At 36.3% G+C, this 62,574-nt stretch overlaps 3 protein-coding genes across 3 annotated transcripts; all 3 read left to right on the top strand.

Moving 5' to 3' along the window:
• Window positions 1-12,350: 12,350 nt before the first annotated feature.
• Window positions 12,351-17,530, top strand: LOC126815189 (small nuclear ribonucleoprotein Sm D1). Its single transcript, XM_050540746.2, has 4 exons — window positions 12,351-12,478; window positions 14,076-14,152; window positions 15,202-15,393; window positions 16,413-17,530. Exons 1-4 carry the CDS (start codon window positions 12,465-12,467, stop codon window positions 16,505-16,507), a joined length of 378 nt encoding a protein of 125 aa, XP_050396703.2. The 5' UTR covers window positions 12,351-12,464; the 3' UTR covers window positions 16,508-17,530.
• A 16,404-nt stretch (window positions 17,531-33,934) lies between these two features.
• On the top strand, window positions 33,935-45,172 carry LOC126815415 (uncharacterized). The gene has a single exon (XM_050541044.1). The coding sequence runs from the start codon at window positions 34,397-34,399 to the stop codon at window positions 41,426-41,428; it is 7,032 nt and encodes a 2,343-aa protein (XP_050397001.1). The 5' UTR covers window positions 33,935-34,396; the 3' UTR covers window positions 41,429-45,172.
• A 5,171-nt stretch (window positions 45,173-50,343) lies between these two features.
• On the top strand, window positions 50,344-55,293 carry LOC126815416 (zinc finger protein Xfin). Its single transcript, XM_050541045.2, has one exon. The coding sequence runs from the start codon at window positions 51,088-51,090 to the stop codon at window positions 54,640-54,642; it is 3,555 nt and encodes a 1,184-aa protein (XP_050397002.1). The 5' UTR covers window positions 50,344-51,087; the 3' UTR covers window positions 54,643-55,293.
• Window positions 55,294-62,574: the final 7,281 nt, after the last annotated feature.

Here is a 62,574-nt window from a genome sequence, read left to right as displayed (position 1 = left end):
CAAAGAGATCCGTTTGTATCGCCTTTTGGAGTGGAAATTCTCGTTTTTTCCCCCCAAGTCAGTTTAAACCACGTAAAACGCCGTATGACTATAGCTAGAAACGGAAATATCCTCGGAATAATTAGGTAAAAAAAAATAAAATAAATATAAGTAAATGCAGTAAATAAGACATTAGATCAATGAATGAATTAGTCAATGAAATGGCGAATGAATAAATGTACGAAATATACCCCCCCCCCCACTCCCACAACTTTGATTACAAAAGATTTGATGAGCCTGCACACGTAAATCTATTTAATACGTTTCTAATGGTCAAGATTATAATCCAGACAAAAACATGCTAATTAACGGATTATCTATTTGAAAGCTACAAGGCTTTAATTCAGTTCATTTGAAGTATTCATCTGTGACAGGACCATTATAACCTTCTATCACAAGAAGTTACTTATACTATCAACACACTGTGTTATTAAAATTTATTGCATAAGTCAGAAATATTACTGGATAATTATGTATTCTTATAAATGATTGCATAAGCATCCGGTCATTACCAATAGACGGACCAACAAACCAAAGTTTAAAAGTTCACCTTAATTGCCTGGAATTAGTATTGAAACCGAACAAGTATCTGAATACATGTATGTTAATTTTTTAAAAGGGATTGTTTTGATCTTGTTTTGTGGGGATTGTGCATCTGTGAGGGTGGCTGTGTTTACTAATTTGTGCACGTGACCTCGGTTTTTACGTACCATCAGAACGACTACACACTTTCTATCTTTATAGTCGGGAACTACGGTGGGTGCACGAGTAATAAGACGCCAGTTCAACTTTTAATATTTTAAAGCGAGAATTTCATATTTTCTAAGAAAGTCAAAACATAATTATTTCTATGTCTTTTGCTCAATAGGTTGTCAACTCACTATTATACGATCATAGGTATCATTCTCACACTTAAAAAACATTCACCCCGGAAATAATAACACAATGACCTCCCTTGTTTTTCTATTCCCCCATGGAATAGCTATATTCAAACGTTTGAATTTGAAGTTGAAAATGATATTTTTGCAAATTTCTCAACTGGCAATAGTGAATTATAGGATTAATAGGATTATTCTTTAACAAGGTAGGACTGTTTATAGATACCATCTATTTTAAGGCTTTATTTTAATACATTTTAAAAATATAACTTAAAAATATGAAATTATCGCTAAATCTGCCTATTTCAGGTCTTTCTTTAGGCCTGAAATGTTATCTAAATTATTAATTAGACATTAATTAACCTATCCAGGCCATAATCAACTCTAGATGGCAGCGCTAGCCTGCGATCTTTAGTGGATTGTAAGCCGATTTACTACATAACTTTCCTTCCCGATTAAACGATTAAATGGATAATCGAGACTATGCTGTTTATCGTACTGACTTTAGTAATGATGACCGAGGCTTATAGGAATTTCAGTTCTCGGTTCATCGTGGATCAATTTGACTGAAATTTTCACCAAATTGCCTTTACAGTATCTAGTTTTTAACTATTATAGTGAAAACTGCCAACTCGTTACCGAATCTCCCATAATGTATCTTTAATAGAACAAATTAGTTTATTACCAGTGAGTATGTCGTTCAAGCGCAGGGTCCAGAATATCCAATAACTCTCTGAATATTGCCTTTGAAAATCGGTAGTTACGAAAAAACTGTTCATGCGTGAAGTCAGAAAAAACACCCATCAGCTATTGGTCCGATAAGATGTCGGAGCCCGTCGGCTTTCTGTATGCACACTCCCCAGTCGCGGTCTATCGGAGCCGACTGCTGTCAGACTTTCTGTGCGTCCGTTGTCGGCTTTAGGCCACACAGAAGCACCGACAAGACTGATATTAGGACCAATAGACTCCATCAGTTGCTTTTATTTCTGAGTTTCTTGGCGCCCGACCCATTTGGACAAAAAACCGAAGTCCCGTGTGCATATTGGTGTGCACGTAAAAAAGCCCATTGCTAAAATATCTTTTTTTTAAAACAACATTTATTGACAGATACTAAATTGGAGAACAGACAGAAGATTATTGACCCCATCTCCATACAAATACAAACATACATATATTATATTGCAAAATTATGGAAGACGTAGAGTACAGTATATGAATTATTGGTTAGTCAACTTATTAGATGGCTATAATGAAAGAGTGAAATGGAATTTAACGTCCACTCGACACAAACTAGGACATTGCGCGTAGGGGTCTTTAGCAGTGAGAGGAAATCGGAGGACCCGGAGAAAACCCATGAGGCTGGACAGGCCACCTTACTCCTTGTCACGTACAAGCGGGGAATCGAAACCACGCCACTTGACTCAATGACAGACTTAATAATCCAACGCGCACGCGTTAACCATTCGGCCACCCAACCCCGGTTAGGTTTAAATATTAAGGCCGCCTGCAATTTCGACAAGGTCACCTAGACCCAACCCTTACCCTAGCCCAAACCCACAATCCTCGACAAGCCCTAGATCTGATTTCAACCTCCCTAGATGGCTATACACCCTATTATACAAAATATGTATATTCCACAATCGAAAAATACATATTTCTTCCGAATAATAAGTTTTGAGGATTTTGATAAAATTGTGTCATTTTTTTTTTATTGTCGCAGATCGTGCATCAGAATGTAGGTGTGTGTGTGTGGGGGGGGGGGGTAACTAAAAAAGAAAATGTTCAGATTCTTCAAAAGCCTGACTACAATCGCAATGTATGGAGCTTTCAGAAGTGTGTATTATATGCGAGATCGTAGCTACGAGAACGTAGCTAAAAACGTTGACATGCGTTTGTTTTTAGCTACGAATGGATGTCTTTAGTTTCACCTGGTAAACTTAATTAACGTCTTCAAAATAAGTTAATTTTTCACTAGCAGGACTAATTAAACACAATATAATTAAATAACTTTCGTTTATCTGCAAATATTGTTAATAAAGTTAATCAGCCAGTGTTTGTTAACAGAATTGATAAGCCCATTCTTGCGATCTTCAAAGGTTTTCCTACTTTTCGCGTATTTTGATTGGTTGTTGTTACATGACATTTTTTCTTTAGTCCCGCCTTTAAATGCCAGCAATTATCGCTTCGGTTTAAAAGAGGTGTACCTGTTTTGGATTATATGCTCAAAGGAGCTAAATCGCTAATATTTGGGACCTACAAAGAATATGGGTTCTCGGTAATATCACAACACCAATGTTAATTAAAATTGACAAATTATTCGTGTTTTCATTGTCGAATGTTTTGGATGATATTGAGTTAGAGACATAGCTACTTTAAAGCGACATTAGGTTATAAGATTAGAGGTGACAGTTCTCGCTATAATAGTTAAAAAATACATAATCAAAAATTACTTCACTCTGAGCCCATTAGCGATACAATTATAGTTTTCCCTTCTATTTTGGCATTGTATGTTTACCTCATTAATTCATCTAGTCGCCGATGCATAATTTTGAGACCGACTGTAGTGGCTGAACTTATTTTGCGACCGACTATTTTTTTTTCTGGTGGTGGTGGGGTAGACCCCCCCCCCCTCCACACACACACATACACATACACATTTACGCGTCCGCGTTGAGACTTAGTAGAATCGTAACCTCCATATAAAGCACACACTGTGCACGAGATTGGAATATGAAACTGCATGATCAAAGGTGTGTTAAATATATCGCAATGACCACGCACAGATCAGCCATATAAATACAAATATCGGATTTCCAAGGACACTGAGCAGATAGTAACAGGTGAACGGATTGGAATGGGGTTAGTCGACACGACATGATAATAAAAGCGGGCAGTATCCAGAGAGCGGGGGGGGGGGGTCTCCCTCCTCTCAAATCCTATGTTTGCGCCTAAATGAGCAGAAATATTGTTCCAGAGCTACTGATTTTATAAGATATTCGGGTAATCCCTACAGTATACTGCACAGAAAATCAAGCGTTCTAGAACTACTTCTACAACTGATGTCTTGCGTCTTGCTCCAGCCATAGTAGTGAGTAGTTATAATAATTTCCTATGAGCAAGTTTTGATGACAAAAAGAGTTACTGGCCTATAACTCCCTTAATTTCCAATTACACTGACACCAACCCGTACTGCACATAATTTAACATATAATAAACCAATTTCCATTAAATATCCACGCGATACTTCTGTCGTTTTTAAAATGGCCGCCGAACAAGAATTAGAAAACGCACGGGATTTCACGTTCCCTCGAAAATATAGAAAAACTGTTCGGTAAGATAAGATTAAGATGTTAGTGTTCCACGCTTCATTATTTGTAACATAATTACTTATTTCCATGCAAACTGTGATGTGTTGAGATTTTGCATTTGAAGCTATTTTTATTTGCGCAAAGCCCAGAAGAGTGTATCAATTGTAGCGGCGGACAAGACGACCGATACAATATTACAGCTACAAGTGTCCAAGTTTTCAATATCAGAAGTATGCGAGTAAATTCGGTCACCGCTTTATTGGATTTCAATGTCGACTCCACGTTTTAGACGTTCGTATATGTCTCAAAAACAGAATTCTACTAACGCTAATACCTCAGGATTTCTGACAGGGCACGCCATTTTTAGGTTTCGGTTTTGTTATGATCCTTAGGCATTAAAGTACCCCATATGCAAAGTTTAATGCTTTGCTCAAAAGTGTAAACGATTCTAGTGGAAATCTCTCTATGAGTCGCCGTGAAGTGGTTCACCTTTCGTTGAAACGAAATAATCCTACGACGTAAAATCATTGCACCATTCTTACCATTGTTCTTTTCCAGAAATCTGTAACTCATTACAATTCCGTTCTCATACTAACTGACAAACCATGAGAGTCCCTTGAGTGAAACATTGTGAGGTTTTAAGCTTTAAATCTGTGACGTTGAAGGCTTGACTCAGCGCGTCAGGAGAGGTTGCACTAACCAGGCCACCCTTTTACATACACACGAATTCAGATGCGCCATACAACTCTTGTTCCCTCGTTTACAAAATTGCATATGTCCACAAAGGACAAAGAAAGAACAACGTCGCACCAAACCGAACGTCAGTTGTGATCTACTGGCAAGAACCTGTGCCATGTGGCGCACTGCTGGAGAAGACGCATGGAGCCTCACGGTGTATATGGAACAGTTATGTGATGGTTGCGCAACAGAAGTCCATCTTTCCCAGTTTTATTTAGCATATTTCTGTAATATGAAAACAAACTAAAATCACGTGACATTTAAAATTGCCGCCGAGTTTTCCCAGAGATAAACAAAGGATAAACCTATGTCTGGGAGCCGAGATATGTTAGATCTATTTGATAAGGCCAACTTCCATGTTGGTCAAATGTCACGAGATGTAAACAGGGCTAGCGCTAATCCTAACCCTGGATCAATGCTTACCTTAACCCTTACCTACAATCTCGCTAATAATCACGTGCCCTAACTTTATTTACATCTCAGCGATCTTGACGAAAATTGAGCTGGCCTTAACAAATAGATTTAGCCTTATAATAACTTTATTATTATCACAGGGCGTGATGCATTGTCAATATACTAGTTGTTTTGTGTAAGTGTGTGGGGTGCAGCCCCCTGCACTTACTACAAGTGAGGCGGCGGATTATTAAACCATCGCCTGCTTATGGACCATTCAGGCGATGGCACTGCCACGCGTTCCTAGTCAAAAGTGTTGTCATAGTTATATTCAATGGCATCGTTTAGTGTAACTCTACCTTTACCTGCTGTTTCCCAAATAGATATGCCATTTGCTAATACCATACCTCAAAAGACAAGAACCTCGAACATTTAAGACTTTTCGGTTTCATAAACGATAATGATTACTTTATTCTCACAATCATTAATGATATTATAATGTCAAAAACATACCACTTTACAAAGAAGAATTCAAAATGTGTTAATGTTCCAGTGCAATCGATAAAAGTCCTGCCATATTAGATAACGATATTATGCCTCTGTCTTTCCATTCATGGCGCCGTGCATTTTTATTATTCTGGTCATCATCGTTGCCAGGAAAGTCGGTGATCAGGACGTATACTATATACTGCCCACGGGCGCAAGACGGGATCTTGACTGTCTACAAACCAATCGCCTCGATTATGCCAAGTTAATCGGTTTCGTATATGCTAAATACGAACGTTGTGGCTGACGTATACTCACATTTTCTGTATGTTGGGTAACTTTATGATGTTTTGTTTACCTTCAAATATCACACCAAATTGCAGCGATTCAATTGGCTGATAAGTCGGTCAGTAGTTATTTGCAAGTTGTCATCGCCGAATCCGCGATAAATAAAATCCTAAATTAAGAAAATAATTTAGATATGTTTTGCAGGGTTTTCGCGCGTATGAGCTCGTTTCGGCAATTTGGATACTTTTAAAAATAGTTATAGCCACAAGACCGATGGGTGGAACAAAAAGTCATAAAAATCTGATCCAGCTTCTGGCCTATTACTAAGATAACTAGAACAAACTTGGATGTTCACTCCAACAAATACAATAAAATTTTAATGTATCATGCGTATGCATCCCATACCCGATTGATCCGCGTAATTTTACTTTTCTAGTCAAAGGTTGAACTCTTCTTTCATAATAAGTAACTTACTTGAGAGAGAGAGAGAGAGAGAGGGGGGGGGTTGGGTTTAACGTCCACTCGACACAAACCAGGTCATTTCGAGATTAACACACGATTCAATTTTATTTCAATAATTCGCTTGCGCGTAGGAGTCTTTAGCAGTGGGAGGAAACCCGAGGATCCGGAGAAAATCCACAAGGTTGGACAGGCGACCCTACTCCTTGTCACGTACGACCGGGGAATCGAAATCACGCCAGTTGACTCAATGACAGGCCTTATGATACAGTGCGCACGTGCTAACCATTAGGCTATCCACCCCCCCCCCCCCAGCCGTTTTGAAGGGTGGAAAAAATCGTTATTCCCTACCCTATGGGCTGTCGCTGATAAATAGTGGCCGGAATTTGAAATGGGTCGCTCCGCGACACTGGCTACTCGCCATGTGGGGCCAGGCGTTCAGCGCACCACGTTTGGCGCATGCGTCGTGGGGTACAGTGGCCATCCCTGGTTCATACTCTCATTAACTTCTGATTGACCCTAATGGTCTTCCGTAAAAGACAAATCTAAAATTGTGTAGATTCAAACATTGTACACCTTGGCAAGATAAGGAAATGTCATATATATATATATAACTCCAGATCAAAGATCCCTAATATTTATCTAATGATTCATTATCGAGATTATAAAGTTATTTATAACAGACGGGTTACATCATACGTCATTAACAGATTACACCACAGGCATCTAATGACCCAAATTCCGGTTTGCCACAAGCTATACGTATCGATAATTACAGACTCGTTATTATTAATATCTGAAATAACAACTCATGTATATTATGATTTATATTTCAGTAAGAAAGATATGACATGTCAGCTTGCGGTGCCTAGTATTTGTAACTAAGTTAAATAATTTATATGTGTCAATAAAATTAAATAGGTTAAACGGCCAAGCAAATAAAGTATATAAATAAATGTTGAGACCAAAGTTCGATGTTTGATAATCAGTCTCGTCACCTCGAACTCTTGATCTTACTGTCTGTCACGATAATCAGTTCAAGTACTTTCAGGGTTGGTACAAAACTAAACTGCTGCAAAAGTGTATGGAACTATGGCCCAGTTAGCTATAAGCAGTGACTATTGTCGTGCTAATGACAGTATATGCTTGCTCTCTCAGGAAACATTCGTCGAACTTACCATTTTTATATCCTGTCGGGGCATTATACCAATACACTATATCACATACTTATGAAAAAGCAATAACTAATTTATTTGGGTGACGTTTCGAAGAGCGCCCCCTCATGGTTTTCAAAATAATGTATAGACCAATCAACCTGTATAAAAAAAACAAAGGTGAGCCCCTAAAAAATTACAAGAAAGTTTTTTTTTAATGGTTTCTGGTAGTTTTGGCTGTCGATTGACATCCTAAAAGGTTACCAAAATTGGGCACCGGAAAGTCCCGAATTTAAAGGGTAAATGACAGTTTTTCTTAATAGATCAGTCAATTTATAAAAAAAGAGATTTCCGATAGAGTTAAGTGTACTGAATGACGGCCCAAAAGTTTACTAAACTGGTAGCTCCTTTAGAAACTGTCTCTGATCGGACGGTGTCCGCTGACTGTTCCTATCGGTTCCTATCACTGCAATATGAAAATACCGCTCATCTGCACCGCTGGTTTAAGGCTATTTTGGAATCCTTACCGACTATTTTTCACCCTGATTATTTTTTGTTTGCCAAAGGAACCATTTCTTGCCCCATTTATAATAATTCAAGTATACTTATACATCCGTATAGAACCTATAGGACAGGTCAAAATTAAAAATATGTGGCTGCTGCTTAATATGATGAATTAAGAGTTAGGGAACAGTCCCTAGTCGTTCGGGTGAACCGAAAAACCGAGGTGTCGTGTACAAGTTGGTGTGCGCGTCAAAATAACCTTGACAGGTGGAAAAAGAAGTCAGATAGGTGTCAATACAAAATTTTCCCCATGCACACTGTATGGCGCATGCCTGTCTTTATTAGCCATACTGAGTAGTGCCTACATTTCCTGGCAGACTATTGATCATGCCATCGTAAGCTTGTAAATTAAAATTGATATGTGTTGCTGGGTTACTGTCGAAATTCAAAGTAACGATTATACATTTTGTACATGTCACTAAACCTTGTAAACGCTCTAGAGGCCAGTGTGTTTTTTATACATTTATTTTACTACGATTAATTAGCTCGTCAGTAGGGAAGTTCACTTTTCACATTTTATCGTCCATGTCACCGACAACATGTGAACTCTATGTCCCAGTTAGGGTTGTCGTGACCCCAAGATAACTCTATAGTACAAATATAAATTATGCATTTGAGTTGTAACCGATTTACAAAAGTTCATAAATGATTATACTGAAAATACTGTCATTTCGAAAGACTGGCAATTGGGCGATCATTTGCCACACAATCCGTATTTTCCCTGCGTGAGGGTGGGTTGTGTGACTGAGTGGTCTGCCATTGAGTCCATGATTTTCTCCAGGTCCAGGTCCAGGTCCGTATAGAAGGAAACGATGTTGTCCGGGCAAATTTTCCCTCACTCACCACATGGTGTATGCCCATCTTCATTAGTCCAGTTAATGCAGATAAGGGGGGGGGGGCGTTAAAGCCAATTTCATTTGCTTTTCGTACTCGATTGTTAGTGTACAGACTTGTTGGTGGGCTCGTCTAGGATTTCAATCACCAACGTAAAATTTTGGTCTATCAAATGAAAGCGATTGCGTTATGTGGATTTTTTGACATTTTGCCTACTTATTAGTCACTTCTTTTCCTTTAATTGCTACGCGAATCCGCAACCTTATACTTAACTGGCATTCAGGAATAGATAATGGGTGTGTTGTTCGGATTCAGAGAAAGTCACGTCATTGATAAAAGTATAGACAATATACGTACAATTTTGGTCTATCAAATGGATGCGAGTGCGTTATAATGTGAAAGGTTTTGACATTGTGCCTATTTATTAGTCACTTCTTTCCATTTAAAACTTGCTACGCGAATCCGAAACCTTAATTGACATATCAAGAATAGATAATGGGTGTGTAAGTTCGGATACAGAGAAAGTCGCGTCATTGATAAAAGTATAGACTATTAAAGGGACCATTCCGATTTTAACAGAGTCTCGGAAATAAAAGTCCGTGAACGTATGAAATTTAAACGCCAAAATATAGAGAAGTGGTGTATTTACCTTGTCCCAAAATTTCAGTGCAAAATATTGAGTCTTTGGACTTGAACTTCAAAGCCGCTTATCCGGACACATAACCCTTTCGTTGGGTGAACTGATAATCTATTGCCGTTCCTTTAGAGGTCTATACAGTACATGACCCACATGCTGTACTTGTAACCGAAAGGAAAATTTCATCTACACGTTATTTTCAGAAAATAAAAGTCTGGTTTCATCCAGAGTATAATACAGCTTGGGGCACCGGTCTCCATTTCCAGATAATGACTGATGGGTTTAAGTTGTTTAAAAACGTATCACGTATATTGAGTTAGTTGCTCTGCATAAGGTAGGGGATTTAATGGCTTTTAATACAAAATTAAACAGTTTTATTCTCCAAAATATAATTGAGATTGGCTCTTTTAGTTAAAGTGCCAATCCCTGGGATTGTAACTTCCTTGATCGTTCAAGTTTATACTAGGAGACTGAATAAGCTATCAAAAGCAAAAAAAAATAATAATAAACACAACCCGAAAAAATACACTAAAAAGCAACATAGGATCCCGTGACGTCACCAATTCAAATGGCGTTCCCTCGCAACATCAAAGAGTCACAATTACAGACTAGATTTTCTGCCAGATCTGTTTATCGTCCGAATCTTTGTGGGTGGGGTGTCTGGCCTATGAAGGAATTTTGTCCGGACGGCGGCACTACAGACCATTTTTTTTTCGAATTTCAACTGTCAGGGATTCTTTTACGAGTACGCCAATGTGTATGCGAGATCTCTTTTTTTTCCAGTTAGCGAATCCGAGACCTCCCGGTTACCGAACCAGCGTCTTACTCACTGAGACACTGCGGCTTTCATGATGTAGCATATTGCTTCATGTCTGTGTGTTTATTTAGTATCCTGGTCCTTGTGTACCTGAATGTCTTCCTCAACTTTCATCCAATTGAACTGAAGTTTTTATGAGATACTTGACATGAATATATATATATATATATATATATATATATATATATATATATATATATATATATATATATATTACACATGTAAGTTTTTTGAATATGACATGCAGGATATTATTATGCTTATCTATATAATATACATATCTCTCCTTGTATATATTGAACGAAATGGAATTTACTTGCGTGTAACGTAGATAGTCACGAAAGAATGTAAAAATAGAATCGGGCATTAATTGATTATCCATCCTCGGTTAGTGAAAACAAGAACCCCGGGTATGAGACCATGCCAACCTTCCATTTCGGCAGTCATACCTCTCAACAGCCGCAAAAAAAACAAGACGAACGGCGACCTTAAATCTCACATTTCGAAACTACTCCTTGTCACGTACAAGCGGAAATCGAAACCACACCACTCGACTCAATGACAGACATTGTGATCCAACCCGCATGCGTTAACCATTCTACCACCCAACTGTGACTTGCTAACCTGCGTTGGCCGAGAAAATTCAAGGGTGGTTCCTCCTTGCCAGTGTGCAAGACGGAGAGGGGGGAGGCGGTGACAATGGACAATGTATAGTCGTTCCTATGAGACAAAAAAAACAAACCCAGGTCCTACGTACACATTGACGTGCGCGTAAAAGAACCCTTGGCAGCTGGAATTCGATATAAAAGTTCACATTTTGATGTGAACATTCAACAGGTCACAATTTTTATCCGGCTGTGACAAAACTTGAAATATGGGTTTATATACCACAGTTCTCGGTTCCTTTTCTTGATATTGACATGTATCGGGTCGTAAATTCGTGGATTATGGCCTCATATGGTATGAAAGATCACAATTTTAACTTGTACTTGTAGAGACTCTAGAGGTCACATTTTTTATCCGATTTAGATGAAACTTGAAATGTATGTTTATAACCTAATGATCTCGGGTCCTTTGAATATGCGCAACTTCCTGAAGCATTGCCCCTGATTGTACGAAAGATCGACATAATTCACCAGGTTCAAATATTTCACCATTACATCCTGATGGTGGTTGAGTTCGGATTTCGTGAAAATCGGGCCGAAACTTCCCGACAAAATGGCCGCTCCTCATACGCAAATTCTGTAAAAGTATATATCAAGGTTGATCGGCCCTCTTAAGACATGGGGTAGCCACGGTAGCTTGCTAACCTGGCGGTCCCGTGTTCGATCCCTGCGTTGGCCGAGAAAGTTCATCGGGATTTTCCTGCGTGGTTCACTTTGTACTTGGTGCAGGACGGAGGGCCTGGCAAGGGACGTATATAGTCGTTCGGGTGGGACGTTAATGATCCCTTGGTAATTGGCATTCGAAGAGTAGACTGTATTGCCGCTGTCCGGGTAAAATTTACCTCATAGCACATACGGTCCATATTATAAGGTCCATGGTTTTGCTATTTGTGCTAGGGTTTCCTTTCTACCAGATGTACGGGGACATCAGATATTTGAAAAGATAAATAATGAAGAATTTGTGTAGTCTAAGAATTAAATACATTTTATTTTCTCAACAAAGAATTAATGACCTTTCATTTATTTGCACCACTGGAAAGTAAAACGACTTTCATTTGTGGTCTGATCCGAAGGTAGTTACCTGAAAGTTATCTCCCCTCGTGTAATATTCAATGTAAAGTTGCAAATGGTGTAGCGTGTAGTTTACGATTTGCGCCATTGTTATTGCCGGTTGACAATAAATTTGTTTTGTATCCTTGCCATCATGAAATTAGTACGGTATGAATATCATTTCTTTTAAAGATTTAAATATTGAAACATATCATCGTTACTTTTATGCCATATTTCTTTTATTGATTTCCTATTATATGTCTCATTTGCGTTTTAATAGAGACTAGAGTCTTTAACTCGAAACCGATTTCATCTTTTTAATATCTTGTACCAACCAAATTTGTTTTTCAATGAATTAATATGAATCTTGGTTGAATAACAGTTTGGTTAGTCCTCATAGTTATTAAATTCACGGTCATTCAGATAACAAATAAAGACCCCCTTTTTGCAGGAAAAGTGGTTAGCAATTCAATGAATTCAATGAACCAGGTTAGGCTTAAATTTGTCGATTGTTTGCTTTTTCTTCTTGCTCCCATCACACAAATCCTAAAATATGCATTTCAAGCTGGGGGGGGGGGGGGAGATATATGGAGAAATAAAAAGAAGGATGTGGAGAGAGGGTTTCAACTTCACTTGACACAGGCTAGGTCATTTTGGGACTAACATACACCACCGTTTTAATTCAATAATTTGCTTCAATGCTTGTCAGTTGATAGTCCAGCTCTGAACGTAGGTCTCATTACACTCACCTCTACATCCAGGGAAGCTAGCATTGAATCAATGTCGAACGTAAACGACCGCCCCAGTCAATTTTACTGGGCAACTTTTTACTGCGAATAAATATTCTTGCCGCATTGGACCCATACCCAAAAAGTTTGAGGATCGTAAAAAGCACTTGTGGTTTGCGTGATATTGTTTATATTGGGTTTACAGCAGGATGGGTTTGGTCAGAAATCACTCGGACTCTTCAACATGCAAGGTTATGATTGAGTGGAAATGTGTGATTTAATCACCGTAGAATGTATTAATTACCGAAACAGATTGCTAAAAAAAAATTTAAATTATTGGGGACGTGCCGTGCCGCCACTGGTTGCTGTTTGTAAATACGTCTATTTAATCTTTGTGGTCTTAAAACAAAGGGTTAGCGAAAAAATTCTGAGATAACATTTTTTTTAGTAATAGTATAAGCCTTTTACATGTATAGAGGAAAATAAAGGACTAGGGAAAGTCACACTTTACATAGATCATTATCACTTGTGGCACAGGTTGCCCACACTTGATCTAGGACACCATTTAGTTATCACCTCTTTGAAGGTGTTATTATTATAGTTATAAGTTATTATAACTTAAAGATAAATTATGGGAAATTCGATACGAGTTAAGTTCTCACTATAATAGTTAAAAACTAGATAATCTAAAGGCAATTTGCTGAAATTTCATTCAAATTGATCCACTATGAACCGAGAACTCAGCGAATGAAATTTCCGCCTAGCCTTAATCATCATTACTAAAGTCAGTATGATAAACAGCATAGTCTTGATTATCCATTTAATCGTTAAATCGTGCAGGAAAGTTAAGCAGTATATTGTCTCATAATCGACTAAAGATCAGAGGCTAGCGATGCCATCTAGAGTTCATTATGGTCTGGATAGGTTAATTAATGTCTAATTAATAATTTAGCTAACATTTCAGGCCTAAAGAAAGACCTACAATAGACAGATTTAGCTCTTGCATAATGTATGTTTAATATTCTTATCTTTATTAGGTTTTTGATGAAATTGAGTCATGAAACGGTCACGATAGAATTAAAAAATGGAACGCAAGTCCATGGAACAGTTACAGGTATATGTTTAACATTTTGTTTTAATTTTTACACATCCAAGTAGTTGTATATTTCAGGCCTTTATAAAACGGTTTTACATGTATCTCAACAGGACAATATAGAGCACTATTGAACTAGTACATATGTGACAATTTGAACTTTGTAACCGACCTAAGAATCTAAAGATTTTTTTTCAGTGTTTTTCCCTCATTGGCTGTGGTGCAGGACGGAGGGCCTTGAACAGCATCATCTAGTCATTCAGTTGGCCCTATGTAAATGAAAAGAACATTTGACAGTTGGAAAAAAATTGCTGTACGATACGGGAAAAATTTCCCTCATGACTCGTAGCACACTGTATGGCATACGCCTGTATCCATTAGCCCGATTTTGCGATTTGTGCAGAAAAGTTGGAGGTTAAACCCTATTTCTTTAATTGCTGAGGGACCATATTTGATTGTGATTCCATTAGGTCATAAGATTATGCTTTTATTGTCATTAGCTTAGTTGGTGCAGAAAAATAAGACCTGACAAGGACAGTTGTCAAGTCATTCGCATGGGACAGAAAACCAAGGTTCCGTGTACACATTGGCGTGCACGTAAAAGATCCCTTGACAGTTGGAATTCAATATAAGAGTAGGCCGTAGTGCCGCTTTCTGTGCAAAATTTCCCTCATAGCACACTGTGTGGCATATGCCCATCTTCATTAGCCCAGTCAGAACAGAACAGTCGGACATTAAAACCCATTTCATTTACTTTGTTGAACCTTGTGAACGTTCGAACCACAAAAGTTATCCGATCTGTATGAAATTTCTATGTATTACCGCTATTTAAATTTATAGAACATAAAAGTTATTAAAAGCCTGTCAAATTTCAACAATTCCTGTAAATTACTTCCTAGAGTTGAGGCCCTTGTTTCAGTTTGTAGAACCCTCAAATGACAAAACTTATAATCTCATCTACATAAAATTGTCTTATAAATGCAACCAATTCACATACAAAAAAATAAGTATGCCACAACCCTTATCGACTGCTCAGACGATTTATCTTTTGTTTTGTAATTTATTTTTAGGTGTAGATGTTTGTATGAATACGCATTTAAAAGCTGTGAAAATGACTGTTAAAAATAAAGATCCAGTTCAAATAGACACTTTAAGTATTCGTGGAAATAATATCCGGTATTTTATACTACCAGACAGTTTACCATTAGATACATTATTAATAGATGATGCTCCTAAAGCTAGACAAAGAAAACGTGAAGGAGGTAACTGAATTTGAATTATCTTGCTTATGTGCAACAACTATTTAGTTGCTTTAGATTTCCAACTTTCAATTTTAAGATTTTGAACTACTGTCTCGTTCAAATCTACGTGTATTACTAGTATTTTAAACATACATTATGCAAGAGCTAAATCTGCCTAATGCAAGTCTTTATTTAGGCTTCAGATGTTATAGAAATTATTAATTAGACGGTTGTTTACACAAGCTCAAAATCAACTCTGTAGACCAGTGGTTCTCAGTGTGCCGCGAAAGTTTGCACGGCACAGTAAGAAAATGCGAAAAACCATGTTATCCTAATTGAGCATTCCCTAGAGTTCATGGCTGTGTTTTTTTATATTTAGTTTGAGTCATTCTATGTGTCTATGACTAGTCTGTATCTACGGTTGTATGCCGTCTGACATAACATTTTATTTTGCAAAATTCAAACTGTTTTCATATATATATTTAGCCAGGTGTTCAGCTATTTTTTTTATGTGTCCCAAAGTGTGCCGTTGGCAAAAAAAGGTTGAGAACCACTGCTGTAGACCCACTGATGGCTTGGATACAGTTTGGATTTAAACAGTCGTCCATTTAAAATTAAATCAATAAATGGTGGACCAAGCTAACGTTTACCATTAGTCGCTGATGTCACTACCGGAAATTGGTCATGAAAGGCCTGTCAAGCGAGGCTACCATAGCCATTGAGCACATTACTTGATAATCGAGAATATGTGGGTGGAGTTATCGTCTGTCAATCAAACGATCGCCAATTCTTATAGACGATGCAGACACAATTGATGCCTATTTCTAGTCCAAACTTCCAACAGTGTCAATTCAACATTTTCTTTTTTTTATCATCTATTTATAATTATTGTATTGATATTAATAAATAATGCATGTCGCTACTTATTACATGTACTTGGAGTTGCTGGTCACCTTTCTCAGAGTAGCAAACTCAATCATCTACAAGTTACACGCTGTTAAATAGTATGAAATTAAGATTATTTATAATTGAATTTTCAGGTGCTTTAGGAAGAGGACGTGGTGGTCCAAGAGGTGGACGTGGTGCAAGGGGAGGACGAGGTGGTAGAGGAGGAAGAGGGCGTGGTAGAAGATAAATCATATATCAAACTATGCATCTGTACATATGCACCCATCATTTAGATCACATCACATTAAAATCATTTTTACATTGTCATTCGTTGTACTACAGTAACTGAAGAATAGGTACTGTAAATATTTCAGAAATATGAAAGAACAGATTATATATAACTTTTTAAATGATTATGTATGAATGAACATTACTTCATCCTATACATCATATTTTCTTGAGAAAGAGTACTAGAAGATAAATGAATGTTTAGGTCAAATAATTAAAATTGATGCTTTTGGTGGAAAAAATGGTCTAAAAACTGTTATATCCATGTATATGTTGTACCTAAGTCAAATGATCTAAAAATGAATTTACTGGCACAGATTGTTTTGAAGTAGGCTAATCTATTCAGCCACCGTACATAACTACATATGCCATAAGCCATTTTCACTCTTGTCCAATAGAAGTAGGTACTTGCAAATGTGATTGCTGTAGCACATCTGGAACTCGAATAAATCTACCGCTAGTTTGCAACCTCCAGTGTGTACACCAAAGTTAGATAGACCAATCAATACATGGCATTTTGTCATTGACAGTAGTAAATTATCAAGAATATATTGTTTTGATTTTTGATATACCAATCGAAAAAAAAGAAATTGAGATAAATCGTATAGAAATTTGAAGGAAAGAAAAGATTCTTAAAAAAAAACTTGAATGTGAAACTTAGTCCCAATAGGCTTTTCGTTCCCAATAAGCTTTTCGCTCGGTTACGTATACGTACTATAAATTAACTCTTAAGGAAATGTATGTAGGGAACAAAGTAAAAACATTTGTGTCTTGTAAATATTAACATTTTTAGTAAATGTCAATTAACATGCATGAATCATGCCTTAATGACAAAGTTGATGAAACCTTGTAAATAAATCATTGAAACACATTATCTGGACTTTTAAACACTTGTGGTGGCTTCCATAGTTCTATTAAGATGTGGATTTTATTAAAAATATGACCAGGGTCTGTTATTGAAATTAAATGTTGATGCCAATTATTTTCAGAGAAGATGTTTTGAGTGTCGCAATGGTGGCTTAATTCATAAAAGGGTACAAAATTACATGTACACATTCCAAAACATTTTAGTTCTGGGATAAGGCTATTTTGATATATACATATATATACATATTTATATATTGTCCATGTACATAGTTCAGTTTCTTGTGAACTCTTCGGGCAACATTTATTATCCAGTTTATGAAAATCCTATTAAATTTTAACAATTTCCGTTAATTACTTCGAGAGTTATTGCCTTTGTTTCACTTTGTAGAACACTGTAAACATTCTAACTAAAAATGTTACGGTCTAAATCTGCAATTAAATTTATATGGATTATTTAAACAAAGAACCCTATTAAATTTAAGCAATGATACACCTACAGATTTTGTCTTTTGGGCTGCTTGGACAACATAATAGCTGCTGTGGGCATATATACCCTAAACTATTTCACATTTTCACTCAAAATTACTCACCGCTTAAATATTAACATACAGGGGTGGATTGGTTCCCGGCCCAGCCTCCTTTTACTGACCGTAGAGCCCGGATGAGGGGGCTCTCCCCCGTGGAAAATCTTGAAAAATGAACCCCAAATATGCGATTATAATCTCTGTCAAGTAATATATCTCATAAATCGATTGAGGCCAAAACCCCGACCTGCAAGTAAATTACCACCATCAACCTGGGAAATTATCATATCGTCATGTCATGTTACATGTCATATTATTAACGTATTATTGTATCATCAAGAGAATTTAACTGGTTAAAAAATGGCACTAGTTGACATCCCAATTCTGTAATTTCATCTCTGAAAATAATGAGTTAATAAAAATGTCAAGGGATGTTTAACACCAGCATCAGGAAATCGTCTCGCATTCGTATTCAGCAAGCAGACCAGCTATCATCAAATTTTGCTGAGGCCTTAAAATCGATTTTTTTTTTTGAGTTGCGAACCATCGGCAGACGTTTCTGGCGTATCCCCACAAACAGGGTGCAGGTGACTTAATAATTAGTAAATTTGCGGGTGAATCCAATGTAATTTCCGGATGAAATTCGGAATCTCCATTGCAGGATTCCGAATTCCGGCCCACACCCAGCACACTCGGCCCAGAAAGTCTATTATAACAGCCCCTTCCAGACTCCAGTGATGGTGTGGTGGCCCGTTAAAGCCACCGGCCACATACATGATCATCATCGGCCCAATACACCCCCCATATAATGTTAAGCAAGAAAAGGTTTTTAGACGAATTGGCCCAATCTGCCCCTGTTAACATATTATATGTTTTGAAAGAATGTCTATTAATGTTTTGCCCGACTGAGAAGTCACACCACACTCATCTCAGTTAAAATAAACAAATGGCCAAATTACTTGATTTCTGCCTGAATTGTACCCTTAAGTTCGTTTTCTGTAAATGGGTTTGTATGTCATTATAAACCTATTCGGATAAACTTCCAGATAGCTTAACCCATCATATTCAGGTCAGAGGGTTGCAGCTGTCACTAATCTGTTTTTATGAAGTCTGGGGTGACCTCAATGGATTTTACCTGATTGCTGCAAACTCTTATCTGAACAACTACTATATGTGTTCCAGCAGGACGGGGCTGCAAACCACACAAGCAGGCTGACTCAGTATTATCCTCAGGAGGAAAAAAAACATGATTTGAAAGTATTCTTGTTGATAATATTGTAGATAGTAAAACATTAATTTCTAGAACTGTACATCTCTAAAAACAAATGTGTTGGGTACAGATGGTCAGCTGTATTGCTTTTTGTCAGGATAAGGGGGTGTACTGTGTGTGGTGGGGCGCGCAATGCCAAGAATTGGCAGAAAATTTGAAAGTGAAGATTTGTAGGTTATTTTCTAGCTCTTAAGTTGATAGGTTGCCCTTGGAAAACTGTTTTGCTTATGGGGAACAAAAGCGTGGTGTTCGAAATTGGTCTTTACAAAATGGCGTTAAGCTCTATGTGGACTTATATGCAGTCGCCCTGTGTGAGTGTGTATGTTTTTGTGTGGCCCACAGGGTGCAATTCTTAATGGATTGTCTTGAAACTTTGTAAACTTTGGCATTGAAATGCATGTTTATAACCCAAAGATCTTGGTTTATTTCGATATTTGCGCATATCGAATTGTAACTTCATGAATTATGGCCCTTGATTGTAGGAAAAATCACTTTCTTTTTAGCTTGTTCTCTATCCATCTCTCAAAAAATGTGGGCGTATCCTGCCTGGCAGCCGCTGGTTGGTGTATGCCGGATCCACAGGGCTGAATCAAGCCCATTTTTATACGCCCACAATTTGTGGACACTCTACAGGTCAATTTTTATATAGGTCAATATTCCAAAGATGTCGGATTCCTTTCGATATTGGCATATGGAGTCTCCCCTTTTGCATGCCCATTTGTGTTGATTTTCTGGTCTAGAATGGACGAAGAGGGTTTGAATTAACATTTTCTGCCAGGTTTTGGTAAATATTCATGATTTTGAGGCGGAAGGATAAGAGGGTTATCAGGTTAGCTACGGCGATATGTACGGCAACTAGTTACATGTTTTTAGTATGCTTCTTCAAGTTTGTGTATTTGGTGGTCAACCTCATACAAATTTTAGTGCAAAGACATGACCATTTGTTCCTCTGTCTGTAGTGAAAAGCATTCAGCCCAACGAAAAGTTGGAGGTGGGCAAAGAGGCCAGAATTAACATTGAAGTCAATGGGGAAATTAATGGTGGTCTGCCTCCTATATATCGGAACATAACTTTACGGATTATAGCCCCTGAATGTACGAAAAATCACGTTTTTAGCTTGTGTGGACACTCTGGGGGGTCATGGTGGCTACATGTAAGTGGGAAAGATGCTGGCTCGCTAGCCTGGAGGTCGGGTGTTCGATCCCTGCATTGGCCGAGAAAATTCCCCGTTGTCAGTGATGCAGGACAGAGGGCCTGACAAGGACAGCTGTCTAGTCGTGCGGATGTGACGAAAAACCGAGATCCTGTGTACACATTTGCGTGCAAGTAAAAGATCCCTTGACAGTTGGAATTCGATATAAGAGTAGGCCGTGGCGCCGCTGTCCGGGCAAAATTTCCCTCATAGCACACTGTATGGCGCATGCCCGTCTTCAGTAGCCCAGTTCGGAGCAGAACAGTAGGACGTTAAATCTCATTTCATTACATTTCTGTGGACGCGCTAGAGGTCACAATTTTCATTCGATTTTGATGAAACTTGAAATGCATGTTTATAAGGCAAAGATCTTAGTTCCTTTCGATATTCACGCATATCGGATCGTAACTTCCTGAATTATGGCCCCTGATTGTACGAAAAATCACGGTTTTAGCTTGAAGTCCCACTAGAGGTCAAATTTTTTATCCGATTTAAAAAAAAACGTTTTAGTATAGGCCTATCACCATTACACCCTAATGATGGTTGAGTTTGAATTTCGTGAAAATCCGGCCAAAACTGTCGGACAAAATGGCCGCCCCTTGTACGCAAATAGTGTAAACATCTGGTATATCAAGGTTGTGGACCTCCTAGAGGTCACAATTTTGATCTGATTTTTATGGAACTTGAAATGCATATTTATAACCCAAAGATCTTGGTTGCTGTCGATATTCGCGCATATCGAATCGTAACTTCCTGAATTATGGCCCTTGATTGTACGAAAAATGGCGTTTGAGCTTGGGGTCCCTATACAGGTCACAATTTATATCTGGTTTAAAAAAACGTGTGAATATATCAGTTATACACTAATGATGGTTGAGTTCGAATTTCGTGAAAATCGGACTAAAACTGACGGACATAATGGCTGCCCCTTGTACGCAAATAGTGTTTAAAATACAGTATATGAAGGTTGTGGATACTCTAGAGGCCACAATTTTTTTTATCTAATTTGGATATATGTTTTTATCGTAAAGATATTGGTTCCTTTTGATAATCACACATATCCGAACGTAAATTCCTGGATTATGGCCCCTGATTGGTCAAAAAGCGCATTTTTATACGCCCACATGGAAATGTAGACGTATATTGCCGTCGTCCCTGTCCGTCCGACCGTGTGTCGGTCCGTCCGTCTTCCACAATTTCTTGTGAACGCTCTAACTCCAAAAGTTATTATCCGATTGTTATAAAATTGATATATATGTGGTTTACATTAGTGAGATGAAGAATCCTATTTATTTCAAAAATTTCTGTTCATTACGGCTAAAATTACGGCCCTTGTTTCACTCTGTTGAACCTAGTGAACGCTATTACGCCAAAAGTTATCATCCGATCTTTGTGAAATTTATATGCATTATTTAAATTAGTGAAACGAAGAAGCCTATTAAATTTCAGCAATTTCCGTTTATTACGTCTATAGTTATGGCCCTTGTTTCACTTTATTGAACCCTGTGAACGCTCTAACGCTAAAAGTTATCATCCGATCTTTCTGAAATTTATATGCATTAAATTAGTGAAACGAAGAATCCTATTGAATTTCAGCAATTTCCGTTTACTACGTCTAGAGTTATGGCCCTTGTTTCACTTTATTGAACCCTGTGAACGCTCTAACGCTAAAAGTTATCATCCGATCTTTCTGAAATTTATATGCATTAAATTAGTGAAACGAAGAATCCTATTGAATTTCAGCAATTTCCGTTTACTACGTCTAGTGTTATGGCCCTTGTTTCACTTTATTAAACCTTGTGAACGCTCTAACGTCAAAAGTTATCATCCGATCTTTGTGAAATTTATATGCATTATTTAAATTAGGGAAACGAAAAAGCCTGTTGAATTTCAGCATTTCCGTTTACTACGTCTAGAGTTATGGCCCTTGTTTCACTTTATTGAACCATGTGAACGCTCTAAACCCGAAAGTTATCATCCGATCTTTGTGAAATTTATATGCATTATTTATATTAGTGAAACCACGAAGCCTATTGAATTTCAGCAATTTACAATAATTACTTCTAAAGTTATAGCCCTTGTTTCACTTTGTTCAACCTTGTTAATGCACGATCATATGCATCATTTAAATTTGTAAAACAGAGGTCTATTGAATTTCAGCAATTTCCGTCAATAATTTCTAGAGTTATGGCGATTGTGAACGTTTGAATGACAGAAGTGATCATCTGATCTGTATGTAATTTATATGCATTATTAAATTAGCAAGACAAAAAAGCCTGTCAAATTTCAACAATTTCTGTAGATTACTTCCAGAGTTGAGACCCTTGTTTCAGTTTGTAGAACCTTGTGAACCCTCAAACGCGGGCCCGTGGCCAGCTCATAAAATTGGGGGGGGTGGCTACGGAATTTTTTGGAGGGGCTGAGGATGTGGCCAGCTAAGAACGCTCCTAAGAAATCATTATTGTTGGCGAAATATTTGGGGGGGGGGGGGGGGGCTAATTTATATGCAACCTATCTTTAGTTTGTGGCTTCTCTGGGGTCACCATTTATTTTTTCCGATTTTAAAAACCGTTTAGATATATCACCATTCCACCATAATGAAAGTTGAATTCGAATTTAGGGAAAATCGAAATGAAACTGTCCGGCAAAATGGCCGCTCTTTGTACGCAAACTTTGTAGAAGTGTGTAATACGAAGGTTGTGGACCCTCTAGAGGTCATAATTTTTATCCGATTTTGATGAAACTTAAAACATATCTTTATATTCCAAAATTCTTAGTCCCTGTCGATATTTGCGTTTTTCAGACCATAACTTTCTGGATTAGCTTGTTATCTATCCATCTCTTGCAAAATGAGGCCGTTTCCTGCCTGGCAGCCGCTGGTTTGCATTTGTTTCGTTGTCATATACATGACACATTTCTTACGGATCATCTTGAAGCTTTGGATACTCATTCCTTACACCCAAAGGATCACCCCTATTGTTTTTGGTGCATGCCCCCCCCAGGGACAGAGCCGGTATATGTGTGTTGCCTACAGGTCGCAATTCTTAATAGATCGTCTTGAAAACTTATACTTATTCCTTATACCCGAAGGATGACCTCTGTTATTTTTGGTGCATGCCAGACCCCCTGGGACATAGCCACGCCCAAGTTTTGTGTGTGTCTTTGTGTCGCCTACAGGCCGCAATTCTTTACAGATCCTTTTGAAACTTTGCTTACCTATTCTTTATACCCTAAGGATAATCCTATTGTGTTTAGTGAATGCCCGACCCCCAGGGGCTGTTCCACACCCATTTGTGTGTGTGTGTGTGTGTGTGTATGTATGTGTTGCCTACAGGCCACAATTTTTAATGGATCGTCCAAAGAACGGCAATTATTGATTTCGGTGCATGTCCCGACTCCTAGGGGCAGAGCCACGCCCAATTTGTGTGTTTATCGTATACTGGCCGCAATTCTGAATGGACCATCTTTAAGCTTGGCATATGTATTCCTTATAACCTAAGGGCAGCAACTATTGATTTTGGTGCATATCCCGATCCCAGGGACAGAGCCACATCCATTTTTTCGTGTTTAGCGCCCGAAGGCCACAATTCTGAATGGATTATCTCGAAACTTATTTCTTATACCCCTAGGACGGCAACTATTGATTTGAGTACATGGTCCGCCCCCCCCCCCCCGCTTGGGCCATGCCACACTTACTTTTTGTTGAATATTTTGTCTGTAAATAATCTACAGGTTGCAATTATAAACATATTTGGATCCAATTCAGTATGATCCATCATAGGGTTGTACTTCTTTATATTGGTCCATGTCCACCCCCAGGGGCAGAGCCACGCCCAATTTTTGAGTTTTTTGACCACAGACTGGAATTCTGTATGTGAATGGATCATTTTGGAACTTGGCATATTTATTCTTTATGCCGTAAGAATAGCAACTATTTATTTTGGTGCATGTCCCATCCCCAAGGGCGTTGTCAAACCCCCGTTTTATTAAACATACATTATGCAAGAGCTAAATCTGCGTATTGCAAGTCGTTATTTAGGCTTCAGATGTTATAGAAATTATTAATTAGACCTTTATTTACACAACACAAGCTCAAAATCAACTCTGTAGACCCACGGATGGCTTGGATACGGTTTGGATTTAAACAGTCGTCCATTTAAAATTAAATCAATAAATGGCGGACCAAGCTAACGTTTACCGTGAGTCGCTGATGTCACTACCGGAAACTGGTGATGAAAGGCCATAGTCATTGAGCATGTTACTTGATAATCGAGAATATGTGGGTGGAATTATCGTCTGTCAATCAAACGATCGCCAATTCTCATAGACGGTGCAGACACAATTTATGCCTATTTCTAGTCCAAACTTCAAACTGTGACAATTCCGTTCAGAACAAAGTAATTTGACTGAAAGTTTCAACATTTTCTTTTTTTATCATCTATTTTTGAATTATTATAAAACTCTTAACTAATGTATCTTTAAATTTAGTCTATAAAATTGGCAAAACAAACCCAACGCCAAGCCTTCTTTGTTTTAAAAAGTACCATGTGAATCAAAGCAGGAATGTGGACGTATATTGCAGCAATAGTGATGCTCTCGTTCAATATACTAAACAGATAATAGATGCCTTAAAAGCACTTTGTTTTTTATACGACCACATTAAAATGTTGTCGTATATTGTCACCCCGTCCGTCCGTCCAACATTGTGGAGGCTCTTGAGCCGAAAGTTAATATCTGATTGACTTTAAATTTATACACATTACGGTCATAAGACGAAGAAGTCTATTTATTTTCAACAATTTCCGATAATTACTGCCAGAGTTATGGCTCCTTGAACTATCTTGTGGACGCCCTAGACGCTAAAAGTAATATCTGATTGACGTAATATTTCTACACAGTGTTCAAGGTCATCAAATGAAGAAGCCTGTTTTATATACAATTGGCGGTAGTATTTTCTTTGGTGTGCATAGCAGTTATATCTCATACCAACCTGTCATTGTGTCATCATAGGTTGATACATTCGGTTCATATCAACCTCTGATGACGTCATGACGGGTTGATATGAAATATCAACCTGTCATGTCGTCATCTCAGGTTGATATATTCGGTTCATATCAACCGCTGATGACGTTGATGATGAAAATAATACAAAGAACACAGAAATAAATTTTTATTCTTTTGACAAGTAAATCTTTTTATTGACCGTTTGTAGCATTCAGCACGGTAATAGACAGCGTACTTATCGGCATATTTATCGGTTATCCGTGTCAAAGATATCTTTCTTTTCGTCCACATTTCGATTATTTCTCCACTGTGGGTACAGTCCACTAACACAGTCTGTCAAATCCTTCTCAGAACCTTCACGGTTCACTGTCAGAATTATTGGAAAAGATTGCCTTTTGATCCACATCTATTCCACCGTCAATCTTTTGGCTAAAAAGAATTGATTATTCGTCTGATAACGTATTACTATCCATTTTGTTTTTGCTTTCAATACAATTGCACCTATATTCACTCCAAAATGGCAACAGTATAAACAATGCATTCGCGTGATTAATTCGATAATTTTCATTATTTAGCGGAAACTATCGAGCAATTATCCAATCATTGTTGACTTGTAATGGAAAAGTCCATTTAATTTAAGGGTGATTAAATCTATGAGATTGTATATGTCGGATATAAACCCTTCTCTCCCTCAGATTGATATGATAGAGAACATTTGGGCTTCGCCCGCGTGTTCTCTAACATATCAACCTCGGGTAGGTTAATATCCTATACGTATGCTAAATGTTAGAATAGGGGAGAACTATAAGCCAAATAGGTTGTTACTCGTAATCCGATTTTAGTGTGTTGTGAATGTTTTCATTTCTGACAAAAGAAAAATATATGCGACAACACTTGTTTATCTCACCCGACGATTTAGCTGCTGTGGCGTATGTTTTGTTGCCTGGCAACCTATCTTCTTCCAAATGATCCTTATTGCTGATTGCTGTTGATTCAAGTTACCACCATTTCGAATTAACACGCATAGAAGGCCTGCCCGTGGGATTCATTTTGGCAAAGAAATGGAATGAAATGGGGTTTGATGTCCTACTGTTCTGCTCCGACTGGGTTAATGAAGACGAGAATACAGTGTGTTATGAGGAAAATTTTGCTCGGACAGCGACGCTATGGCCTACTCTTATATCAAATTCCAACTCCCAAGGGATCTTGAACGTACATGCCAACGTGTACACGGGACCTTGGTTTTTCGTATCATCCGAACGACTATACGTTGTCCCTTGCCAGGCCCTCCGTCCTGAATCATGCGGGAAAATTGAACATGGGACCTCCAGGTTAGTGAGCCAACGTCTAATCCATTGAGCCACTGTGGCTCCTTTCGGCAAAGATCCACATAATCATTTTGAAATATATACCATTTTTATGGTATGAAAAGATTAGGAGAGGTTGCGAAAGATGTTTTTGTCCCCCAAAATACAAACAGTTGTCCAAGTGGCATCATATACATATACACTTTATGTACAGTGCTATACATTGTGTCCGTCTTCATTAGCCCAGTACGAGTAGAACAATAGGCCGGTAAACCCCATTTCATTTTATATAAATTTTATGCTTTACTAATCTATAAGATGATGATCATATCAACATTATCACATTTCCGGTCCAGTTTAGGCATCGTACCGCCGGCTCCCCACAACATCCACTCACAAAGCAAAACAGATGCCCATGGGTATTATAAACGCTTGTAAGCTGTCAATAATAACCACGGATTTAAACAAGCGCGAATCTGAAACAGACAGAGCGAGTTAACTAAATAAAACGGACAGTTACATTTTGAAGAGCATGTTTCCAAAATATAGTTTTTATGTAGTTTAAAATATAGAATATTTCGATTATAATACGTCGCACACTTTTAATCTCCTGAGTGAAGGTTCAAGGTGGTGGGAGTACGGGTGAACATCCGAGTTGCCGTTGTCGTGTAAGTAAGTGAACCCCCGGCAATTGGAATCCTTATGATTGTATATCGGCACCTGCATCAGTACAAAAATGACTTTTCTGTTGCCTCAACAGTTCGAGGGAAATATACACACAACAAATATGACTGGTTATCGGTTATGCTGATGAATTAATTGTCTGAATACAAAAATTCCATACTTAAAGATAGTCTACATTATGGGAGATTAGATAAAGCGTTGGCAGTTCTGACTATAATAATAGTTAAAAACTAAATCAATAAACATCGCAGGCTAGCGATGACATCGAGAGTTGATTATGGTCTGGATAACTTAATTAATGTCTAATTAATAATTTAGATAACATTTCAGGCTTAAAGAAAGGCCTGCAATAGGCAGATTTAACTCTTGCATAATGTATGATTAATTAAAGGAGCTAAATTTCTATTCTTTGGCACCTAGAAATGGACACAAATGGGTCGCAACGCATATAATAATGTAATATGAATATATAAACTGGTTTACATTCAATCGTTTCTACTGTAATTTCTAATGAGTTATGTTCGGCGAAATATGAGAAGAGTCTAAATTGAATGGCCGTCTTTGGCGTCTGGTTATACCAGTCTACACTGGTACTATTTTCATGTGATGTATATTTGGCCTCGTTCATCCAGTCGCTTCATTACAAATGGCACTCGGAAGCATTCTGGCACGCGATTCGTGTGCTAATTTTAGAATTTTCATTTTTCCTTTAATATTGGATAAGCCCATCTTTTCAGGGTAAGATAAAAACATCACTTCAATGTTGATTTAAATTGACCAATTTACAATGTCGAAGACTGTGGTGACACTGGGTTAGAGACTTGCCTCCTTTAATTATACCTGGCTATCTTTTGTCAAGGTCACCCCATTTCCCCGGGTTGGGAAATACTGCTCTCGAGGCTATAGCTATCACCTGGTTTGTGTCGAGTGGACGTTAAACCCCATCTCTCTCTCTCTCTCTCTCTCTCTCTCTCTCCTGAGGCTTCATATGTTTTTTGTTTTGTTTTGTTTTTTCGGGGGGTGGGGGTAGCAAAAATGAGACCAACTGATGCCGGGCCCCCAATAGGCCCAATACTAGTGACGCAGCCAGGAGCCAAGCACCACCGGTACAAGCTTGCTCCCCCGGAGATATTTTTGAATCTAGAGTCCCTGAAATGCCATTTCCTTATAACATGAGTAAAATTGAGTACCACGCATGGGAATTCATGTTATTTATTAAGAATTTTGCAAAAACGTTCAAAGTACTGTGAATCTGTGACAACTTCTGAAAGTGATAATTACATCCTTTGCATGGACCTATATCTTCGATATATTATTGTGAATATACATAAATTAGCAAAGATATGACTATGTCCTCATATTTTCACCAAGCGTCCGCGCTTAGTCGAGTTTGACTACCGATCGACGGTTGTCAAGATCGATAGTGTCCGTCAGGTTAGGCTCACACGCAAGAGTCATAGTTCATTAATCCTAATACTTCATTAGGGAGTTCCCGTTTCATTACTGAACGCATATCAGTTCTTACAATCTGATTACAATGCAGATGTATATTTCATTTCGTTTTTTTTTTACTTTCGATGGCCTACACTACGCAAAGATCTGACTGTACTGGAAGGTCGTGTCAGGGGTCGTACGGTCGGATTTTGATCCTATGAATCAATTAATCAATCAGCGTTGACGTCTCTAGTGGGTTACCCACAGTTTCGGGCATCGCACGCCAAGAACTCGTCGTAACAGACCGTTTCATTGGCTAATCTCTCACTTCAACCAGAACGTCGGTAATATAACACAGGTGAATATAACAACTTCCAGATCCTAGTGTAGTAAACGAAATTTTGACCTATAAAAAACGAAACGAAATAGGAACTGTGTTATAATCAGATGGTAGTTTTTACTAATTTGAGCTTTGAAAAACTGGCGCGTATTGTAATATCCAATCAAAGTAATCAAACGTATACAGATATATTCATACATATTTTGGGATTTTTGCCTTCTATTATATTTTGGCATTTAATGTTTACCTCATTAATTCATTTAGTCGCCGACACATAATTTTGAGACCGACTATTGTTTTTCCTTGCCCCCCCCCCCCTCTATTTACGCCCCTGGATGCATCCTATTGATTTTCAACGTTTTTCGATAATTACTGTCGGAATTATCGTCCTTGATCAATTTTATCACCTGACTTGAACTTTATAGACAGTGATTATGTTCACGAGACGAAACCTATTGATGTTCACCCCGTAATATCCAATCAAAGTAATCAAACGTATACAGATATATTCATACATATTTGGGATTTTTGCCTTCTATTATATTTTGGCATTTAATGTTTACCTCATTAATTCATTTAGTCGCCGACACATAATTTTGAGACCGACTATTGTTTTTCCTTGCCCCCCCCCCTCTATTTACGCCCCTGGATGCATCCTATTAATTTTCAACGTTTTTCGATAATTACTGTCGGAATTATCGTCCTTGATCAATTTTATCACCTGACTTGAACTTTATAGACAGTGATTATGTTCACGAGACGAAACCTATTGATGTTCACCCCGTTAATTACTGTCGAAGGTCTTGGATAATATTGAAAACTCTTCGACGCCATTTCCATTTTTACTTTTTAAAAAATCTTTTTGGCTTCAATTGCAGGTCTTTAGGCCTTAATTGTTATATAAATTATTAATTAGACATTAATTAACAACTCTCAATGGCAGCGGGTGGCTCCGATTTTAAGTAGATTAGAACGGTTCGGCCATTTAATAACTTAATATACAAGTGGATAATCGAGACTTTGTTTATTATTCTAATAACGGAAGCAATGACAATCGAGGCTACACTGAAGTAATTTAACTGAACTTTTCAAGGCATTCATTTTTAATTATCTATTTTTTTTTTAACTAAATTATAGCGAGAACTGTCAGCCCTTTGTCTAATCTTACACAGTGTCCCTTTAAATTATCTGATTGGTTTGTCGTCATTTCCCCTTTCCACTTAAAACAAAACCATTTGGACTCCATTGTAACTAAAGTTATTATTCGATTAATTTGTAATATTACACACAATGGGTGATGCAAAATGTACATACTAAACGTAGACACTAAGCTAGTTGACCGATATTTTAAGTCCTAAATCGACAATTTCAGTCGAAAACACTAAGTATACTTCGAGAATTTTGTTAAGTAGTTATTCTGCTTCCATTTAATAGAATTGAAAAAGTTTATTTAACCTGTGTGTATATGACAGATGTGAAACGGAGTAGAACAGCATTACAAAACAGTATACTAATTTTTGGATATGGCTGCCATTTAGGGCAGAGATCTATTCTCGAAGTATGAATTAGATGGATTTGTGCGTGTAGAATGGCGATATGTAGTGTTGGAGTAAACATGACGTAATGTAACACTAATGTAACTATTTTCCTAATTTTTGACATCAAATAGATAATTACAGCTTTATTTTCATTCAACTGTGGATAAAATCACAAGGTAGTCTCCAAACAACATTAGTGTTACACGAAACAAACTCAAACATGAGTTCTACTTATTCTTGGCTTATTTCGAAAGAATTGACCCAAACAAATATCCGTTTTTGTGTGTTTGTACAAATATTGAAGGACTTATAATATTGAATAATGATAGGCCTATTTGACGAAAAACTAACATTTTATGAAAATTAGATAACACTTTACATCATTCTTTTGGCCTCGATAAAATGTTAACCCCTAGGGCATAGAGGTGGTGTCCTATTGGAACCCATGTTAAAAAATAGGAAAACTTCCATGAGCTGAGATAAGGGAAACACTTGAGTGACACTAGTGTTGGATTGACTTCACTTGAGTAATTAAAAGCCAAGATAATGTTACAAATTTGGTTGAGGTCAAAACAGCGAGTCAGTGTTAAGTTTAGAGGTAAAAAAATAAGTAAAAAATAAAGTGTTAACTGCTTGTCTCAGATGCTTTATATGTACTTAGACATAGATAGAACAAACCAATTATGGAAAATGATCATGAGTTTCAATTTAAAAATTTAATATATTTTCCAAAGTGTAACCTTTTTTTTAACCTGAACATGAAATTAAGGGCTCGGGTTTAATCTTTTACTGACACAAACTCTAACACTAGCACTAACGTTTTGTTCTGACCTCACCCACTTTTTATATTATGGAACAAAGAAGCCGTTTGATTTTTACTGATAACTGGAGCAGATAAAGTTAGCATCTGATTACCGGTGTATGTTTCGTAAAATAAATATTATCCAAAAACCCACAAACCAATCAAATGTAAATTATTTCTGATAATAGGCGTTACTTTTGATCTCTTTTACTGTCATGTAAATGCTCCCATTACCTACAAAAATAATAAATATGATTTGTGAACTGAACGGACGACTTAGCTGCTGTGGGCGTCTGCTTCGTTGCCTTGCAAACCACCTTTAATTTTTACTTGAGCTCGATCCGAAAACCTACCAGATCTATAGTGTGCAGTCCTTTTATTTATATAATTAATATTTTATACTTGATGTCTAATTTATGGAACAAGCTTAATCTATTTAAAAGTCAATCGGTTTATCGTCCCATTCGAATAACAACACGCTTTTCCATGTCAGTAGGCTACCTCCATTCAGCACCCCTAACATTGCGAAACCAGCTATAGAAAATTTGACCTATTAAAGTTAAGTGGGTTACTTAGACTATTTGTTTTACAACCTCACTCGGTTGTAATCAATAGTGCACTTGAGGGGTGGGGGGGGGGGGGCACATGCGATCGCGCTCCGGGTGTATAGTGGTCGATCAACTCACTTTTGCTTTTATTTTTAAAACAGTTTTGGCGATTTTCTCGTCGAAAAATTGTCTTTCTATCATTACGTAAAGGCCGCTTCTTATATTTTGCACAATAGTTGTATGAAATGAGCACGACACACTGATTCAAATACCAGGTCGACAGACGCATATCCAAATGTAGAAGTATGAAATGAAATGAAATGAAATGGGGTTTAACGTCCTACTGTTTTGCTCCGAACTGGGCTAATGAAGACGGGCATACGCCATACAGTGTGCTATGAGGGAAATTTTGTCCGGACAGCTGCACTACGGCCTAGCACTACGGCCTACTCTTATATCGAATTCCAACTGTCAGGGATCTTTTACATGCACGCCAATGTGTACACGGAACCTCGGTTTTTCGTCTCATCCGAATGACTAGACAGCTGTCCTTGTCATGCCCTCTGCCCTCTGTCCTGCATCACTGACAAGGGGAAACCAAGCCGGAAAATCTGGATGATCTTTTTCGGCCAATGCAGGGATCGAACACCCGACCTCCAGGCTAGCGAGCCGGCGCCTTACCCACTTAGCCACCGTGATCCCCCAAATGAAGAAGTAGCTCTTAAGAATAATTATCGCCAGTATGATTGTGTAATAAACTGTCGTCTGTTCAACCTCGTGGGTTTTCTCCAGGTCCTCCGGTTTCCTTCCACTGCTAAAGAGTCAAAGACCCCTACGCGCAAGCGAATTACTGAAATAAAATTGAACCATGTGTTAGTCCAGAAATGACATAGTTTATGTCGAGTGGATGTTAATCCCCATTTTTTTTCTCTCTCTCTCTCTTAATGAAAGATAAGATAAGATAAGATAAGATAAGATTTTATTGCATCGAAACATCCATTTAGGACAGCATACAATATAAACGTGTACATAAAAATTATAACGATATGACAATTATTACACAAGACACACAATATTGCATCAGAACCTCCCTTGAGGACAACATACAATATAGGAAATATTAAGTACAGTTGCATCGGAACCTCCCTTGAGGACAACATAAAATATACAAAATATACAGGTGCAAAAATATGGACGGACATAAATTCAGAGCAATGACCAACCAGAAGTTCAATAGAGCAAACTGTTAGACAGATAGACTGTTTTTGACTGACAAAACCAGCAAACTGCCACCCGTAGGTTTTGATATGGCCATTTGTGAGCGTTTTAAGCCCGTCTTACACGAGCAAAGAAAATTTGACAAATTTCTTTGACGGTCTCTTCAAATTTTCTTTGACCGTGTACGAAGCCAGCAATTTATTTGACGGCCTATCGCACACGAGCATAAGTTCCAAATCTTTGACACATTTATTTGACGAAAAGCTATGCATGCCAGCTTTTGTCTAGTCTCATATGGCAAATGAAAATGTGGCAAATTTCCTCTCGTACACGTGCAAATTTTTTTGACAAATCTCCATTTGTCAAAGAAATTTTGCTCGTGCGGGCTTAAAGGACGTGGACTAATATTTAGAACAATTCTTATTTGAAGATGGAGCGGGTAAGAAGATTACATATTTAATGTACTTGGGGCTTTGAAAGAACCAAAAGGTTGGGTATCCTTGATATGCAATCCTTTGTACATAAATCACGCATTTATTTTACCTGGTTCCCGAAAGAACGTTTCATGCACGCCCTTTCGTCCAGATACATACAAAGTGTCGTGCAGTGCATTATCATTCAAATTGTGCTCAGAGTTATCCCCCTTAGTAATGGTGAAGAGCAACACAAACTTCCCGAAGTTAGCTTTATCAACAATAATTTATCCTAAATATCGAATAGAAATATTGCATAACTTAATTGAAAGGACATTAAAGAAGTAGAAGATTTACTTTAAATGCCAAATGGAACAGATGTGGAATGAAGTGATAATATTTTGGACGTATTTGGATTATTTGCCAGCCTCTAATGACAGATCCACGCGAACTGGCCGTAAACAACTGGCCAATGAACTAATTTAAATTGAGTGCACTGTGGCAGGGCGGGGCTTGTTAAATCTGTTGAATAGTGGTGTTGAACATGGGTTGAAAATTATTATAAGGACATCTTACGAAGACTATAGCTCTGCCAAATGAGCAATGATATGAGATATCTTTTGTGAATAGATCTATCACTTTTGTCTTTAAATCTCGAAATGTGAAAGATTCCTAATCCTAGAAGAATAAACACAAACAGTTGCAATATGGCAGAACCCCCCAGGGAAACTGTCAACAAAGACACATCAAAGCTAAAATCAGAACAAGATAAGGAAAAACCCTATGTGTGTGACATTTGTGATGCTAGGTTTTCAGTACAACTTAGTGTTCAACGACATAGAAAAATTCATACAGCGGAATTTAAATGCAGCGTGTGTGGTAGACATTTTTCTAGCCGATATGATCTGGAAGTCAGACATATGCACATTCACACAAAAGAGCTGCCATACAAATGTTTAGTTTGTTGCAGCACGTTCCGTACTCGAAAGTTATATAAGGAACACACTTGTGCTAATATTACTTCTCCTGTACTTTTTTGTGATGTGTGTGGTGACAGATTTCTATTGGAAGATGATTTAGCAAAACACAAATCAAGCCATGGTAAGAAGAGAAAATCAAGTGATGTGAGCACATCAGAAACAGAAAATAAACATTCTAAGCTAACAGTTAATGCTGAGCCAGTACCAATTTTGCCATCTGTCGAAATGCAAACAATTCTTCCACATGGAAATGAAGAAAATTTAAACAATGCTAATATTCAGGGTGAAGTAAATTCAGAATTTATGACAGCTAGTAATGCGCCAAACCTAATGAATTATGAACAACAACTTATGATGCCTATTTCAAATGGGATTATCACCACAGTCCCTCAGCAGATTCCTGTTGAAAGAAGCAATATGATCCAAACAGATTCAACTCTAACAAACCTAGTGTCTGTGTTGCAAAATATGCAATCAGACCAGTCTGATATGTTTTATTCACCGAATACTGTACCAATAGTTCAAGGAGGATTCATGAATGTGTTAAATGTGACGGATGCTAATACTGTTAATATGTTTAACAGTGAACAACTAACTATGATGGCTCCTTTAAATAATATTCAGGATAATTATTCCACAAATTTAAATACAAACTCATTTATTCAAATTCAACCAAATTGCAGTGATATGAATCTTAATGACATTCAGAATTTTCAGACAACTAATGTCATCAATGCAAACACATTTATTCCATCACAGAATGTGTCTGCTGGTTATGCAATTCAAACAACCCTACCACCTATTGTACAAACCAGCAATATACCCACAGTAGCCAGTACTCTACAAACTATATTAAATTTGCCACCTATGGAATCAATGACCACCATACCTACAGTAACTAGCCCTTTTCAGACAATGCAACAATGTGTGCAGGCAATGCCTGCTGTTCAACAAATTAACAATGTATCCACAGAAAGCAATACTTTACAAACAGTGTCATCCATGCAGACAGTTCAATCAATCCCTCCGTCAACTTATGTGCAACCTATTCAATCAGCTAGTACGTTACTGCAGCAATACATACAAGCAGTGCCATCGCTTCAGCAAAACAGCCATTTACCTTCTGTGACAGACACTTTACAACAGACTTGTTTGTCGCCAGTGACTCCTCTTCAGTCAACCAACAACTTACCAATAGTAACCAATGGCCCACAGTCAACATCATACGTTACACCAATTCCATCAGTTGGTACTTTACAGATGATGCAGGTAGAACCACCTCTTCAACAAATCAGCAATTTACCCGGCACCCAACAGTCAGCATCATATGTACAGCCTATTCAACCAGACTATAATATAAGTAATCCCTCACAAACGGTCTCAAATGTACAACCAGTACCCCTTCCTTCTAAAACTGATAAAACTAAGCAATTCAGTATGGATTCAAGTGTCAAACGAACTTTTCACTGCCCTAAGTGTCCCAAAAAATACTACAAACAAAGCTTAGTTGATAAACATATGGTTCTTCACACAAATCCATTTGTGTGTCAAATATGTGGTAAAAAATTTATGACAAAGGCAGCTCTTGAATTAAAGCACATGCTGGTACATAAAGCTGAGAATGATTTAAAGAATAATGTTTCAAATGATTTAGATGACATTTTACATGCTGTCTCCAATGAAGATTATGTCATTGAGCCAAAAGAAGAAGATGCTGCATCTGTTCGATACGATTCCACGGAAGATGAATCTTCTAGATTAAGTGCAGATAGTTCTGCTGCTGTCAGCAGTACTCTGTCTGTGAGCAGTTCAAAGTATAAAGATAGACCTTTTCCATGTAGTCAGTGTGGTAAAAGATACATCCTAAAAATCCATCTTAATAATCATATGGCAATACATACTAATCCTTTCATTTGTCGAATATGTGGAAAAAAATTTTCCTCAAAAGAACTTTTGGAAAAAAGACACATGTTAGTACATAAAGCAGATCATGACTTGAAGAATAATGCCACAAATGGCATTGATGACATTTTACTTGCTGTGTCAAATTCAAATTTTGTTGTAGAGAAAAAAGAAGATGAGAATCTTCTTAATAATCCTATGTTGGATTCATCCACAATATCAAGTTTATCTGTACTGGATAATGATAGTATGAACATGCCACAACCAATAAAACAAGAAGTAACAGACTCACATAAGACTGAAAGACCATTCTCATGTACTTTATGTAAGAAATCTTATACTTTGCAAAAACATCTTGACAAGCACATGGTAATTCATAATAATCCCTTCATCTGTAAACACTGCCAGAAAAAATTTACAACTCAATTAGCATTAGTTACTCATATAAATAGGTTTCATGAAGATGTATCTCAGTCAGCAGTTCAGCCAGAAAAAGAATCTAATGAAAACAAGGTCATTCATGATTTACTCTTGGCTGCAGCCACACAGCAGAATAATCTTGATGCAGTAGCTAAATCTTCTACAGATTCAAGTCCCTCAGTTAATACACCTTCCACTGAAAATGCTAGTCTTAAGTTTACTCACCATGGAATCCCACCTTCTAAATTCAAATGCCCTCTGTGTCCCAGAAAGTATTTGCACAAATTTAATTTAGACAGTCATATGAAAGTCCATACTGATCCTGTAATTTGCAATGTATGTGGCAAGAAGTTTGCCACAAAGTTTGTTTTAGAAAAAATGCATATGCCAAAATGCAGTGGTGCTGTAGATGTTAAACCATCTGGCCTAACATTAACTACCCAACACAACAAAATAGAAACCATTAATACAAGTGGGAACATTATGAGCACTTCAAACCAAAGTATTCTGGATAACCAACACCAGAATATGATAGCTTCTCCAAACCAACTTCAGAATGTGAAGGCTTCTCCAAACCAACACCAGAATGTGATGGGTTCTTCAAACCAGAACATAGTAGTTTCTACAACACAGCCTGGCCCAGGAATGGCTATATATAATGAAGGAACATCAAGTGAACCGATTCAAGGTGCACCTGTGGTAGTGCAAGACCTCATAGCTCAAGCTATTCTAAAAGATAAACCTTATGAATGTAATGTGTGTAAGAAACGATATTCTGTGAAAGTTAACCTTACAAAACATATGGTAATACATCTCAATCCTTTTGTATGTAAAATATGTGGAAAGAAATTTTTAAGTAAGGCAGCATTGGAAATAAAACACATGCCCATACATGGAACAAATTCATCAAAGGCAGCTGAAACACCTAGGGATATCACTGGTATGGATCAAAGCAATATGGGTACACCTCAAGAATTATTAAATAGGAATCAGGAATTCCAAACAGCTGGAACTATTGTGAAGCAAGAACCTGGAATAACTGAAAACAGCAGTATTAAAAAGATGAAACCTTTAAAAGCAGCACAAAAACTTCAGAGAACATGTCAGTGCCCTTATTGTCCAAAAGCCTATTTTTCATCAAAGAAACTCATTCTTCACCTACAATGGCATTCTAAAAAATATGCCTGTGAAATATGTGGGAAAACTTTTACGAGTCAAAAAGCATTAGAAGAAAGGCACATGAAGTCCCACTTTAAACGTCTCAATAGTTCCAGTACAGATACCAATATTAGTATGGAATCCAGCAGTGTTGCCAATGATTCAAATAACCAAGATGTTAAAATAAATACAGACAATACAGAAATGCTTAGCTGTACAATTTGTAACAAAAAGTATGCAGAAAAAAGATTCCTACAAAAACATATGGTCTTGCATACAAATCCCTTTGTTTGTAAAATCTGTGGTCGCAAGTTTTCTTCCAAGCATGCTTTGGAGAGAAAGCACATGTTGACTCATCTGAAAAAGCAACCATTTAACTTTGATATAGAGGGCACACTGTATGATTGCTGCTTCTGCAGAAAAGTCTATACCTTCAGGAAGAATCTAACTACACATTTAGAAGGGCATACAAACCCTTCAACTTGTAAAATCTGTAAACAAGTATGTGGTGACTTTCAGGAAATGGAATTTCATGCTCTGATGCACATTAAGAATACCATAGAGGAAAAACACAGCCCACCAATTCCACCAGTTCCACCATTTCAAAAGAAAATTGATCCACCAACTCTTCAGTTCTTTGCAGCACTAGTTGTTATGTCTAATCCCATAGGAGATGATGTTCAACAGGCTCTTGCAGAAAAACTGGCTGTATTAACCCTAGAGAAACTAGAGCAGGAAGAACTTGAGGCCATTGGTGAAAGTGAAGAAAACTGCAATGAGAAAACAACGAATATGAAAAGTGGCACCACTTTCCTAAAATGTCCATTCTGTGAGAAAAGATACTCCCAAAAACAGTATTTGGATCGTCATATAGGTGTCCATACTAATCCTTTTGTTTGCAAAGTATGCGGAAAAGCATTTTCATCACGATATGCTCTAGAAGCCAAACATATGTTAATACATTCATCAGAAACACCATACTGCTGTACCGTTTGTCATCAAGGATTTAAAGAACTCAGACGTCTGCGCGAACATGTGAATAAAAAACATGCCAGTGTCACGCCTCATGTTTGTAAACAATGTGGTTTTCGTTTTGTGGAAGCAAATGAGCTGAAAGAGCATTCCTTAACCCATGTGAAGCAGGCATACCAGTGCGGAGATTGTCGTAGGAATTACTTTAGTCAGGCAGCTTTAACAGAACATATGAAATGTCACACTGGACAGCGGACTGTTGCTTGTGAAGAATGTGGTAATTTTTTTGTTTGTCAATCAACGTTTGATAAACACTTACTTTACACTGATAAAGAAAACAAACAATATGTATGTCAACCATGTAGTCATAGTTTCATGCATAAAGCTCAATTTTATGTTCTTGGTCTTGTTTTTGAGAGAAAAACACTGATGGACAAAAAAGACAATATCAACAAAAAGAGCTGCGATGAAAATAATTTGATGCTCAACAAGAGAGGTCTTGGTTCAAATTTGGAGAATAGTTTTAATCAATTGCCATTAACTGATGTTGAAATAGTTAATGTTCATAAAAATATCAGTGGTAGTGATGAACATCATGATGCGAACATAGGCTTTAGTAATTATATAATCGAAACTGTAGCTGATTTATCTTCTTTGAATAACTCTGCAATATGTGAAAGCAACGATTCTTCAATTATGAACATGACAAATATTAATGATTCTTATTTGGTGCAAAATTCTTTGTGCAATAATGTTATGAATTCAGATTCTGTAATGGTTTCTGCTAATGTCTCTGAAATTGGTACCAAGAGTGATGGCGTAGTTTTATCTGAAAAAGATGTCTCTTTAGTTCAACATTCAGAAACAGAGAATCTCGCTTTAGCTCAATCCAATGATATGATCAATATTGCCTTAGCTACAAAAGCCGGTCAAAATGTGGCCATACCTAACATAACCAACTATAATTTGTCAGATTTTAAGACCTTCACTGATTCTATAATTGGGCAGTTAGTTTGTGGGGATGCTAATCAAGATACAAAAACAACATTGAATACAAACTGTGACAGCATTGAGGCATTGAACACAATCAGTGAAACTTGGAATGATATCAGTGACAACAGTGCAGTTTTGAACCGTAACAACAGTGAAGCATTGAATACATTCAACGGGGATAATAGCGAATCTGTATGTAAAAGCAGTGGGGACAATAGTAAAGCTTTGGATACAATCAGTGACTGTGGTGGATCACTGAATATAAACAATGACACTAGCCAACCTTTGAAGACAGTTAGTGACAACAGTGAAGGTTTGGATACAGTAACAGGCAGTAGTAGTATATCTTTGAATATGGTCAATGGTGACAATAGTGAAGTATTGAATGTTGACATTAGTAACAGTGAAGCATTGAATACAACTGCTGACAACAGAGAAGCTTTGAATACAACCGATTGTGACAAAAATCAAGTACTGAACAAAACCACAGGCTGTAGTAAAGCACTGAATACCATCAGTGACACTAGTGACAAACTGAAAACAACCAGTGAGGACAGTAAAGCAGGAAATACAATCAGTGGCACTAGTGACAGGCTGAATACAACCAATGAGGGGAGTAAAGTACTGAATACAATCAGTGACATTAGTGACAAACTGAATACAATCAGTGAGGACAGTAAGGCACTGAAAACACCCAATGGCACTAATGAGAAAGTGAATACAACCAGTGAGGACAGTAAGACACCGAAAACACCCAATGGCACTAATGAGAAAGTGAATACAACCAGTGAGGACAGTAAGGCGCCGAAAACACCCAGTGCCACTAATGACAAAGTGAATACAACCAGTGAGGATAGTAAAGCACTGAAAACACCCAGTGACACTAATGACAAACTGAATACAACCAGTGTGGACAGTAAGGCACTGAAAACACCCAGTGACACTAGTGACAAACTGAATACAACCAGTGTGGACAGTAAGGCACTGAAAACACCCAGTGACACTAGTGACAGGCTGAATACAACCAGTGAGGACAGTAAAGCACTGAAAACACCCAGTGACACTAGTAACAAACTGAATACAACCAGTGTGGACAGTAATGCACTGAAAACACCCAGTGACACTAGCGACAAACTGAATACAACCAGTGTGGACAGTAAGGCACTAAATACAATCAGTGGCACTAGTGACAGGCTGAATACAACCAGTGTGGACAGTAAAGCAGGTAATACAATCAGTGACACTAGTGACAAACTGAATCCAACCAGTGAGGACAGAAAAGCACTGAATATAGGTACTGAACATATAACCTGACCTGAGATAATGAATGCCTAAAATTATTTCGATGTATTTACCAGATAAATATAATATAGGGTGAGTTTTGTTTGTCAGACTTCTCACAAAACCGCTGTTTTCATTAGTAGAAAAGTAGGATGTCTATATTTTTCATTGTACATTTAGAAGAATAGTATGACATTGTATTGTAAAGACACAGAAAAAGTTGTATAAACATATTCTGGGATTTCACAAAAATGCTGTGGTTTGCATCTGAAATCTTAATAGCGAACCACCTTATTGTGAGTTTCCAGTGATACATGTTTTTGTTTTTTTTCATTCAGATATACACATGTACAGGTAAAATTATCTTGAACCATTTTTACATCAAAAATATTGACCATAAACTATGAAGGTAGATCTTACTCCTTTAAATTTGAATCAAGATTTAATCGTTGGATAGAGAGAGCTTGAGATCTCTTTGAATAAACTGCAGTAGTTAGTCACTTTAAATAATGTTGTGAGTTAGAGAAAGACAACTTTATCCATAGTTATTAAAATACAGATCAATACTGTACTGAACATATAATCCATAAGATAGTGGTATTTTTGGGTTTTTTTTATTAAAATATAAATGTGTATATATACTGATAAGTAGTCATTGGAGCAGCTGTAGCAATAGTGTCAAAACATGTTATTATGGTAAACTGGCTTTACCAGAAACCTGCAGTGTACAAATATATATTTTTATACGCCCACATTGAAATGTGGTCGTATATTGTCGTCGCCCCCGTCCGTCCGGCGGTCCGGCATCCACAATTGCTTGTGGACGCTCTAGAGGCTAAAGTTAATATCCAATTGACTTTAAATTTATACACAGTGTTTAAGGTCATGAGACAAAGAAGCCTATTGATTTTCAACGATTTCCGATAATTACTGCCAGAGTTATGGCCCTTTATCACTTCAAAAAGTCTTGTGGACACCCTAGAGGTCAAAGTCAATATCCGATTGACTTTAATTTATACACAGTGTTTAAGGTCATGAGACGAAGAAGCCTATTGATTTTCATCAATTTCCGATAATTACTTCCAGAGTTATGGCCCTTGATCACTTTAAAAAATCTTGTGGATGCTCTAGAGCTCAAAGTTAATACCCGATTGTCTTTAAATTTATACACAGTGTTTAAGGTCATGAGACAAAGAAGCCTATTGATTTTCAGCGATTTCCGCTAATTACTGTCAGACTTATGGCCATTGATCACTTTGAAAAAATCTTGTGGACGCTCTAGAGGCTAAAGTTAATATCCGATTCAGTGTTCAAGGTCATGAGACGAAGAAGTCTATTCATTTTCAGCAATTTTCGATAATTACTGCCAGAGTTATGGTCCTTGATCACAGTATTTAACTTCATGAGACGAAGAAGCCAATTGAATTTCAGCGATTTGCAATAATTACTGCCAGAGTTATGGCCCCTGATCACTTTGAAAAAATCCTGTGGACGCTCTAGAGGCTAAAGTTATTATCCGATTGAGTTTAAATTTATACACAGTGTTTAAGGTCATGAGACGAAGAAGTCTAATTATTTTCAGCGATTTTTGATGATTACTGCCAGAGTTATGGCCCTTGATCACATCAAAAAATCTTGTAAATGCTCTACAGGCTAAAGTTAATATCCAATTGACTTTAAATTGATACACAGTGTTTGAGGTCATGAGACAAAGAATCATATTAATTTTCAACGATTTTCGATAATTACTGCCAGAGTTATGGCCCTTGATAACTTTGGAAAATCGTGTGACGCTCTAGAGGCTAAAGTTATCATCCGATTGACTTCAGATTGATACACAGAGTTTAAAGTCTTGAGACAAACAAGTATATATTTTTTTTCATTGAATTTTGATATAAAAATATGTGACAACTCTTGTTGACTGCCCGGAAGATTTAGCTGCTCTAGGCATATGTTTCGTTGCCTGACAACCTATCTTTTTGTTTACAGTCAGACAAAATTCTTAAATTATTTTAGTCTTGATTTATATAAGTCTAGTACACCATAAATACATGTATATACATGTGAATGTGCAATATAAAATTCTAATAGCTTTTTCCATACTACTGGAATATAAACAGTTTATGTACATTTAAAGCTTATTTACACACTTTCATATTAAAGCTTATTTATAAACTTTTATATAAAGTTGAGGTCATTATTATTATGCTAGTAAAATTTTGTGGAGACATCACATACATTATAAAATTTCTCATGTAATGGTTAATTAAGTCTAAACAATTTGTTAGAAAAATGGTGGATTTATGTTTTTCTGTAATGTATTATGATGTTCACTTTTTGGGATTTGTTACTTTGGTTGGTGAAATTGGGAAAGTCTTCTGTTTATAGAAAATAGCATTTCTTAACTGCCAGTGCTGGTTATTACCAGTAATATGTTATTAATGTGTCAACTTAAATTTTATAGGTGCTCTTAAACTATTAGTCCAATAAAATTTATTGGAAAAGTATAATCTGTTAGATGTAACATTTGCATTAAGGTAATATGCATTTCTGGTCAGTAAGATAGACAATTCTCTCAATCCTACTACTGTAGGTCATTGTTTATAGCTTTAAGGCATAATTATTGTCTTAGAACTTATAGAATAGAATTGATAATGTTATATTATGCCAGTAGTATATGTTTATACAATCAGATTAGATCAATATCTAGAATTGTATGTATGGTTATTGTTATTATTTCTTATTTTATTATCAATCAAATGAAAATACAGATTAAATGGGTTTTTTTTACTCTGTAGCAGCAGAATCAACAGTTTTTAGTATTTTTTTTTTCAAATATTGTTTCCAGACCTGTTTGACAAATGTATTCATACTTGTAACCCTAAAATTTTTATTTAAAAGAGTCTTGGTAAGATATCTTCAGATACAGTGTATGCATGGTGTTTGATAAATGTTTACACTGTTTTTATGTGTCAATTTTTTGTAGAATATTTATGAAGAAATATTTCCATATATGTAGATAATTTTTTATGGACTAACAATTAACATAAAGACACAAAAATAAATGGGTGACTAAAAGGCCTTCGAATCATTAGATCCTTCCCTGCAATCAGTAGAAGCAAGTGTTATGTTAGACACGGTTTGTTATTTGGCAATCAAGTATTGTATCATTACACCATGGTCAGTTCCAGCTTGTGAAGACAACTATTGCAAAGCAAACTGTCTACTGGATGCAGGGCCGTTTATAAAGGTGCTGTTCCATTTATGTTATTAAGCCTGTTTATAAGCTTCTAAAATATATTCTTAGCAAGGTAGCCAAGAGAATATAGTCTTTAATTTGGCTGAGATTTTATGAGAGTACTCCATCTTCATGTTATCCAGATCAGCTCGAAGAAACCACAGCTATTAGCATGGATTCCGAAGCAATCAATATAGAACATTACATTTTAAGATAAACTTTGTTGTGTGGTTTAAATCTTAATGTATCATGATTTTATTTACTCTTACAAACAGTTGTATTGAAGACTATCATCAGCAATTTTCTTCATGTATGTTAATTTTACACATATGACTGTCCAAAAAAAACAAAAACTGGCTAAAAAGTTTGGAAATTTTATGGTTAGGTGATATTAAAGTTGGTCATATTATACAATGACACAATTCATCAGGTTAACAATCCTATATGTAAATCTGGTCTATTTATATAGCTATATCATTATTACCCATTTATGTGTGTGTGACAAGTTATTATATATTTTAACAATTATGTAATAAAGATTCTGTATATATATATATATTAAATCTTTTGACTTTATTTATCTGCTGGTGGTGATTCTTGTCCACCACAGACTACATTTACTTCGGAAGCACCCACAACACAATCAAAAACATGTCATTAATATGATTTTCGGATTGTCCATGGCTATGGGACAAGACAAGATTGATAGCTTATGGCATGGCAAAAGTATTAAGGGGGGGGGGGGGGACTTCAGATATATCCACCATTTTAGATGTTGAGGATCAAAAGATCTTGGATAAATTCAATATTGGTGCAACTGCTTAGTTTATAGTAAAGTTTGTGAGCTTTCTAGTGTGATGAATTGGGAACATGGGAGCACGAATCCTGTCGATAATCAGCATTCCGCAACCTTCAGTTCCAGAGGTAAGCCCCCACTTAAACCTTGTGGAAGCGATATATAGAAGGTATCGGTTTTTTTTTCAAATTTGGTGTGAAACATTGGGGTCATGAAACGACAAATCCCATCAATATTCAGCTTTCGTGACCTTCCTTAGGGGGGTTGGGTGGCCGAATGGTTAATAGTCTGGAGGCTCAGTGCAGAGGGGTGTCCATCAAATGGGCACAAAACCAGACGCAACTTTTTTATAGTAAAATTTTGCAAAGAATACGATGCCGGGTGGTAATCAATCCGCCACTGGGGCGTTTTCGAGATATTCGGGGTGAAAGGTCAAATGAGTTCACTTGCACTAAAAGTGAATGTGCAGCCGTTCTTGTATCATGAAAAAAAAAAGATGAAAATGTTCGAAAGTAATCACCCTTTCAATAAAAATGTAAACTTGCTAAATTCACCTTTGTTCTTTGTGACCCCTGAGTTCAAAGGTGAAATTTTTCCGTTTTAGCACTAGGAAGATTTAAAGCAATAAATGTCAGCGTAAAATATAAAAACTAAAGCGAAACCTGTTCTAATTATTAATAGGAACATTTAAAATGTATCTTTAGGTGGTCTAAGCACCGAACTTTTACTTTGGAACGTCGAAAAAGACATTGCATAACAGAACCAAAACACTTCGAAAACCTGTTTGAAAATACGTAAAAACTGTCAAATCAAAATCTCTCCGAATTGATTTTACAACGAATGCTATACATAATGATACTAGTTGTCTGAAAAAACAATTGAATAGTTTCATGGCTGGACTCTAGTCTGTGCAGGCCGCGTCACAAAGCCTGTCAAACTTTTCCCCGGTGATATGTTGTTTGTTAGTTGTATTTACATCCGCTTCCACCGAGGTGATATCGCAGACAAGCCCTGGTGATATTTACCAATACGACATTTATATCCCGTAAGCTATTATGTACAATGCATCCGTCGGTTTTATCTGTGTCCATGTTCCGGCGAAATTCATGAAAACTCATAAAAAATTTGCAAACTTTTTATATCGTCGTCAGATGCATGTTTTCCGGTCGGTTTTCCAAGATTGGGGTTCCCAGAAATCCACGCGTCCTGCAGGCTGGAGTCCAACCATGAAACTATTCAATTGTTTTTCAAACAACTAGTTTCATTATGTATAACAATCGTTGTTAAACTAAATCGGGGAGATTTCGATTTGACAGTTTTTACGTATTTTTGAAACAGATTTCAAAGTGTGTTGGTACTGTTATGCAAGATATCTATTTCGACATTCCACGCTAAGACCACCTAAAGATAAGTTTTAAATGTTCCGACTATAAATTAGAACAGGTTTCGTTTTAGTTTTTATATTTTACGCTGACATTTTATTGCTTTAAATCTTCCTCCTGCAAAAACGGAAAATTTCACCTTTTGACCTCCGGGATCACTAAGAATTTAACATTTTTATTGAAAGGGTGATTACTTTCGATCATTTTCATGATATAAGAATGGCTGCGCACTCACTCTAAGTGCAAATGACCTCATTTGACGCAGAATATCTCGAAAACGCCCCAACAGCGGACTGATTACCACTCGACATCGTATTCTACGCAAAATTTTACTATAGAAAAGTTGGGTCTGGTTTTGTGTCCATTTGATGGACACCATCGCACACTGAGCCTCCGGTCTATAATGCGTGCGCGTTGTATCATTAGGTCTGTCATTGAATCACGTGGCGTGGTTTAGATTCTCCCCTTGTACGTGATCAGGAGTTGGATCGTCTTCCAACCTCGTGGGTTTTCTCCGGTTCTTCCCACTGTTAAAGACCCCTACGCGCAATCGAATTAATGAAATAAAATTGAACCATATGTTAGTCCTGAAATGACCTAGTTTGTGTCGCGTGGACGTTAAACCCATCTCTCTCTCTCTCTCTCTCGTGACCTTCCCTTCTCGGGTTAACAAACTTCTCCAAAAACTTTGTGAACGTGATATAGGCTACAGGTTTGTATTCGCTGTGAGGCAATGGGACAATGAAAGGGTGAGACCTGTCGATTTTCCCAGTTCCCTGTCCATCTCTCACAAAATCTCTGCGTATCGTGTATTGCAACCGCTTGTTTGATTATAAAAGTGTGAGTTTTTATTCCATTTCTGGCGAACCTTTGTTTTGGTCACAATTAATTTCAGGTTTATTATGACATAGTAGAGCTGATAAAGGTGATGGAAGACGCTACAATGGGCCTGTCAAGTTCTGTGTGGAAAATCGTGAGTCACGTTTTGGAACATTTGTTAGGATCCAAGGGGGGAAAATACTCCTAAAAACCATCTATACGGAAATCGTGCTTCGTTAACAAAACCTTAAAATAGGCCCATGATTACAAGAGATTCACCGGACGAATGACAAAGTGAATGACAAAAGGTTCACCAAATGAATGACACAAAATGACACGTGCTCACCAGACGAATGGCACGGGTTCACCGGACGAATGACAGGTCCACCTGACGATTGACAAAGTGAATGACAGAGCTTCACCTCACCATATGAATGACAAAGTGAATGACAGAAATCACCAGACGAATGACAGAGAATGGTACAGTTTCATCCGATGGCAGAGCTTCACCATACGAATGGCAACGTGAATGACGGGGTTCACCAGACCAATGACAGATTAAACTGACGGATGACAGGGGTTGACCAGACCGATGAAAGAAACTGACGAATGACAAAGGATGACAAGAGATTTACAACGAATAACAAAGTGGATGCCAAGAGATTCACCGGATGAATGTCACGAGGTTTACCAGACGAATGAACAAGGGTTCGCCAGACGAATGACAAAGTGAATGACAAATTTGGCCAGACGAATGACAGAATGGCACGGGTTCAACAAACGAATGAAATTTCCCTCATAACACACTATATGACGTGTGTCTGTCTTCCTCAGCTCAGTAGGGCATTAACCCCCATTTCATTCAGTTCATTTCATTTCAACAAACAAATGGCAAAGTGAGTGCCAGGGGTTCACCATGTTCGTGAAGCAACGACCGCGAGTTTTACATCCAGACGTTGCTCCATTGTTTTGCAATCCCCGTACTTATAGCTACATCATCCGCCTTTACCACAGACACGTGAACTGTAGCGTCCGATCAAACACACTCAAATCAAAACATGGCGACCTTGAATATTGCAACTTGGTATTCGCGATGATCGAGGAATCTGATACGCTCTCAAGCTGGGTCAGTACCCAATCGAAATTAATGCCGAAAAATGCGAAGTATTACATGAAGGGTTTGATAAGATGTAGGGATTGATTTGTCGTCATCGACCACTTTACTATCATGGCTTTTAGGGAACTTCAATATCTGCGACAGGCGTGGTCCAAAATAATTTTAACCGTGAACGCTTTAGCTTCTGAGTGGAAGATAACACCAGGCTTCAGTACAAAAACACAAACACAAACAGTTCTTTGGAGAATTAACTAGTTGATACTGCATTGACACAATTGAAAATAAGATTTGGGGGACAAAAGATGGTAGGCATATCTGGGGTGTTTAATGTTTTATTACTGGGGCTATCAGACGAAGAATTAGGCATTTGCGCACCTAAAATCACAGAACTTTACAGTTATGGGCCCTTATTCACGAAAACTTAAACTAAGATACAGTCGAAATTTTAAGAAATACTGCAATTCGATTGGCTGACCAGTAAAATCAATTTGCATATATCCAATTTGCATATTGGTCAGCCAATCAAATTGCAGTATATCTTAAAATTTCGATTGTATCTTCTGAATTGTGGTCTTTTCGTCGAGATTATAAGAACTTTTGTATTTCTTCTCAGGTAATGTCCCCAACGCCTGAGCTAAAGATAGTATCTAACCATAGGTGTTTGTTGGGTTTTTTCGGGGGGGGGGGGGTACGTCTAAATTACTATTTAACTACACATTTCAGCCCTTTTATTAGTGGTATTTACATAAGTAAAGCGACTATTAAAATTGATCTTACACCCATTTGGGGTATTTCTTCAAGATGAAATGGCGGAGAATTAAATAGTCTGTATTAAATTTGTAAAAAAAAGTAGTAAAATTAGGATCTGATGAATAATATCTAGATGCGAGTTAACAGACCGATATTTGTGAACCAGGGTTAATGTAGCAAATTGTATAATTCAATGCATTAAAAAAAGCGAAATAATTTGTTGAAACGATCAATTTATACTACCTCAATTCAATGATGATAATAATAAACAGTAGTAGCGTGCCTAGATAAACATTTCAAAAATTATTTCATAATATTTAATTGAATCTCGTATGTAGAACAAAACAGGCTAAAATGCAATTTATTGTGATTTTGATAGGAGCGCACATACTCCAAAATAGATCTAACAATGGTCTTTGTCTATATTAAGGCTCAATTTGTTTCAAACCACAGACTATAATAATATTATGAAAATATTTGTTTATATAATAGTCAGGGATATTAAATGTTTAAAATTATTTGTTGTCCCAGATGTAACGAAATTTTAATTCATTCTATTACATTCATTTCATTTTTGGTTAAAAGAAAAACAATCAAACCCTAAAAGATAACATCCCAGACCCCAGCAGTGTTCCCCTCTCACAATTTATTTTTCTATAAATACTGGATCACATCCATCTGTTTGGTCGTGACAGATTTTGCGGTGGAATGGAAAAAAAGTAACCGATATTGATTTCATCATCAAATCGGTCACATAAAAAAAATGCCGTGCATTAATGCATCCATAAAATCTTCCCAAGAGTTATTTCCCTTTAAGGAAGAGATAACCGGAACCGCACTCGAAGATTTCTTTGTTTATTCGCTTTTATCAAATTTTCACCCTAAGAGAGGTCAAATATAAGATTTGGGATGTTCACATTATGTTAAAGGAATTGGAATTATCATCTAGCAATACTAGCAGACCCGGGAGCCGAATATGGTCCGTGAAAACTGAAGTATGAAGTGAATACATTACCTCGATGAAAAATGACAGCATAATTAAAACTCATAAATTTATGTCAGTTGGCGGCTCACCTGTGTTGACCCTACTTCTGATTGTGTATTGTTAATTTTGAAGTATCGGTTGCAAAGTTTTAAGTATTTTTTACGGTTATTCTTCATTCGATAGCAAATAATAGACATTTGATGGCATAATTCAAGTGACCTCCATTTTGTAAACACAACCAACATCATAATCTAAATCATCCATTATTAAACTATTATTATAGGATGTAGACAGATGTTTATCTGACCATCCATTGTTTTTGTTTATGATAAACACTGAGTGACATTTTGCTGCATATTGGAATTTACAGTGTTCTGTTAGACAATATATTGCATAATCAATACAGTAGGCCTACCTTTAAAAACACTTACCGCATAGCTCATGATTTGTGTTAGTGAATGAAGCTGGACTAAATATCAAGATGTCATTGACAATATTTTTTAGAAAATGGAAAAAAGACTTGCACATGCATTAGTGTGCAGCCATCGTGGTAATCCCCTTTTGATGATAAAGATTTGATTCTTCAGATCGAAGTTCAGCACAGTATGGATACTCCTTATATCTGTACTGAGTGTGGAATTGGCTTTAAGAAAGAAACAGAATTAAAAGTTCACACAATTATTCATGCAGCAGCCAGAGAACTGACTTGTAAAGAATGTGGAATAGGCTTTCAAAATGAAGTAGACTTAAAAGCTCACATAGCAGCCCACTCAAAAGAGAAAGTGTACCCTTGTTCAGTTTGTAAAAATAATTTTTCAGAAAAGAAGGACTTAGACGCACATTTTTTGACCCATTCACAATCAGAAATTAAATCTAAACCAAGACAGGTTTATACGTGTGAACATTGTGGTTGTAGTTTTAACAGTTTAGATGAATCGGCAAAACATATTTGTACTGTAGATACGCTAGTAAAGAAAACTGGGGACAGTTCAGAAAAGGACCATGTTTGTAAAATTTGTGGCAAGGCATTTGCCAGTAAGTACCAGTTAGAAAAGAAACATATGCTCATTCACTCGAGTGAAAAACCCTATGTTTGTGATGTCTGTGGAAAGGGGTTTATTGAGAAATCTCGATTGAAACGTCATTCCTACATGCACACAACTGAAAAACCGTTTATATGTCAAATGTGTGGCCGGGGGTTTACTGTTAAGAAGAACTTAAAAGCTCACGAAGAAACCCACAAACCAATTGATAACGTTAATTCTGAGACAAATTCGAGTGAACGGTCAACTCCAATATCCACTCCTTTAGTGGCTGGACATTTTGGTGAAAATGTAAATGGAATTCTCACATTTATTCCAGATACTAATAATATGAATACCGGAATGTTACAAATTGCACCAACACCAGAATCATCAGAGGCTGACTACCAAATGGATAATATTACAACTACGAATGTCACAACAGCACTTACAGTTACACCTACGCCAGCTTCAGTCCCAGTACCTGAACCAGTTTATTTATATTCCTGTACCATTTGCCAGAGTCAGTTTGAAAAACAAATTGATTTGGAGGCTCATTCTCTTACACACACAGGTAGCATACCCAAAACAAATTTATTCGCCTGTCAGAAGTGTAAGATTAGTTTCAGCTCCCAAGAAAAATTTGAACAACATTCTTGTTCAGCAGGCGGATCTAAGTCACCCGAGAGAAGATTTGCCTGTGAGACCTGTGGTAAATTGTTCCACCAGAAGTATAGTGTGAAGAAGCACATGCTGACCCACAGTGATAAAAAACCTTTTGTTTGTGAAATATGTGGTAAAGGGTTTATAGAGAGATCAAGATTAAAACGACATAGCTACACTCACACCCAAGAACGGCCATATTCCTGTGAAAAGTGTGGACATGGATATCTTGACAGAGCTAAATGTAAAGCACATGAGGCATCATGTAAAGGTCCCACTATGCATACAAAGATCAACACAATACCCACAACAAAACCAGCCACCCTGCTGACCCCTGTTTCACAGACTGCAGTTACCTCACAATCGACAGCACCGGTAGCTGTATCTGTAACACCAAACATAAACACCATGGTAGAGACGAGCAGTAATTTAATACAGTTACAAAATGTTGCTCCTACCAGTTTTATATATACTCAAGCCGATTTAAATAACCTCAATAATGGTGCTGTGGCGCTGGCTACTACTGACATGTTTACAGGCAATACCATTAATACTGTTGTTTTACAGGGTGCTTTAGGAGAACATGTTTTACATGGTACCTTGGGAGAACAAATACAGCATATTATTCCTATGGATATGGCAAATCATGGCGAGACACAATCAGCTACAGAATTACTGACCACGATAACAGATAAAGATGGTGTCGCTCCTGTCATGAATCTCATTCAAGATTATTTTGTTGATGTACCAATATATACCAATGCAGATGGCATAAGTCACATTTCTACTCCGCTCTCAACTGTTTCTACAGACAACCATGAGAACTCCGAGATTAACAGCCTACCAGTTGACCAGTTACCAGTTGATCAATCTACGGAAGTATCTGTTATTGACTCAAATCTGGCACCACGCCAATTAACAAGAATGGACCATGCTAAAATATTGTTTAGCAATCAACTGTCAGAAAATGATCTGAAGGTTATCATGGCGTCAGGTGCTGACAAGGAATTTATCACACTGACAGAATACCCAACAGAATTCCCTACTTACCAATACACTGATAATAATATAGGGATGATACAACCGAAATCCTCACTTTGTCTTGATGAAATGCCAACCAATTCTAATGCCACCATTGTCAATTTGGAAAAGGTTGCTCTTCCAGTTACTCATATCCAAACTGATCAAAATGGAACCACACAGTATTTAAACATTTCTGTAGAAGATAACAAACCTCATGAACCTCAAACATCAGAGTTCCAGCAGTTTGATCCGAAAGATGGCATGCTTATGAATGGTGGGTATGAATTCCAAGATATTTATCCTGAAGCTATGGATACTCAAAATTATGAAAAAAACTATGATTTACAGTCAACAATTGAAACTGAAATGAAGACGTATGCTGAATTAAGTAATGTTATTGTCGATAAACTTTGCTCTGAAAGTGTCAAACTACAAAATCAGCCTAGTCCCGTTATGCCAACGATGCATATGCCCATGGAAATAAAACATGAATCACCCCCTCCCGCAGAAAATTCAGTCGAAAGTTCAACCGTGGATCAGAAAATACTTCATACAGATGATCAGGATCTATCCATGCCTTTACCTGTCACAGCCACGCCTGTTCCAGTCACACCACCAGTTCCAGATAAAAAAGACAAAAATCCACCTTCAGAAAAATCTAAAGTAAAAGTAGCAGCAGAGACGGATGAAGATAAACCCTATAGCTGTGACATATGTGGCAGTAAATTCATCCATCATAGAAGTTTATTACGACATAAGGGTATTCACAATAATCCCTATGTTTGTAAGTTGTGTGGTAGACATTTCTCTAATAAGTATGATTTAGAAAAGAAGCACATGCTAACTCACACGTCTGAAACTCCCTTCGCATGTCATATTTGTGATAAGGCGTACAAAGATAAGAAAAGATTACGAGCCCATATGACTACCCATACTGGTCTAGAACCATTCATTTGCCCCGTTTGTAGTAAGGGATTTTCAGAAAAGAAGAAGATGACGCTTCACATATCCAGTGATCATCCAGAAATCCACCTGTATTCTTGCCCAGAATGTAAACGAGGTTTCCCTAATAAGAAAGCACTGCAGAACCATATCTCTACTGCTCATAAGGCCAAACCATTTAATTGTGGTGAATGTCGTAAAAATTTTGTGTCTCAGGCAGCTCTCACTGAACACATGAAATGTCATACAGGGCAACAGACTGTGGCTTGTGAAGAGTGCCACAAAGAATTTACTTTGGAATCTCCTTATGATAAACATTTATTATTGAACACTGATCAAAAGAGATTTATTTGTCAAATTTGCAGTCAATCATTCACAGATAAATCTCAGTTTTATGTGTTAGGGCTCATGTTAGAAGGTAAACACAATCAAAATGAACTTCAAAATGGTGCTGCTGAAGTAGAACCTCAAAATACAAACATTAGTGGGCAGTTGTTACCAACAAGTTAACATGTGATATATTGTGTTTAATACAAGGTGAATAGAAAATGTGTTGTTATTTTAGTTGTTACAAATACAAGAACAAAGTTCTATGTGTCTGATACATATAAACAAAGTTAGAAATAAAGTTACAGAATGTGCTGAATACAGGGTAGTAATTGACAATGTGAACACCAAAGACTGAGTCAGATGTACAAAGATAGAAGATATGAGATTAAAATATCTGACATTGTTTATGGATGGCTAGTAAAGATCAGAATCTCTTACTTGAGTTACTGTTTTACATTTATTAATATTAATGATCACTTTGAATAATAGTTAATACTGTTAAATTTGAAAATTATTGTGTGTTTTACTTTGACATGGATTTGCAAAAAGGATATAAGGGCCTTTTGTGAAGCTGTAAACAGATTTACAATTATATTTATTTATACAGCCATTGTTTCTCAATTATTGACAACTGAACATATGTTATACAAAAGTAAAAATGGAACACATAGATATAATTTTCATGTTTACAGTATTTACTATAAAGGATCAATGTAAAATGTAGTAGTGGTAGGTTTCATTAATACATGTAGTCACTAAAATATTGATATATCAGGTTTAATATCATAGAACTGTTGTTAGTTGTTTCTTTCTGCCTTAATGAATATCAAAGTGTATAATACATATAATGTAGATAAATATGCTCAAAGTAAGTATTTATGTTCATAATTTATACTTACATACTAGGTATTGTAGAATATTGTAATAACTGTGCTATTATTATCATATATGTATTTAATTCATTATACATGTACGCATATTATTTATCTTCTGTCTACCTAATGTGTGTAAGTTATACATGTATGTAGTCATGTGTAAAACATTTTTAATGGTGTAATTTTCTTTAAATTGCAGAGTGAAATGTATGAAACAAGAAATTGCTGACTCAAAGTAAATTTAAAGCCTCTGAACAATATTATATCTTTTGGGAATCAGAATTTAATTTTCAGAATATATATTTTCAGAAAATTATATTTTTAAGAAATACAAATTCCAATTGTTTTGTAAAACCATTTTCAAAGTAGACTATACATTTCACTCTGTATATTTTTACTCTCCCGTTATCAAGGACAACAATAAGGTGCTTTCAGAACAATACAAGAACTATTTGTAAAATTGTTTGTTTTATACAGAAGTTACATTGACTGGTAAGACCAAACAATGACTTTTTTAAAACACATTTTGTAAATATATACATATATATTTTATGGTTTATTTTGATATAATTTCTGCACTCAAACTCAAATGTACAACAAATATATGAAAATAATTACAATTTAAGTTTAAATGTTGAAAGCTCGCATGCATTTACTAGTAGTTCTTGGGTGTACAGGAAAGGGAGATAACTTTAATAGTCTTCACATCTTGTTGAGATGTTTTTGTACATGATGAATCTCACACTGTTTTACATGTATATAGATTTAGTTGCATGTCAAGTAGATCAGTTGTTAATGTATATATGTATTATGTGTAAATAGTTACTGTCTTCTATTAATTATTACTGTTTTTGAAATAATTAATTAGTCTTATATATTTGTTGTTGATATTTAAATATATTCTACACTATATTTGATGTAGAAATCCTCCTCATTTGTCACACATAATGTTGTTTAATTATATCTACATGTATAGTCATGCATACAGACGCTTTTGCCTTCAGTTTATTTTGTAGAATACCGGTACTTAAGTAAAGACCAATCCACTTTTTTATACTGGCAAGTTAATTAACAAATTTCATCATCAATTTAGTAATAATGAAAAATAATTACTGTATACCTGAGGACAGGGCCTCTTTTATTTGTAGGTTAAAATAAAAAGTAAAAGAGATAGAAATTTTATTGTGAGGTTTTGAGCTCATCCATCAATAAAATAACAGATCAAATCAAATCTGGAATTCTATACATATATATTGACACAGTAAACCCACCCTATATGCATGCACTAAAATAAGTTTTTGTTCGATGTCCAAAACAATTTATATGTAGCGAAACTGACAATCCATTCATTGACAAAAGAACAAAATAAATTTATTTGATATGAAATTATTGTTTAAATATTTGTAAATTATTCTTTTAGTGCTTCTTATACTTTTTGATACATATGTAGTAAGTTCTTCTTTGTCTTTACAAAATGTTTGTTTTTAATTGTTGGTAATTCAAGATTTTTCAATAAGGATGATATTTCAAAATAATTGCATAAATTTATTGTATGTACATGTACACAGCTTGTGCATCACAATGTTTTTTTAATTTTAACAAGATATTATCAATTAAAATTATTTACAAATACAAATGAAATTATTGAAATCAATTTTAATAGACATTTGATTTTTCTTTAATCTTGATACTTTTTGCAAAGTAAAAAATTATCAGAATAAATATGTATACTATCACTTTTAGAAATTTCAACAATCTGTATAAAACACCATGCTTGCTTTTGATAAAATGTAGAGCTTTTCATAAATTTTATAATAAGTTCATACTCTCTATTTTGTTCTGAAGAATGAATTCTTCAGTTCTGTCTTTACTTTATTTGTAGTGACCTTGCATAGACATGTCTATAAACCTATAAATGAAGTTAAGACTGTACCATTCATAATTTGTGTGCAGTCCACATACGGTAATGTCATTGTAATATATTTTGCATGTTTAAATTATTTGCTGTTTGTCTACTATATTATTCAGACAACATTTTTCTCTGTCAATTATTGTTAATTGTATATTGCATTATCACTTGAATCAAACATTGTTTACATTGTAAAAACTTTTTATTATCTTCTCCCATCATAATGTTATAGATTCATCTTCTTTTATAGATGTATTGTTTTAATTCATTGATGTCAGCTTGTTAACAATAATAATTTAACAAAACCAATCTTAGGTTTCATAATAGATATCCAAATAAAAGATAGCTTTTGATATGTTGGTTAGTCAGACATCACTTATTTTCCTATATTATTATAATAGAATAAAAAGGTCATAATAAAGATATATACCGGTATGTATCATCAAAGGATAGAAAATCAGCAGGTATACCCAATGTATTTTGACACCAAAATAATATAATAGACTTTATATTTTATGATGATGTATATTTTATTAAGTACACATATTGTAAACTCATTTCTTCATTGTATGCATGACATACTTTCCAAATTTTATTATGCAAAAAATCACTTGAATTTCTTGATTATTAATATACTAGATTCCATACCATCTATATCAAATACATGTAATTTCAAAAGTAAATCCACAAATACTAGAAAATCTGTAATAAGTGGTTTATTATTAGAGCAATGCCATCTTGAAATGCCAAAAAATTTATCTTTTTTTTTTGTTACAAATGCATAGATTGACTAAAAAGTCCACCCAGCACCAATTTTATTTGTTTAAATCTATTCTTGTAATGTTAATAAAATGACTTTATTAGACTGGATTCAAGAGTCTACTGAATATTTTATTAGTTAAACTTTAACAGGTGTTTTACCTTATGTCTATTAGTGATGTTTTGTTAGTGATTATATTCCTAATGTGTAGAAACACAGAAGTAGATATGTTTAATTATCATTTAATATAATTTTATCGGTTGATGCTCATCCTGCTTTTAAAATTCATTTCAGCTTCAAAAATATGTTCTGTAGTAAGAAATAATTATCAAAATATACTGCAAGATAAGAACTTTAAACTGAAATTAGCTTCTTATCTTGCTTTATTTCCTGACTCAACAATTTTTTGATCCTGGTCTCTTTTTTTTTACATTTTAGAATGAATGTATTCGGTTATTCATGCTTTAGTTGTATTATTATTTCTCTTTGTTTTTTTGTTTTTAAGAACTTAAGGCATCTTTTTAATATATATATTAACATGTAAATTAACACTGTATGATAGATGCTTAACACAGGGTTGTGGATATATCCAGTACCTCAAAATACCTAATAGAAAATAAGGCAATCTATAGGAATAAACTGTCATCATAGTACTGCCATTATTTTTGAGACTAACATGGGAAGTTATATTTCTCTGCTTATGTTTGGATGTAAGTGGGATAATATTTTTCCTGCTTGCCTGTTTTCATGTCCTCTTTTTATTTCAACTGCAACGGGATCTTGTGCAACCAATTTGTACATGTGACTTAGTTTTCCATCAGATCTGAATGAATAAGATACTATGTTTGTTTTAAAATATGAAAGTATTGTTAACTCCCATTCCTCCCCTTACCTAATTTACTAGAACGAACACATGATTGTAGAATTAACCATGTCTAAAAAAGCACATTCATTGCATATCATATGTAGATATCTGACACCATTTATTATTTACTGATTAAAAAAACTACTGTACTGTGAAAATTAGGAAAAGAATTTATGGTGGTTTCTTTCTGATTTTATACATTTTATTTATTATTTTATATTGAAACATTTAATTCATGTTCATATATTAAATCATAAAAATAACTGCATTTACATGGTAGTGAAAGTGTGAGGAATTTTCTTTACACTTCATGCTCTTTGGACTAAAAACACCACCAAAACATTAAAAAAAAATTTGTCTCAAGAAATCCTAGTCCTCCCCAGTCAACAGTTTTATTAATTATATTTTTTTGTGTGCCATTGTCATCTATGTTATATTAAAATGTGCTTTAGTAGTTTTCTGTGCCCTATGTACGATTTTTAGAAAAAAGTAAAACAATTTAAACAGTAGACATTTTTCAGATTAAGTGGCTGCTACAATCAAGAATGTTAGTAGTCCATTTTTAAAAAAATTAATCATTGATACATTCTCGATTTTTAAGGCATAATAATGTAATTTTATGTTGTGCTATTTAAATGTATGATTCAGTGCAATGGAGTGTCAGTGATATGTGCAATAAATATTATTAAAGCAAATGATGTTCTATGTATCTCATTCTCCTCAGAAACAACCTCTTTGATTTAGCTGGAAAATATCTGTTGATTCAGTAGTCTGTCATAAATTATGTTGCACAATTTGATTGATAAGCTTTTTTTTGTATCCCCAACTTATTTTGTTTGTTCATGGCTTCATAACAAAGCAACAGAAATAAATGGCCTCTATTGTCATTTTGGCGTATATACATACACATTGAGCTTTTTAAACAGAGAAATCCAACATCCTGTTTGACGTCAATTTTTATTATGAATTAATACGATGACATTGTGATTCAATTTAATTATTGATGCAAAGCATTAATTTTTATACGCCCACATGGAAATGTGGTCGTATATTGCCGTCGCCCCCCGTCCGTCGTCCACAATTTCTTGTGAACACTCTACAGACTACATTTATCATCTGATTGTTTTGAAATTGATATATGTTGTTTGCATTAGTAAGATGAAGATGCCTATTTAATTTCAATAACTTTCGTTAATTTTGTCTGGAGTTATGGCCCTTGTTTCACTTTGTTGCACCTTGTTAACGCTCAAACGACAAAAGTTATCAACCGATCTGTATGAAATTTATATGCATCATTTAAATTAGTAAAACAACGAGGCCTATTGAATTTCAGAAATTTCCGTTAATTACATCTAGAGTTATGGCCCTTGTTTCACTTTGTTGAATCTTGTGAATGCTCTAATGACAACCGTTATCATCCGATCTGTTTGAAATTGATATGCATGATTTAAATTGGTGAAACGAAGAAGCCTATTGAATTTGAGCAATTTCCGTTACTTACGTCATGAGTTATGGCCCTTGTTTCACTTTGTTGTACATTGTGAATGCTCTAACGACAAAAGTTATTATCTGATCTGTATGAAATTCATATGCATCATTTAGATTAGTAAAACAAAGAAGCTTATTGAATTTCAGCAATTTCCTTTAATTACATCTAGAGTTATGGCCCTTGTTTCACTTTGTTGCTTCTTGTGAACACTCTAACAACAAAAGTTATCAATCGATCTGTATGAAATTTATATGCATCATTTAAATCAGTAAAAAAAAAGAAGCCTATTGAATTTCAGCAATTTCTGTTAATTACATCTAGAGTTATGGCCCTTGTTTCACTTTGTTGAATCTTGTGAACGCTCTAATGACAACAGTTATCATCCGATCTGTTTGAAATTGACATGCATCATGTAAATTAGTGAAACGAAGAATCCTATTGAATTTCAGCAATTTCCTTTAATTACGCTGTGAGTTATGGCCCTTGTTTCCCTTTTTTATACCTTGTTTGTGCTCTAACGACAAAAGTTATTATCCGATCTGTATGAAATTTATATGCATCATTTAGATTAGTAAAACAAAGAAGCTTATTGAATTTCATCAATTTCCGTTAATTACATCTAGAGTTATGGCCCTTGTTTCACTTTGTTGAATCTTGTGAACGCTTGAACGACAAAAGTTATCACCCAATCTGTATGAAATTCATATGCATCATTTAAATTAGTGAAATGAAGAACCCTATTGAATGTCAGCAATTTCTGTCAATTACTTCTAGAGTTATGGCCCTTGTTTTACTTTGTTGAACCTTGTGAATGTTCGAACGACAAAAGTTATCATCTGATCTGTATGAAATTGATATGTATTATTTTAATTAGTAAAACGAAAAAGTCTGGACCCCCCAAACCCCCCCTATCCATCTATCCTCTAAATTACATTAACTTTTGCAATAAAACTGTAGAGGTCAATACAATCCGTCCAACAAGAAATTCCTGAAAAGTAGGCTAAAAGATAGGTTGCCAGACAGCGAAACCTACGACCACAGCAGCTACTTTGTTTAAGCTGTCGACATAATTGACATAAATTAAAGATAGGTTGCCTGGCAAGAAACATACGCCCACAGCAGCTAAATCGTGCGAGCGGAAATGAAATGGGGTTTAACGTCCTACTGTTCTGCTCCTAACCTGGGCTAATGAAGATGGGCATACGTCGTACAGTGTGCAATGAGGGTAATTTTGCCCGGGCAGCGGCGCTACGGCCTACTCTTATATCGAATTCCAACTGCCAAGGGATCTTTTACATGCATGTCAATGTGTACACGGGACCTCAGTTTTCCGTCCCATCCGAACGACTAGACAGTTATCCTCCATCCTGCATCACTGACAAGGGGAAACCATGCCGGAAAATCTGAATGAACTTTCTCGGCCAATGCAGGGATCGAACACCTGACCTCCAGGCTAGCGAGCCAGCGTCTTAACCACGTGATCCCCTCGTCACAAGGGTTGTCACATATTTATTCTTTTGTAGGTAATTGGGGGCATTTACAAGACAATTTCATTCAGATCAGATTATAAATTTCGTCGTTTGAGGGTTCTACAAACTGAAACAAGGGTCTTAACTCTGGAAGTAATTTACAGAATTTGTTGAAATTCGGCCAATCTGATTAAAACACAGATACTATTTCATTTTGTTTTTTATAGTTCAAAATTTTGTTTTACTTATCTTCACAACACTAGGATCTGGAAGAGTTGGTATATAACAGTCGTTCTAGTTAATGTGAGGTAATAGCCCATCAAACGGTCTGTTACAGCGAGTTCTTGGCATGCTCTGCACGGAACTGTGGGTAAACCCCTAGAAACGACAACGCTGATTGATTAATCAATGTCAGACATCATAGGGTCAAAAGCCTCTCATATAACCCCTGACACAACCTCATGTAGTGTAGGCCATCGAAAGTTTAAAGATAGGTTGCCAGACAACAACAATCGCTGAAAATCAATAGGATCCTTCGTTTCATGACCTTAAACACGCTGTATAAATTTCAAGTCAATTGGATATTAACTTGTGGACGCGGGACGGACGGACAAGGGCAACGACAATATACGACCACATTTCAATGTGGACATACAAAAAAACGAAACGAAATATAGATCTGTATTTTAACAAGCCAACAGTGAGGCTGATGTCCCCCGCCGAAATAGGAAAATAATTAGAGGAC

Source organism: Patella vulgata, chromosome 3 (assembly GCF_932274485.2).
Source record: "Patella vulgata chromosome 3, xgPatVulg1.2, whole genome shotgun sequence".
NCBI classification, from domain to species: domain Eukaryota; kingdom Metazoa; phylum Mollusca; class Gastropoda; family Patellidae; genus Patella; species Patella vulgata.
This window is presented reverse-complemented; position numbering and strand designations above follow the sequence as displayed.

Bases quoted from the DNA above. Each gene is read 5' to 3' on its own strand.
- LOC126815189 (XM_050540746.2), top strand. The intron at 14,153-15,201 runs GTATATGTTTAA...ATTTATTTTTAG, and splicing joins AGTCCATGGAACAGTTACAG to GTGTAGATGTTTGTATGAAT. The intron at 15,394-16,412 runs GTAACTGAATTT...TTGAATTTTCAG, and splicing joins ACAAAGAAAACGTGAAGGAG to GTGCTTTAGGAAGAGGACGT.
- LOC126815415 (XM_050541044.1), top strand. From the start codon at position 34,397: ATGGCAGAACCCCCCAGGGAAACTGTCAACAAAGACACATCAAAGCTA.
- LOC126815416 (XM_050541045.2), top strand. From the start codon at position 51,088: ATGGATACTCCTTATATCTGTACTGAGTGTGGAATTGGCTTTAAGAAA.